The following is a 72089-nucleotide window of genomic DNA, read 5'->3' on the forward strand; positions in this document are numbered from 1 at the left end:
AAGTGTGGCTCATTGGGGAATGATTAGTTTACGCACCCAATTACTGAAAGAACCTGTGAGTACTTGTAACACATCACTGCACCCACTAATGGTAGAAGCCACCCATAAGAGAACACCTACACAGCGACACTGTAGCTTCAGCTGCCTGTCCTCCGCTCTGCCTCTTTATCTCAATGCAACCACTCAAGGTTGGACAGCAAACAGTTCAACAATATTTACTGTATTCACTATATAGCATTCTTTCTTTTTTACAAAGAGGAGCATTAAATCTAATCTGAAATCTGGAAAGGACAATGCTCCAGACACAGCAGCCAGATGTCTGGTTAAGCATACACCTCCCTAAATCTGTCCTGGATTAGTCTAGTGGAAACAAACCCTCGCCCTGTGGGGACTGAAGCCCCAGGTGCACACACACACACACACACACACACACACTTCCAGCCCAGCTTCCTATCCCTCCCACCCTCCCCTCAGGGCACACAAGATTTAGGGAGCGAGTGGCAGCGCGGTTGGGAAAAGCAGAGATCTGGAAAGTGGAGGCAGGCTCCGCGGAGAGGTCAGTCACGAAGGATTATGAGTTGTATTGGGGGTCATCTCAGTTAGATGATGTGGGAACGAGGCTGTTCACACTTTCACGGGATTCCAGGAAATGTCAAGCAGTTTTTAAGCTACTGTTGTATAAAGTTCCAACTCAAATAATGAACGTAAACAGCTGATAAAATCCACGAATGAGAAGCTCGCCAGCAGCTTTCATTCTGCCCTTTGATTTTATGAGGGACAGCTGAGAGCTGGGAGGTCACACTGACATCGTATGTTGAAAGGGGGTCATTTTTGCCTTGGTGCACTCTACATCATGCCGCGCATTCTGGATGATTAAACTGAATCCGGAGTTCAGAGAGCCACTTTGACACATTTGCAAGACGTACAGACGCCAGGAGATATTTACTCACAACATTAATAGAAGACATAAACATCACCCAGTGTGCATTTTGGCAAGAGAATGACAAATCACATTTCCATGTGCATACTAAAATGGATGTTAGTACCAGACATAAACACAATCCACTCAATTAGCATACGAGGCATGCACAGTATTAATGCTAGGTGTAAAGGGCGCCTTTGTTTATCTCTAATTGCATCTCCGCTGCTACGATAGTGTACGATGAAGGCTGGCCGGCAGCCTGTTTACTGCTGGTAATGGCTTCCTCACTTCCCACAAACCCCTGCTGGTCTCCCAGGGATACGCACGGCATATTAGGAATGATGAAGCCGTGGCAGATGGGCAAGCTCCGTCTCCATGCCCACTTGCCTTATTTGTGTCACAGGCTGGTGAGGCAAGGCGTCATTATCTGCTAAGTGGCTCCTTCTCCCAGGGTGTGCAGCCAGGTCTCTGCACTCTGAGAGGGAGATAAATAGAGAGTGAAGGAAACATGGGCAGAGCGAGAGAGGGGGAAAGACGAGGAGCGAGAGAGCATGTCGTCTGCCTGTGGTTCAGGTAATCAGTTGGAGTGCAGCCCGTGCCCTGCTGTCTGCACACTGCTGAGCCTCGGGAGGCTGTTGTCTTTAGCCTGTCACGCTCCACAAAGCTTGCATCCATTTAAAGTGGCACTGAATTAAAGGTCTCTGATTTATTTGAAGGGGTCCATCTCACGGCTTCACACTGGGATGCTAAAGGTAGCCGTTCATTTCCAGGAATCAATTATCTGCAACGCCTAATTAATAAACGTCTGAATTAATCAGAGGGAGAATGCGTCATCAGAGTCCACACAGAGACACACATGACCGCCATAATGGGCTTGGTTCATCATCAACTCCGACTGCGAGAGCCTGATGAAATGGCCACCATTATCGCTGATGGCAGCGCAGCGCACACACTAATGGCCGTGTCGCTTATCAGGACTGCAGGTGTGTAATCGTTCAGGAGGGATTCCACTAACAAACGGCGATAGGCGAAACCCATTCTGGAACAAAAACCCTGCTGCAGGACAAATAAGATGACACAATGTGCAGCCGTATTTTCCACAAGCTATCAAGAATTGGCTTGGGCATCCTCCAGCAAACAATGTCCGAGCAGCAAAACACACACGGCAACCGTGATAAAAATATGCCATATTCTGAGGAAGGCTGTAACCAGGCAACAACACAGAGAAACACATGAAATGCTGTAAGGCTCCTCAGCAGGGGACAGGAAAACAAGTCCAAATAAACCTTATTATTTATCAATGTCTGTTCCGACCATCTTACATCAACACCGGGACAGCTACACTCTTAACAGGCCTCAAGAAGATTTATTCCCTATTAGATGAGTCATTCCCCATGTTGCACCTGCGGTTGTTATCAGCAGGTATCCTGCTGGCTGTCTGAAGACAGACCGGATCATATGGACCCATCAGACAACTGAATGGCAGAAGCTGTCATAGTTTAGACAGACCCATCCATCTAGGATCTCTTCATCAATCATGTGTGAAATACAGTACGTCTGCATTAAAACAATACAATTTGAATCTAAGGCCGAGCTTTGCTGTCTTATAGCATTTGCTGTCTCTTTTTCACCAGACTTTTCTTTCTTGTTCCATTGTCTCATTGTCTCTTGGGAGTCACACAACAAGTCCAATTTCTTTCACACATTTTCAACACACATGGACGCAGTTTCACCTCTTACCAAATGACGCACAGACATCACAGTTAGATACAGATCTTCATCATCTCGCTCTCAGAGAGAAATCAAACGAGCGTATTTCTCCTGGATACAAAGCCACCAAGATGAGATTAAATGTCTTATTGATATATCATCTACAACAGTGGAAATATGCCCCACAATCAGTCTTATGTTCTGAACCATTTGGGCTAATGAGAAGCAAATACTGATGTACGCAATCACACGCGTCAACCATCACATATTTCAAGATTAAAATTAGCAAAAGATTGAGGGAGAGAAATACAAAGAAGTGCTAAATTTACTGTAACCACAGCAACAGTTGCCTGCTGTTGAGCTTCATCTCTTTTTAGTTCAGTGAACCATTGTTGGATGTGTGAGAACAGCTACACGCATAATCACAGCAAATAATGTTATGCTTTCATTTGAATAAAAGTCTCTAACTTTTGTTCGCTGCTTGACTGAATCTTCTGTCACATCTCGTCACTGCCTTTATTGCTCTAAGTTATTCAAGTTGTTGAACTCCCTTAGAACAAAGAGAACGTGTGCGCTTCATTTGCCTGTAACTTATAATGTGATGAGTCCTTCCTTTCGAGCTTCCAAACCGAAACCTTGCTTGTAAGTGGAGCCTACATGGAAATCTGGCCAGGAGGACAGTGGAGAGAAAAAAAACAACCCAAAATGACCTGAGGGATGGAAGGAATTTTGGCATTTTTCTGACTTTCATACAGTGAACTTCAGCCCCTCTCTTTGCTCCTCTTGTATGTGATCTACAGTGTTTCCCTCCTTCTCCCCTTTCTGCTCGATGTGAACTGCTCGGCTGCCTGTGAAGATTTATTCTCACTGATGTACTTCTATCAGGCAAAAGTTCACTGAAGGCAGCAAAGATATCAGTCTGGGAGTTATTTCATCTGGAATTTAGTCTTAAAATCTGACTTTTCTCAGGACAAAGTACTGAAGCTTTACTTATGTTTTTTACAAGGGTGAAATAAATTTGAAAAATGACCTTGTTCCAAGTATACATCAAGGGATTCAAATGATTTAGAAACGAAATAGTGCCCTTCCTCTTTTGAAGACAGTTTAACGCCACTTGCCCCCTTAAAACACATATGTCACGGGAAACCATTGAAATATTGAATGCAAGATAAGGACGGGTTGTTTATCAAGAAATAATTCCAGTACACAACTCCCCCTGAAACCACAAATTGTCATTTTTACATTTCTGTTTAAGTGCTGGTGTATTTTCAATAATATGCTAGCTGTTTTCCCCTTGCTTCCATTTTTTATGCTAAGCTAGGCTAACCACATCCTGTCTGAAATACTTCCAACACATAACTCCCCCTAAAACCACAAATTGTGTCGTGTTGTTGTTTTAAAGGTGTGTTCAGATGGGATATGCTTTGCTTTATTCACACACATTCACATTGTGGACACCCACGTCCAGACATTAGCCATAGCCATCAGCTAGCTAGTGTGCTTGTGTTTGTGACTGGTCCCAAAACCTACCAGAAAGTCAGGAAGGGTTTAAAGTGAGGAACATATTTAAGACTGTAGATGTTCCTTTCATTACAGCATTGTTATACTTCTGATGACTAGCCGCTAGCAAATGCTATTAACACATGCTGTTCTTACATAAGAACACTGAAACAGAAAGTCTCTCGCCAGCAGAGGTATAAGTGGCTTAACCTCAAGACAGGCCAAGTTTAATTTAAGTTGAGAGGTTAAGTGGCTGAAATCGGAGCTCAGCAGATAATCTGTTGAAAACTTATTCCTGAGGAGGGACACGTAAGGCTGTTCTCCTCACCCTGATCTACGACCTTTAAAGATCTGCAGGAACGCCACCACAAGGCATTTAAAAACTGATGAGAGAGAGAGAGAGACCCAAAAACTCAAGAGACGACTCAAAAGACAAAATCTACCAAATCAAATGTTGTAATGTAATAGAATGTAGCCGGAGGCAGAGTCTGATTTAAGAATATTGTTGCCAGTCCATCTTTTTAATGGCGTCCTCGTGTCTCTGGAACGTAGACGAGATCAAATACGCCACTTCAATTATGAGAAAGTGAAAAATATGGAGGATAATTTCACAAAGTGAGACACTTCCACCAAAGTGTCAGCGAGACAATAACACCACGCCATCACCAGGGAATTCCAGCTCATCTCAAAGTCCTTCCATTAGGCCTCGAGGTGTGTCAGAGATGTAATCTAGGCTTTATTGCGATTCCTTTATGGTGAAAGGTCAACCGACAGAGGTCAACAACCCCGCTGCAATCTGGCTGCAAGTGTCTCTTTCAAAGGCAGTGGCTGAGATGAGACGTGCTCTTCAGAGGAGTGACAGCCGTGGCACGCCCCGAGGATTCACCCGCCAAGTTCATTAACTTAATATCTGCGGACATCTGTTTAACGGGCGGCTGTTACTACATCTTACCTAATCAGAGCGCCCCTCTGGGAAATCATCCCGAGGAGTTAGAGACGCCGTCTAACAGCAGCATCCCTGCCATCCGCAGGGCCGCTCTGTCATCGCCGTAATTAGGATCTCAGTGAAAAGGAGCCACGTCCTGACAGCTTTCTTATTATTTGATTTCATGAGTGGGAGGAGGACACACAGCTAATATAATGCCCCCTATTCATTTCATGTGAGGCTTTTACTTGATGCTCTCAGCCACAAGGCCCTAAGACAAGAGAGCAGGCCGTGTTTGCAGTCAAACTGTTTGAGTCGAAAGCGTCAAAGAAAAATACAAGGGCAAAGAAAGAGACCCCTCCGAACGATAATGTATCCTAATGACTTCTGTGACTTTCCCTCTAGTGCCGCCGTCAGGCTGACATTTATTGGTTTTGAGTAATTATTGCATGGATTTTCATGAAATTTGGGGTATGTGTTCGCCTCATGTAGTCTCATCATCAGGTCAAAGTTTTACTTTATTCAGTTACTTTGGTTTATGACCAAATACCTGCAGAACTAAGGACATTCCCATCAGCCTCAGCTGTGTGATCTGCTTTTAGTGCTAATTAGTAAATGCCGCCATGCTTGCTGTTCTGTTGTGTTTTGCTTTAACCAATCAGTCGTGTCATTTTCAGTTGACACGGGTGCTGAGGTAGCAGTTGCTTTCACAACAATAGAAGAAATAGATGCTATTTCTGCAAGTCATCTTACAACGACCTGTACAGCTGTGTCAATCTCATTGTCTAGGAGAAACCTTTCGGCGAGAGCGCCATGGACTCTTTATGATGACCGTCATTGCTTAAGTATTTCGGCTTGTCTCAAAAGAAATCACTTTAGCAGGACTACCTGTGCTCCACTCGACTGATTGTGCAAGTTTACTGCAATCAAACTAGAGGCCAGAGAATCGAATAAACTGCAGCCGAGACAGTCTGAGATTCTTTGGTGGACTGTAAAAAGAGGAATCATAACGAAAATCCACTTCATGACAATTCCAGGTGCCTTTAAATCGCCATAGACAGACTGCAAGTGTTAAATCCATTAGCAGTCCGTGTAGAGTTGGACAAAAAACACAAAGATATGCAGGGTGGTGTTTGCATCCAGCTTTCTTTTGGCTGTTGGCAGTGAGACAGTAGTGTCCAATGAGTAAACCATGTCAATGTTTAAGCCATGAATTTGGAATGTGAAGCCGAGTGTCTCTGGTAAAAACACATGCTGCGCTTCACAAACCCGCTTGCTTTTCCTTCCTTCGTGTCCACTTCACTTCAGCGCCTAATGAATAAAACTGCAATGCACGTAACTATGCCAGATGTTTCATTCTCTCCTGCGTCTTCGTTGGACACGCTGTTTAAAACATAAAGAACCTGAAGATGATTGAATCGAACGTGAAGCAGCTCCCACTCTGTATATCCACCCGTGTGCTGGGATGGTTCCATTCACGTTATACGAGAGTCCTGCAGCTCTGGAGAGGCTTTAACAAGCCTCACAAAGGTTATAAATTCTACAGATCTCATCAGGGCCGCCATCCAAGGAAAACTCTCCCAGCACACGTGACGTGACGACCGATCTCTCTGAACACATTGTACAGATCACGCGGTGAGATAGACGACGAACCAACGAATCCAACACGCAACTGAACTGTTGTTCATGTTGAAGTAAATTAAGGAAACATATTCCTAAATAAAAGCCGAGAATCTCACACATCACAATATGAATTTCTAATCTGTGGTACTTCAGCAAACAGTGGGTGGGTGGCAGAGATGAATACCAGATATTTTAGACTAGTGTGTGACAGGAGCCTGGTAGTTTCACCTCAACTTCCAATCCAACATTCTGCACATTGATCAGTTTCAGTAGTGGTGTTAGAGGCCCCGAAACAATTAGGAAATATTAATATAGCAGCTGCCAACGGTGTGTCATCAGAGATGTGATGTACTGTGGCAGAAAGAAAGAGGGAACGGCCTCACGTGAAGTTAGATACTAAAAAACGTGAGTGTCAGAATGTCTTTACACATATATATATATATATATATATATATATATATATATATAGTTAGATATTTTATTTTAGTTAGTTTCTCTAAATTAATTGAAATGAAGGCATTATGGTTTCATTATATAGATAGTCAGACAGACAGGTATACATATTAAGTCTTAAGTTCAGAGATGTGTCAGTAACAAGCTATATGACCATGTTACAACCAAAACCAAGTGGGATACCATCACGTGTAAATGTCCCACTGCTGAGTGATAATCACACTCCATAACATTCGATTGCTCATCTTGTTGAAAATTACATGCAAAAAAGTTTCAAATAAATGTTGCGCTGCCAACATCATCAGCCTCCTGAATGCTCTTCACAGGGAGACTCTGCAGTTTGGGGGCGATCCAAAGCAACCCCCAGAGGAAATTAGTGTTTTTGCAGCCCTTTTTATTAGAATTTCAAAAGTAAGTGGATGATGGGAGTGAAACTGTAAAGTGCCTTTTAGCAGCTGTCCAATTAAAGCTTGTGGATCCATTCATCACTCCTCATTTTCACGAGAGCAATCTTCCACTGGTTCAAATGAGGAGGCTTCAGAGGCTTGTCTTGGGAGTCTTGTTTGATTTTTTTTGTATTTTCTTGGGGCTCACCACAGTGACAGAGAAACCGCAGGACAGGAAGTGAGTGTTTTCTGTGGGGATACATGGAATGCCAGAAGAAAAGTACAAGCTCCAACTTACAAAAAAAAAAAGCACTCACACCAAGACAACCTGTGGAAGAATTCAGACAGCCTCGGCAGAGCTATACTTTTCCAGGAGGAGGGTGAGAAGAGGGCTAATCTTTCGGGCAACACTACCCCCTGCTCAGCTGGAAAGGAATGCGCCCTTTCACAAGCTGAATTGAGGGCATGCCTGGCATGGAAATAATAGGGGAAGAAGTCACAATTTCCCAGATTCTCGGGGGTTGAGGAGGAGCTTAAACTGGAGCAGCTCAAGTTGTTTTACCTCTTTCCACTGAGAGGAGAAGACATCTGTAATCTACATACACACCCATGTCATGTTAGAAATGTTGGTTTCTCCAGCCTTTGCTTCTTTGGAGTTAAAATAAATCAGACTTGGTTCCACCGGGAACGTCCTCCACATGGCTTCATATCCCACTGGGAGCATTTCTGAAGCGTGAAGAGTGTTTTTGCCTACTTTATTGATTTGGTCATTTGTCTTCGATTGTCGTGCTTCTGCCATGGCCTGGTGCCACCGGTTATAAGAAATGTTGCTGTAGCGATGTGTTTTATTTTGAAAATTGACAGGAGGCACTATGCCGTTCCTGTGTCTGACTTCCTGCCCCGCTTGTCTGCTCTGTGAAGCTCGAAGCTGTCAAAAAATAGAATAGGCGCTTCTGAAACACACTGCGGCGCGTTTGGCGGAATCAGAATGTCGAGAGTGACCGCGACGATCAAGGGGTACGCAGACGCAGGGCCGTGGCCGTGAGGGTTTTTTTTCAGGAGGAATTCTTCAATGTTCATCTCATCTTCTTCTCTCTGCATCATCCTCCTCTGCATCTCCGCTTCCCTCTCTCACTCTCTCAGTCTAAGATCACTTCGCTTCAGTCAGAAAAGGTGGTATGTCTTTGGTATATGTCTCCCTCACCCGCATCAATAAAACAAACGATAAAGCCGGATGCTAGCAAATTATATCACAGTAAATGTAAACTCATAGTAAACCGGATCTGGGCGCCCCGGTAGCTCACCGGGTAGAGCGGGTACTTACCGCATGTGTGTGATGTTAGTCTCTGATTTTACAGTCTGAAGTGTGTTATTATTTGAACAACTAGCTAGTCGAAAGGAGCAGCTAGACACAGACTTCTGTCTCATATAGAACAGCAGGAGAAAAGGCACTGAGAGCCATCTCAAGGAAATGAAACTGCTAATTCTGTTAGCGTACATAACAGACATATGAGGATAGTTTTAAGATAAAACCTGAGAAAATCTTTTAGATTTCTCCTGCAGAGTTCTATGTATTCTGGCACACTGCATGTGTAGCCTGGGAAAATGAAACCCACGTCTGCATATCTGTGGTTTTGTAAGGAGTCAGCTCTGCCAGTCTGTGCCACACATGGCCCTGTACGTCCCCCTCTGGAAACACGGTAGGCGCTCGGCATTCTTTGTGGCCGATTCCAGACTAAATTGGCTTGTTTTTCAACACAGAGAAAATGTGTACAGCGCATGCAGCGACAGCAGGGCCAGATATTTTCTCTGCATTCAGTGATGTGGAGCTTCACCAAGGAGGTCATGTTGACTATTCAAATCATGAGCTCATCCAGTTCTATTCTGATGCTTTCTTCAATCGTGGGAGGACGCTTGAAAAATGCCTCTGTAATTACCAAGGAAGCTAACTAATCACAGTATTATATCCTCTTTTCCAACCACTGCGTTTGGCTAGTTTTTGTGCCACATGTAACAGTTGGCGCGCATAATCCATTTACAAGTCAAGAATATGAAGTGAAGAAGGTTTATCAGAAAAACCGTGACATGTAAATTAAAAGCGGCATATTGTGGTGTCAAACTTTAGAATCTAAAGTGAAGAAAGTCCAGACAAAGTCCAAACTTTTCTACTTGTTCAACCCGGGGAAACATTTTGCCGAGAAAGTGCACCATCCTCATCCTAAAACTCATCCTACATGAGGATAATGGCAGCATGAGGTGCACCAAGAGCTGCGGTGGACATTTCCTGCGCACTCAGCATCTTGGATGAATGGCTGTTCCTCCTGCTCTTTGCACAGCCTATTAAAAGCTCTTGGTGCATATCTGCTTCACATCAGGATGTGGGGATGTAATTACAGTTACCAAGTAAAGGATGGGGAACAGCAGAGGAGCACACACTGCCAGCCCCTCTGTGCCAGCATGGAGGCCAGGTTTTTGCCATTGATTACATTAGGCATTTCCTACACTGTGCCTACCTCAAAGAACTCCATCTCACGTTCCTCCAGCTTTCAGCAGAGCTTTTTGGGAAAGACAAGGCTGAAATATGCCAGAAGCACGAGGTCAGTCAGTTTATGATACTTAAACGTTTCGTTCAGCAAGATAATCTTCACTAATGAACTCCACTTTTATGAGTTTTGAAGCGTAAATGGAATCGGCGGAAGTAAAAAGCTAACGTTAGGCTATAAACGAACGCATTACTTCACCGTCACCACCGCTAAGCTTCCAACTAAGACAGATAAAGAGTATAAACACAACAAGGCTGTAAAGGCGGACTAGTGAGTAGATGACTTTCGGCATGAAAACCTCTGTAGTCTCATTTAGCCGCTTGTTAGCAACAGACTTTTTAAAAAAACCTTCAAAATTCACGAGTGGGGTATCTACTGACGTGTTTTATGTTGTAGAACAAAACGCTGAAATCTCTTAAGCTTGTGTTTACCTTATTTCAGGTAAAACCCATTCAAGAAACCCATCGACTTCAAGACGAAGGAACCGGAAGTGTACAAATGCTAACTCAACAGCTCCCTTATTTAAGCTACAGATAGACAAAATATGCATCCCAATAAAAATGCTTCACTTCTCTTCACCAAAAAAGCAATCAAAACCTTTACTTCGGACAGGCCGTCTCTCACACTGTGGAGGCAACACGTGCTGACCCGTGACATCACAGTGCAACTCTTCCTCTGACCTCGCAGGGGTCAACCTGCATTCACGGCACAATGCGACTGTCAACACTCATTCCCCGGCCTGACGGGGGGAGTGATGTCATTAAGAACGGCTGGCTGAGCTTCTATGGCCGACCCAACATTGAGCACATCAACGCCTGGCTGCCGCCGCTACACTGCGACCTCCGTGGACACCGGGCCCAGAGAGCGCTGAACGTGTTAGTGCTCAGCTGCATGCTCCCCCGCTGACTGCACCCACTTGTTCTGCAGCAGCGTTATTGTCTCGCTGCACGTTGATGTCACAGACAAAAAATAAATAAAGTCAGACATTTGCGACGTGAAGAGATCACCATTCGGGATTTATGTTTTTACGCAGATAAAGCAGAGGAGGAGAAATATGAGCGTGGCATCTTATTCTGAGGCGCAGGCAGAAGTGCTTAAACTGCAGCCTTAAAATGAGCATTAAAATTTCAACAGTGCAGCGAATGGCTCACTTCTTGTGTAAGGGAGTCTTTTGCAGTCAGAATTTAGCCTCAGCTGATGCACATGTTAACATAGTGAATGAAGCTTTATGTTTCAGTCAGGATTGTAAATTCTGTCTCCGCCAGAGTACACGCCTGAAGCAAAATCACTTATTAATCAATATAGTTGATAATGTACTAATCTGGAACACATTAGGATAAATGTGCAATACCATTTGGTTTCCAGTGGGTATATGTCAGTGCAAATATTTTGCAGCTATTTTGCAGTGATTCCACACCATTTGACAAAAACAAAGATGATTAAGACTGTCAATTTGCCAACTTCCACACATCAAACCACTGCTTCCTGATTTATTTTTTTGTATTTATTGAGAACACAGAAGTCAGTGGAAGCTACACATAAAAGGTCCTGATAATGCAGAGTAGGCATTCGGAAATGGAAACAACACGGTTGAGCCAAAGGCTTGCAGGCTGGTTCTGCAGGCTTCACATTGCATTATGGCACAAATCATACCTCAAACCTCATCTTTAACAAACTGCAACAACCTAAGCCACAGCACTGTTTTTGTTTTTCAATGACTTCCCTCAAAGTAAAGACTTTCCTTTTCCTACTACTGCCACTTTTTCCTTTCAGCACTTTATTTAAACTCAACTTCAGCTTTTAGTGCTTACACTCTGACATACCACTTTCATTCAGCGCTTACACTTCAGCTTAAACTTCTTTCAGTCCTTCCACTTCAACTGACACACTCAGCTTTTTTGTATCACTTCCACACTGACACTTCAACTCATTTCAGCCATTTCACTTGAACCGATACTTCCTTCAGGCCGTTTTAGCATCTGCGCAATCCTCTTAGCTGCCCCTTTACCATCTTTCAGTGCTTCAACCTCAGGTACAATATCATTTCCATTAATCAGCTTCAACGTCAACAAGCCGCCATACAAAGACACAAAAGACAATGAACCTTTTCAAAATGTTTAAACACACTTTGTTTATTGATGGAAGCTCTGCATACAAGTATGTACTCTCACTAGCTTTTTCCGGAGCTTTCAACTGCATCTCACGGTCTTCATCAGCTGCTGGAATTGCGCAGTTGTCATGGAGATTGCTTGGTTATCATCACGTGAGGTATTGAACTTTGGTCACGTGATAACAGGTGGTTGCACATGAGGGGAAGTTGCAGTTGAAAGCTCTGGAAAACGCTGATTAGTGGACATTGAGTTAAGATTTTACTATTTCCAAGAGTGAACTTTTTTTTTCCTAAACATGAGGTTATTCTCAAAGCTTTGGCAGAAGCAAATTATTGTTCAGATATGAAATTAGCTCAAGTATCCTTTTAGAGAAACGTTTAGTAATGCAATACTTATTTTTTTAAAAAGTATGAATTGTATTGAATTGAATTGTACATACATACAAGTGTACAAAACAATAATCGTGACTGACCTTTAAGTTTCACTTGTAGCTCAATTGATTCTGAAAGTACACAAAGGAGCATTTAGAGGAAGCGCTTTCTGTATCTAAGTTCCCCTTTTTGTACAACATGATGAGTAGTCAAGACATTTAGAGACGACTTTCAATAAGATAACTTCTCAGCTCTCCTTCCTTTTTCAGCTTTATTCAGCCACAAGGACTCATGAAACCAACACACATGAAAAAGAGCACTCCTACGGCTTTCCGTAGCCATTTAAATGTACACTAAAGTTTCTTGCAGAACATTAACAGCTGTTCACTGACGTTCTTAAAGAACAGCAGTTAGAGTGCTGGGGCTGGCCGGGCCGGTCTCCAGCCGTGTGCAGTGTAATGAGCGGCAATTACTCTGTATGACAAGTTAACATTAAGTCCCCATGCCGCCACTGCTGCTGCTGTGGCGGTTATCTGAGAAAGCAGCATGTGAGTCAGGGCTCCCAACACACTGAGCTGAACACTCCTTATCAGAGCTCCGTTAATCAGTGAACCGATCCTGTATCAACAGCTGTGCTGCTCAACCTTTTTGGCTCCCGGCCTTAAAACACACAGTTTGGTTCAGGGGGATTATTTTCCACAGTCGAGCCAGTTCTCTTGGCTTTCCTAGGAATCTTAAGAGACTGCAAATATGCATAATTTTAAAGTGGTAATATGTCTCTGCACTGCGCTTTCCAGAGAATTATTTGGCAATTAAACTACAAAAATAGTGTCAGTATTATGGGAATGTTATTCCTTAGAATTGTTCTTTTTAGCTGAAAGCTGTTGCTCAACATAATTAAGAGTTTCAGAGGATCTTTCCCAGAGAAGAGAAGAGAAGCTGTTTGTATAAGTGCAAGATCGATCAAATTAAAAAAAAAAAACTCAAAGACCTACCTGACTCTGAATGAGCACATTTAAAGGCTTTGACATATTGACTGAAAGGTCTCATATTATAGAGAGTGAGATTTCCACGTCTTGGAGGATTATAAAGCAGGTCTAGGCTTGTTTCAGACAGACAGAGGGCGAACTGAGGGGCTGCATAGAGGGCCAGTTGAAGATGAACGCATAGAGCATAACATGGGCCCAGGTTGACTTTGGGACACTTTGTGGTTGCTGGTTGTAATCAATAATAATACAGGTCAGAGTGCTAAACCAAAAATAAATCGGTTCGGAACCAGATGGAATCAAAAAATAACAGGTTTTCTTTGACCTGAAGTGCGAAACTAATTTCTAATTCTAATCCGTCAAATTTCGCCCCCAAGCACTGAAGCTATACTACAGACGTTATATTACAGAGGTGTTAGGACGCAGGAATTCCTCTGCTGTTCAGGCTCCTCTGCTCCCTATACTTTCTGTGGACAAACACCACAGGAGAACTCGAGGGCTTTGCGCTGACATTTGCTGTTTGCTCAACCAGGAACAGCAGCCAGAGGTGCCATAACTCAGTTTAACTACAATGTTGAGTTTAATGGAGTGGCCACACAGCGAACTGTAGTTGGCAGTGTGATAACATCCACTGTTATGGTTCAGTCAGCTGATTGCAACATCCCCAACTTCAACATACAGCTGAGTCACTGAGCTTTATGGGATTCGGGGAGACTTCATCTGTAGTAAAACGTTCGTTGAGAAACACGATCGGCCTCGTTTGCTGCGAGTCCTGCATGACCGAGGGCGCAGACGCTTTCATCTTCACTGTCATGGCCGAGGGAGGAAAACATCTCAGCCACAAAGTTCACAAAGAGAAACAGAACAGAGTGGTATGCTGAGTGAAGCAATACTGGAACCGACGAGAAGTGAAAGCGACATGGTCAAAGTTGACATGAAACTGGAGTGTTAGTGCCAAGTATCTTAAGTTAGCTTCTCTGTACCGGCTGCTTGTTTGTTTTCAGTCTTTCCATCATCACTTTTAATGCTTGACTAGAACTAATAGAAGTGGAAGAAGTACTCAGATCTTGTACTTAAAAGTAGCAATACCACTGTGTGGAAATACTCTGTTACAAGTAAAAGTCCTGCATTCAAATGTTTACTTAAGTAAAAGTATAAAAGTATTGTCAAAATATACTTAGGGGAGTTCTAATAAACACAAGTTTCGCGGCAGAGAGCGATTTAAAAAAAACATTGCATCTGTCAATAATCTTTCGGTTTCTTTGTTGTCCCAGGCAGAATACTCTCTTCATGAACTGAAATGTATTTGTAGTATACTTTTGCACATAGGCGGAAGCATTCATGTATATGCGTACTGTGTACAGTACCACCACCCCCTCCAACAATATAAATTGTTGTTTCATATAACTCAATTTAACAGTTGTACAGCGTTTCAGTGCTCGGATACGTTTTCAAGACAAAGTACAAAGAAGGTAAAAAGAGGAAGTGTAGGGCAGTAAGGTGCACAGATAGACTTTCAGAGTTCTGTTTTTAAAATCAAACTTCCTTTGTGGTGAAAAACTCAGGAAAAACTCACGTCACATATTACCAGGACGTAATCAACCCCACTGTTGATCTGCTGCACAGACGGAGTTTGTGCTTTCTCTCCATCAACAAGTGATCCGACCAACTAGTAGCAGACACTTGTAGTGACCAAGACACGTTCCTTCGCCAGACTCAAACACTGGGATATGTTAGAGCTGAATGTTTTAATGTGTCAACAACACCATGCAAAGCTCATTTTACTACATTTTTAAGGCCTGAGAAGAATCTGTCTTGGCACAATACTACAAGTATTCCTTTAATCAACCCTGTCACATTTCTAATTAATTCCGATTATTCTAATGTAATGACATTATAGATTGCGCTGTCAGTATGTAATCAACTGACATGTGGGTACTGACAACTGATTATTACTAAGTCCTAACAGACAAATGTTCTTTTCTAACATCAGCCATAGTCGAGACTGTGAAGGCTGCAGGCTGAATATCATTTTAGGTGCTGCACTAAAATATTCAAGTAATGATTAAAGGTAATTTAAGTTTGTTAGAATATGCAAATCGTTTTGCGTAATGAACCTTCACTGAGAATATTAATGGGTGATCTGGCAAATTGCTAAGAATGAAACAAAACAAAAACACTACAGTGATGTAACAAAGGTGCTATTGTTGTTTTTTTGAAAAAGGTTTTGTCTGACAGTGTTCGAAGTGAAACTGCCTCTCTAAGGTATTTTAGGGGAACAGCTGTAAATGTAGACAACCCTCAGTGCTCTATGGGCTTCTATGGTATGTTGCTGGGTCAGGCTGTTTTACAAAGGGGCCCTCTGCTTGCCAGGTATAAAAAGGAAGCTTTCCAACAGGTAGACAAGCAGTTCAGCTCCAAGAGCAGCACCACCATCAGCAGCAGCAGCAGTAGCATCGCCTCTAGCGACAACACCTGGCAAAGATGACCTCCAGCAGCATGAACATGATGAGCAAGATCATCTTCTACGAGGAGAGGAACTTCAAGGGCCGCTCCTACGAGTGCATGAGCGACTGCGCCGACATGTCCTCCTACCTGAACCGCTGCCACTCCTGCAGGGTGGAGAGGGGCTGCTTCATGGTCTACGACCGCTCCAACTTCATGGGAAACCAGTACTTCATGAGGAGGGGCGAGTACGCCGACTACATGAGCATGATGGGCATGAGCGACTGCATCAAGTCCTGCCGCATGATCCCCATGCACAGAGGGTCCTACAGGATGAGGATCTTCGAGAGGGAGAACTTCCAGGGACAGATGCACGAGATGATGGAGGACTGTGACAATGTCATGGACCGCTACAACATGTCCAACTTCATGTCCTGCAACGTGATGGACGGTCACTGGCTGATGTACGAGCAGCCCCACTTCAGAGGAAGGATGATGTACATGAGGCCCGGAGAGTACAGAAGCTTCATGAGCATGGGCATGAGCAACATGAGGTTCATGAGCATGAGGCGCATCATGGATTCCTGCTACTAGACCATGACTCATTGTGGTGCAGGAAATAGTTTCTAGACAAATTCTACAAAAATTGTGACTAAGCAACTTATTTGCAGCAATATACACTGGATGTTGACTGCAGCAAACGGATAAAAAAGACTAACAACCACTGAACTGCACAAACAGATGTGTTTACTCAAGGAAACAAATAATAAATAAAGTCTAATTTGTTATAAAAATAATACTGGAGTTCATTCTTTTCTTTGTTCTTGTTCTTCTATTTATTTTCCCTCTTCTTCCTACAACTTCTAAAAGGTATCTCATCAACGTTCCTACTTCGACCCGCTGATGTACGCAAATTAAAATAAGTTTGTCATACATTTTCTTTATCTAGGGCTGGGTAATGAAATCTGACACCTTAATGGTACCAACCAATATGCTTCAGCTTGACGATAGATTGATTTGTTTATTTGAGGGGCCTGCACCATATGGTGCCCAGCCCATATGAGCTCATAAGACACGAGACAGTAGACAGCAACAGGATGGCCACATGACAAATCCTAACAGTTCCAGTTCCAAAAACAGTTTCACAAATACAAAAAGTTGAACTTGAAGCATTGAAACTTATGTAGGTAATATTGTCAGCGTAAGGATGCCCCCCCCGGAAACTGCTTCTGAATGTGGACTGAGTCTACATTTGTAAAAACCTGTATTTTAAAGTCAGTTCTGACAACACCAGGGAGTGAGATCAGCTCAACAAGAGAAAAATGGTTTCGGTTTTTGGTGATAAGAGCAGTCTAGTTGATCTTTTTCTTCTGATTATTTTCTTTACTCTTCCTGCAGTTTCTTAAGGTACCTCGTCAACCTTTCCAAGTTACTTTCCAATACGCTTGGCCTGCTGATGTAGGCAAATTCAAACAAGTTTGTCATAAAAATGTTTATCTAGGGCTATCTCATTCAATGTGGACTATCTCACTCAGAGTGGAAGCCACGGCAGACAGAACAGAAGGGTCTAAAGTGTGGTTATGTTTTATTAGAGTCAAAGACAATCCTCGTTGCCATAATACAACAGAATCCATCAATATGGGAAACATCACAAGCGATTCGTCTAACACCTGTTGAATAAGCAGGGCATACATTTGAAGAAATGTAACATCCTCGGCTGCTCTCCCCCCAGGTTACTCCCAGTCCCATCTTAATCCAGAGAGGGGGTGTTTTACACAGCCATATGGAGCTTGTTAAGCTAATAGTAAATAGTCATGCATAGGCTAAAACCAAAAGCTCATTGTTTGTAATGGTTTAGCTTGGACCAGCGGTACCTGCTTAGCAATGAATCGCTTCATATTAATGTCAATTTTGTGCTTACTTTTTATTCCTCTGTACTGTAATCAAAAGGAGCCAATAAGCAGTATCAATAAAAAACAGACCAATAAGAGGCATTGATGAGAATAGCTATATGGATAAAAGTCTAACAATAACCACCCCTACAAAGAGTAAATGCCTATTTTGTATATTGCAGAGAATTATGTAAAAGTTAGACTGCTTTTCTGTTAAAGCAGTACTAAAGAAACAGTAAAGAAGTAAAGAACATGTATCAAAAACAAGACTTTTATCAAAGGTGTTGTGGCGTCTCATGGGGGTGGGCATGTACAGTAGGGTCAGCCTCCTGTTTTATTGGGTGATGGACTCGTGGACCTAAGTCTCATGTTGATGCATGCTCCTGCAATGTTAATGAAGTTAGCGTGTTCTACAGTGTGTTATGCCATGTTCCGGTAGTTTCACATGCGATTATTACCAGCAGAGGTGTTAGACCATAAGTGTGGTTCGGTGCATGACATTGCTTCTTGTGTGAGTGTCTGGGCGTTCTCCTAGAAAGTGATACTTCGCTTGTTGCTGTTAATAAAGCGCCTGTTCAAAAGAAGAGAAAACTGCCTCGATGGGTATTACCATGAGTGAACCACAGCTTGCCGCATTGGTGTCAGAAGTGAGATGTAAGACGATGGTTTTCGCTCAGAGAGATAGAAGAACTCCTTGCTCACCTTGTAGTGATGAGCCATCAGAGCAGCGGAACAGCGCTCGCGAAGAAGAGCCACTGAGAAACGCCGTGCAGGTTGCCCTCTTCCTGGAGGGAAAAGTGCTGCAGATCCCCACAGATCTCCAACCGGATGATAGCCAACGTGTCTTCGCTGATGACGTCAGTGACCAGCTCGCCAAGCCGCCAAAGAGCAGAGGGGGACAGCTTGGATGCTTCATCTCTACATGCCTCTCCTTTGACGCAGAAATGAAGGAAGAGCTCGCTCAACAGTCCAGAACGTCTATGTGAACCCATCCGCCTGCATGAAGCAGAACAAACATCACATCAAACTCATATCAAACATGTGCTGAGATTGGGTGATCGACCACACAGTGTGAGGCATCAGGTGAACTGTGAGGGGAATGATGATGAAGAAAAAAGGCCCTCCAAGTCACCCCTATATCTGCTCGACGGCCACGGCGGCTGAACGAGAGGCCATCCGTGGAGGGCTGTTATAGTGGTAGCCCAGGACACATCACCCACTATTTCCCAGCTCCAACACCACATTGCCCGAGACCCCAGCCACAGTTAGAGCAGGGTGGCACAATGGGGGAACTGCCACCCACAAACACCTTGTCCTCCCTCAACTCCCCAACACTATGGCTTGGCTGATTAGGCCAAGCACATGGACTGTACATGATGCACCCTTACCAGCACGGTGTACACTGGTGGCACTGGTGGACCCCATGTCCACCAGCGCCCTGGTCCAGCCTGGAACTCTGCTTGGTACTAGGGGATCTACGGCCTGGGGCTCGGGGGTTGTCGTATCAAAAGTCACAAAGGTGCTATTGTTGTTTGTTAACCCTTTGAAAAAGGTTTTGTCTGACAGTGTTCGAAGTGAAACTGCCTCTCTAAGGTATTTTAGGGGAACAGCTGTAAATGTAGACAACCCTCAGTGCTCTATGGCCTTCTATGGTATGTTGCTGGGTCAGGCTGTTTTACAAAGGGGCCCTCTGCTTGCCAGGTATAAAAAGGAAGGTTTCCAACAGGTAGACAAGCAGTTCAGCTCCAAGAGCAGCACCACCATCAGCAGCAGCAGCAGTAGCAGCATCGCCTCTAGCGACAACACCTGGCAAAGATGACCTCCAGCAGCATGAACATGATGAGCAAGATCATCTTCTACGAGGAGAGGAACTTCAAGGGCCGCTCCTACGAGTGCATGAGCGACTGCGCCGACATGTCCTCCTACCTGAACCGCTGCCACTCCTGCAGGGTGGAGAGGGGCTGCTTCATGGTCTACGACCGCAACAACTTCATGGGAAACCAGTACTTCATGAGGAGGGGCGAGTACGCCGACTACATGAGCATGATGGGCATGAGCGACTGCATCAAGTCCTGCCGCATGATCCCCATGCACAGAGGGTCCTACAGGATGAGGATCTTCGAGAGGGAGAACTTCCAGGGACAGATGCACGAGATGATGGAGGACTGTGACAATGTCATGGACCGCTACAACATGTCCAACTTCATGTCCTGCAACGTGATGGACGGCCACTGGCTGATGTACGAGCAGCCCCACTTCAGAGGAAGGATGATGTACATGAGGCCCGGAGAGTACAGAAGCTTCATGAGCATGGGCATGAGCAACATGAGGTTCATGAGCATGAGGCGCATCATGGATTCCTGCTACTAGACCGTGACTCATTGTGGTGCAGGAAATAGTTTCTAGACAAATTCTACAAAAATTGTGACGAAGCAACTTATTTGCAGCAATATACACTGGATGTTGACTGCAGCAAACGGATAAAAAAGACTAACAACCACTGAACTGCACATACAGATGTGTTTACTCAAGGAAACACTAATAAAGTCTAATTTGTTATAAAAATAATATTGGAGTTCATTCTTTTCTTTGTTCTTGTTCTTCTATTTATTTTCCCTCTTCTTCCTACGACTTCTAAACTTCTAAAAACATAGCCATCCTTACAAAGAGTAAATGCATTTTGGGTTATTTGAAAGTTAGGCTGATTTTCTTTGATAGCAGTTACAAATAAAGCAGTAAAGTATTGTTAGGAAGCTGGTACCGTGGCACCGTAGCAACCCCTAAATTCACAAGATCGTAACACTAACCCAAACAGGAATGTGCTTTAAATACAAGCTGAATCTAAACTAATTTAATACCTGCAAGTCTCCCTTCACAAAACTATCAATGGATCAACTGGCCCTGGGCTCTAGTCCAGTCGGTTTGACTTTGAGAAGAAGTGAACTTTAACTGACTGATAGTGCCAAAGCATCAGCAAGAGAAGTTAGAGACTACAAGCAGACTATATTAAATTACTCAAATGAACCACAAATAATTACATTTTAAGATGATCAACTCCCCCAATTATATTCAATACAACAAATGACACTGGAAAGCTCACTGCCTATGCAGCTCTCTGCATTAATCCTAATAAAGCCCCTGTGTATGTGGGAAAATCAGGCTCCCATGTTGCAGGTCAAGGTGTGTCTGCTTCCTTTGACCTTGCCTGCTCGTTTTCTCACATTACTAGGTGTAACGGCGCCCATCCCTCCCCGTCAGGCCTAATTAGAGTAGATCTGAACAGATAACAGTCATCAGTCTGGCAGCCTCATACAGACAAGGAGCTGGGATACAATACAGCCAGTGGCTCCTCTGGGATACTGGCCACTTTTTCATAGCACTACTATAATGCTAATAAAGTCTATGTATGATTAACCGACTGGCTCATAAATAGCCTATTGAAACCATAAAGAAGAAGCAGCCTTTTGCAGTGGTAACAGATGAGAAAAAAAGGCTCACCAATAGCATTACAAGGCATCTTGCTAACACCTGCCATCGCCATCTTTAGGGCCCTGATACACCACACCGGGCACTCGTCAGACCTTGGGCTCTCTTGAGCCATGTGAGTCCAACTGTCACCTGTAGTTTCTGCAGTTTGGCACCGCTCTAATCAGCCTATATCGAGCCGAGTCAGCATGTTGACGAGCATAAGAGGCGGTCATTGACAGAGAGCTGTCTTCTTCCAACACCATCAGTGCAAAGGAAAGTATTTTTATATTAACACCGGATCAGTTATAAAACATAACTTTTAAAACTTTTAAGGGTAACGTTTGGCGGTGCATCAGTGTTATATAGTTCTTTGAAGGTGGATCGGATCCCATGGCTAGCGGTAAAATAAGCTGTATGATAGCTCAAGTCAGAAATTCTCTCCTCTTCATTATGTTGCGCAGTATCGAGCTAAAATATTTTGTATAGCTGAGACACCTTCAGTGGCTACAAGACGACATAGTCCTGTCCACGGCACACAGCGGGACAGCGAGTGGAGTGACAAATAGGAGTTCACCCACCAAAGTATAAGTTTAGAGGACTTCTTAATGCAGGGTGTTTCTGACTCTTGTATGTCCCTGACTTCCTCCCTGTGCCTCTGGGGCCTTGTGGAGAGATCACAAGAGAAAGGAAAGGGGCAAAATATCTCTATTCACATCCTTTCATGAAGAGAAGGCAGCCATCTGCCAAATGCCTCTTCACATTAACTTTGCACCACTAAAGGCAGTGATAGTGCAGGACAAAACTATACAATGCTGGAGCCATTACGACTGGCACATCAAGTTCCTCGATTTATTTATTTCCTTCTCTTACTTTTTCACACATCTCAGTCTGACACGTCTGCCTGGTAGGAAAAAAATGTGTTTATGGGTTAATAGCAAAAGTTTTGTCTGAGATGAAAAAAGGAAAGAAGTCAGACAACTGCAGAAATAATTCATGAATTGTGCTGAAAATATCTCAATGTTCAATGTTTTAATACTGCCTTCTGTGATCTTGGGCGGTGATCCAACGTGACAAGCTCCTGTTTGGTCAAAATCATTCATTTGGAAAAAGATTCGAGTAGGCTAATTCCAAACCAAACAATGACCTCATCTATATAGAGCTTACTATCTGTAAGCCTGTTAATTTGAGCAGTAACACGGGTCGAAAAAATAAGTTATACTTCCTCTAAAAGAAGGTTTCAACTTGGCAAAACAAAGATAGCTGAGAGTTACTGGGTAGATTTAACAAGTCTGCAGGCCAAATTATAAATTGTTTGGACGTCTGGGCACTGGCAACAGTCGCACAGAGGTTAGTCAAAAACCAGTTAAAAAGAGAACAGAGTCTGGCAGGAGAGACCGCTATCCAAGTGGGCTTTGTAAGTCACATCAAGACAAGGCTCTGACCGTTTGAAAAGCAGCACGGGGTGAAGGAGGCCAGCATTTTCTTATGCACAAACAGCACTCCTAGGGAAACCAACCCGGAGTGGTCAACACAACTCTCGGCTAGAGCACTAGCAACGAAAATTGGAATCATTTGAATGACGGTTGTCATTCGTAGTCATAGGAATATGTGGACAATGGTGGGAAAGGATTAGACACCTTTGGGGCTTCTGGGTGGTTCATTGTGTGCGGACGTGGTGTGTTCGGCCCCCAGCCTGAGCTCACATTAACTCACACACCAGTCTGTGATCATGGCACAACTCGTACTCAACAGCTGGACTACAATTGGCAAGTCTGGATTTATTATAAGGCTTAGAGGTGCTGGGAACTGGGGGCTGGGGGGATCAGTCCAACGCTGAAAGTCCTCCCAAATATGCAGAGGAGAGAAGCAGAAGAGAAAAGAGGGGAAGCCTGCTTCAAAGAGCGAGCTTGTTGGACCGTTTAGAAAACATCTGAGACCCCTTTCCCCAACACCTTTCTGACTTCAGAGTTTGAGGGGGGGGAGGGGGGTTGTGTGGATTAACAGATCATTTAAGAGAAAACTTCTTGGCCTGTCTTTTAGTGTCAGTTTGAACTAAAGTCTACAGAGTTTCACCAAGATCTAACTCCTCCATGACAATAAAAAAAATCTGGATTTGACCAAAAAATATCCTTGTAATCAGGGCTAAGATCAAAGATTGATGCCAGGGCTTTTAAGATTAACTCTGGTTTATTACATCTTCGGTCTTATTTTCAGAGTTTTGGCACTCAAACCTATTGGTAATAACAACATGGTACCCAGCAAGTTATTTTCTGTGATCTCAGAATGCAGCGACGACGTGGGTCAGAAACATGAGCAGTCATACGATCAGACAGATTTTAAAACAAACCCCCAGGTTAGCCTGAACTTCTGTAGGAAAATTAGATTTTCAGATTTCTGCTAACCAACGGCAATGACGGCTAAAGCTACAACAACAGGACATACATTTGAATAAAGTGGAATGATCATTTAAAACTGAAAACTGAACAAAAATCTTACAAGACCCTGTTCAGGGCCTTGGGCTGAAAGTTAGTCTTACGGATTTAGTTTCAGAGGTTGTACTGAAAATGGAGTAGGTGGCATGTCACTATAGAGTTTCTGACACAACTAAAGGCATTTAGTTGCATTCACTGGGGCGGAGATTTGTACTCAACACATTATGTTTTCTGGAGTCTTTGTTTTGCAGACCTTTTATTTCTCTGGTTGCCATGGAATAAGGCTGACAGACTGGAAAAGCTTGTTTAGGGCAGAGAAAGGTGGCTGAGATGGAATATCAGACCAATGACCCTAAGGCCAAGGAGAGGGTGTGTGTGTGTGTGTGTGGTGGGGGTCTTTTATATAGACTCATTGAGATTAGTAAATGTACATGGAAAACAAACAGGTGTGAACTGGTGCAGGTCTGGTAGAATTCAGTATTACAAGATTGAGAAGAATCTTATTTCACACGCTGACTGAAGCAGACAGCTGCGCTCGACTGTGTCACATTAACCATCACATTAACAGCAGTAAATATTTTGAGGATGCAATCTGGATTCTCATTTGACAATAAAATTGAGAGTTTCTGGCTGGAAAGTGATTATGTATTTCGGGACTTATTATTTGACACGCCATAAGACCAAGGGACCCATCGGAGAAATAAGATTTAGCTGCAATCTCGTTGTACCACGGTGTAATTAAGTGGAACACGGTGCAGCGAGGATTTAAATAGACTTTCACTATCACCATCATTCTTGCTCAGACATACGCTTTCCTTTTTCCACATGCACAAACGAGCGAGCGCGCTTTCAAGCTATCCGCAGAATATATCGATACTCCGATACGCTCCTTGACTGAAAACAAAAACTTCACCAAAGTGTATTATGGGAAATGAAGGAAATGAATAATCCACTTATACATACAGTATATAGCTTGAGTTTGAAGTGGGAAAACAAACACGTGCCACCAACATTTGACCCGTCGCAAGAAAACTGGTCGCAGGAAAATAACTAACAGTAAGACTGGGTTCACAGCTGTAGCTACAACACACTCTGTGGGCAAAGTAGTGTAACTCTATGGAATTTCTTTTCCTTAGTTTGTCTCTTTCATTCACATTCAATTATCTCCGAAACCACTGATTAATCGGTGACTTAAGTTAACTGCTCTAACTACCTCGCAGGCTTCGCTTCATTGATTCTTCTTCTGCTGTTATTACCAAATAGCTTAAGGTGCAAATCAAATGTGTGCGAGTAAACATTCTTTGTAACGTGAATGCAGCATTTTCTATTGTTTACTTTGCAATAGTCAAAATGAAAGATATAATAGTCACAGTGTGCAAGTCTCCTGTCTGCAAGTTTTATAACCCATGTACTGTTTTGGGGTCTAATAAGCCTTTAAACCTGTTTCTCCAACTGGATCGCCTGGATTGTATTTCATGTATCATCTGTACCTCATCTGTACATGCCTCCACTGACTTAGCCCCCATAACGCAGATCTGTTTAAGGTCTGAATGCTAAAAGGAGTACTAACAAAAGTGTACTAAACTGCCATTTGCAAGGGACTTCACTGATGAGAACAGTTAATTGAAAGTGGGATCGTCTGGACGTCTTCCTTGTAGCATGTAGACTTGACTGTCAAAGCTATTGTTTGTCCAGTATGCACAACCGTTTCTATGGTTTACAAAATATTAGGATGAACATCTAGAAGGGGTGGGATCTACCTGTCCTGGGACTCTGGCCTGGCAGACACCGTGTGGCTATTAGCCATGTTACAAACTGCCCCAGCAGGTACCCAGAGACAGACAGACAGAGTCCCGATTGTCACCGGCGTTATCTGAGCCGGATGGTGGCAGTTGGCAGGGTGGGTTTCACCCAGCGTAAATGTGAAGTGACAGTGCGTTATTGTGATAAAATCGAGCAAGGCCAGTCTTATTCCAGGGGGTTCTGTTGGCAAGAGACAGGGACACTGATACGGGCCAACTTTGTAATGCGAGCTGAACCCGAACTGCCCACTTGCCTTTGTGCGAGTGGTGAAAAACTGCTGTAGCTAGCAGCAAAGCATGTTACTGTCACTGTTCATTTCCAGTTCCCACCTCTGAATGAATATGTGAATCAATTCCAGTGAAATATCAAACAGAACACATTGCTCCGTTTTAAAATGTAATGTGTGCGGTTTGGCTCGAAAATGAATAATATAACAATAGAATAATCAAAATGGAGAGAGGGAGCAGGCCACTGACAACTCAACACGTGGGATGGGGGGGGGGGAAAAAAGCAACTGGCAGTGAATTATGGGAACATATGGCACAGGATGAGAGGAGCAATGGGAGTCACCAGTGTGGCTTAAAGGAGGCTCAGACCAGAAACATATATCACTTCTACTGGCAGTGAGGAGATAAAAAGTCTACCTCAAAACTGGGGAAAACCAACACCATGAAGACATTACATCTTCATGTGTGCGTTTGGTAATCCCCTCATCAACATGCAGAGCAGTGAATGGAGAGTGAGAGTGATGGGGGTGGGGGGTGGGGGGGGGGAAGGTATAATCAATGAGAGGGGGAACAGCCCCGCCATTCCTTCCCTGCAGGTCAGGGAGCCCTACACTTCTCTCCCCTTCACCAGCCGCCGCCGCTGCTCCTGCTGCTACATCATCGGGGCATTGTGGAGCTGTTGCCATGGAGATGTGGGTCAGAGCGCTGATGTGCGAGCACAGCGTGGATTTGACGCTGGCAGCGGAGTGCAAACAGCCCGGGCCGGAGCCGGCAGTAAACTCCGGCTGAATCTAGGTCACCGGGATTCTCCAGAGCAGAGGCGGGCTGAGGCACAAGTTACTGCAGAGGGGGTACCGAGTGGTGGGAGAGTGGGGTGGGGGGCTGGGGGGGGGGAATCCCGGCTCACACATAAATGGCTTAATGTTGCATGAATTTGACTGTGACGTGCTTTTTCAGTCTGTTTTCTTTAAACCCACAAACAGCCAATGGGACATTTTGTGATATTTGCTGTAACGACACACAGTGAGAGACAGCTGATGCTGGTTATTGTTTAACTTCTCAGGAACTCGTGTTTTTTCTTTCTTTTATTTGCTTCCTGGTCTTCTCCTTTTCCCTCTGTACTGTACAAGTGGAGTCAAATGAGTGCAGGTGCGGCAACTCCACCATAAACTGAATAGTTTATAGTTTAACATTTATAACCTCTCCTGGGAATCACAGGATATGTGTAATATAACCTGCGTGCAAGTTGAAATAGTTTCAACCTGAGTGGACATCACCTCAAAACTGTGGAAGTCAAAAATGTCCAATATTAACTAAACACACAAGATGTTTTGAAATAAATAATTGTACGAATACTACATGAAATGTGAAAAAATACAGTTTTTAGCCGCTCCAGCAGGTGGCAATGTCAGTCGGTCGGAAAAAAGCGTTCTGGCTTGTTTGCATTTCTTTAAACCAATCACAATCGTCTTGGGCGGCGCTAAGCCCAGGATTTCCTTTCTGGAGGAAAAGGTTCCACATTCATTCATTTTAAACTTCAGGCTGCTAGCAAAACCCAAATGAACCTATAGACTGACGTGCATAACTGGTCAAAAATATTTGCAGTGGTTAATCGTTGACATACCTAACATATACATATATATATATATATATATATATATATATAATCAGGACATCAGTCTCCTCTCTGGCAGCACAAAGTCAGCATCATGTTCAAAGACTGAAACCCGGTGTTCATAAACTGTACAGTAGAGACTGTGGTCATAATTCAGCTATCTGCCTGAAAATACAAACATTGAAGTCTTCCCTCCTGCTTCAGCAAGACCTAATGCAAAACCCCTGGTGACTCTCCGACAGTGCGGGAGGCAGTTCCTCCCATTCTTTCTCCAGCACCACTGACAGACAAAAGCCCGCGAGGAGAGACGGATTGCTATCCTTTCCTTTCGAGTATCATCCATTCAAAAGGAAAATGCTAATGGAGGTGCTAATGCATATGGGGAAGCAGTAGAACTTGTCTTTGTCATTCTGATTCGCAACCTTGACAGTAGAAATAATTGACTAACTTCTTTACTGGTAAGCAGGAGTGAAACTGAGTCACTGAGCAGGTTTGACAGAACGCATCAAAAGCCTTTACATCTTTGGAAAAAGACGCAACTGGTGTTTCACTTAACCATTTCTGTTAAATCAACCTGTTTTTTGGGCACTCGGGCAGCAAACACAACACTGACATATTATCCCTTTGTAAAGTTAGCAGATATGTTATCATACAGTTAAGTCAAGACAATTTGATTTATATAGCCCGATATCACAAATCACAAATCACAATTTGCATACATATGCAGTTGTGTGTCGATCCCTTTAGCTGCTAAATGCTCCACTGTGTTCACCAGCTAGTTGCTAACTGTGTCTGTCTGCTGTTTGCTGCTGAGCAGGTGGAGTTCAGTGGCTTTATCAGAGCTTTTCCACTGAAAACATCTGCACTGAAAAAAAGGTTGATGAGGTTAGTGAGAGTACACCACATAAGTAAAGCTGCGTGCCGTAAAAACCAAAACAATGAGCTAATGACGCTAAATGCTCCATAGAGCGTAGAGCATTATGGGAAATGTAGGACCCAGTGTTGTACTATTTTGGCCACTGCTGGTTTTTTAAAATTCTGTCTCTCCAAAGTCCCCCAACTTTATGGAAGCGCAGTAACTAATTGCCTGAGTTTTTGTTTTATGCCCACACGAAATTCTTGTGCAAAGTAAGGACACGTCTCAGTCAAAAGGTTAGTTACAAACTAAAACTGACCCCTAAACAGCAAGGACCACACAAAACAGTCCATCCACAGAAAGACGTCTCATCACTGCATAAAGCTGTATGATCGGCCCACTTTCTCCAGAAGTCTGCTCACGTCAGGCTCAACTAATTCTTCAGATTGTGAAAACAGAATTTAAAAAATAAAACTACAAAACAGAAAGAAAGAAAAGAATACCGACAACAGTGCAACGAGTCTGTTGTGTGAGTGATGTGTTTATTTTATTATCAAAGTTAACGTTATTGCTTCAGTCGATAAACACGTACATTATTACACAATAAATAACACAGTCAACACTGAAAGCAGACATGAGGGACTGTGTGTGTGTCAAGCAAGTTTAAATTCTCCGCTTATTGATTTTCATACCACAGTAAAAAAAACAAACAAACATTGTGGACCAATGGAAAAAATAGGCAAAAACAAAGTTTATACACTCTACACATACTTTGAGAAATGGACATCAGGATGTAAAGTGCACGTGCAACATGCAAAACCACTCTGTCATCACTCACTACAGCTGTGTGATTTGCATAATGTTGTTTAAAGCAACGGGTGACGAAGTTCAATATTTGAATATGTCAAGCCCATGTACAAAGACTGACTGACTACTGTTGCCATGACTACGACAAACACACACACACACTACTACGCCCCAAACAGCATTATAGAATAATGGCAACATAACAGCATCTCATGCTATAGATTTGATGGGTGCTGTAAAAAAACATTAAGATAGATGTTCTGTATAATGGGGCTGGCTGAGCAGCTGCGACAGCCTCAGGCAGCTTCTACTGTCTTAAATTGCCTTTTCTTTTCCAAAGACACTGCTGACGCACAAGCCAGAGACTCTCAGCCAACACTGTTGTCACTTGTAACTGAATTCCCCATTTACACAAGATGACGCGCAAACCAGTGAAGAGCCCTACCACTGAGGAAACCTGGGGATCTTTTATGCTCGACTAGAAAAGAGCAGCAAAAACTAAATTAGATGAGATAAAGCATCTCCAATTTCTCCACGCTGGACATCATGTCACCGCTCATTTTGCTATTCAAGCTGAGAGTCAGGGAGAGCTTGGATAATAGCCTCTCTCAAATCGGTTCTGCACCCGTCCATCGTACTTTAAATAAGTCAGAGTAAAACTCTAATTGGTCTTGGCTAGTCCAGAGACGCAGTGACCGCTCACAAGGCTAATTGGTGAACTACTGTTTGCTGTAAAAACTGTAAATAAAATACTCATTAGACCCGACTCATTGACTCTTTACTTTTACATCCGTTACTCAGCTCAGCTCCGCCAAACTGCCTTTAAAACAATATATATAGCGCCTTTCAGGGGATCCAAGGGCGCTTTACATTTAGAAGGCAGAGAAAGAAACACATACAAGGCAGACAAAACAAAAACAGCAGTGATCGGAGATATCAGAGTTAATGAAGTCTTTTAGAGGTCTGGCAGGTACTGGGGGACACGGGTATGGAGGGATCGGTAGGTGAGGGTTTGGTGGCATGATTATCTGTAGTAAATATGACCACGCTGCTTGACTTCACTGATGTCGTGACACCACATGACTTCTGGGGGTTGAAATAAAAATGTCAAGACAGTAACACCTTGCCAATATGTCCAGCTTTAATCAATAGGTTACTGTCGGTATTACCTTGTCAAACATAAGACGGTTTTTGTGATATTTGTGAAGTATAATAAACAATATACCGTCAGGTGAAGAACTTCTATTCTATCTGTGTGAGTGACTGTAAGGACTTTCCTGAACAAGCTGAATGACTCTCCGCTCAGCAGCCGTGGTATTTACTAATGGTTCCTGATTCATAGCTACTCCTTTTGTATCCTTCTTCAACATTGTTCACGTGCCCACTGATGCCTTTATCCCTCCAGACAAATCCCAAGCAACTGTGTCCACATCCTTGCCATTCTTTCCATGAAAACTCCCAACTGCAGCAATTAGTGGACTGTGAATTACACTACGTAGAGGGCCTGAGAACATAGCATTCATAGACCTCGGAAGACCTTTCAAAAGACGACAACAATGCCTTTCCAGCATTCCACGGGGAATATGTACATATGCCCTGGAGCAAGAAGGGGGAGAGCTCACATTCCCAGTCATCCAGGGCTCACAATTAGCCCCTGATGGAGTACAACAGAAAGAGGTCTTAGAGGTCTTGTCAAGGATGGAAAAGCCCAATTGAGATTAACTGTTTAATTCCGGTCAGTTCACTGAGGTTCTGATGATCTGAAGAGCACGGGGCACATGTTCAACCTGTTTCCCATAAACCCGGCGACGAAAAAGTAGCTCCAGACGTGGGATTAAATCCAGGCATGGGCAGCAGAGCCTGCGTGTCACATCAGGAAGAATTTCCTTCCATCCATCAAAGAAAATTACAAGCGTGACGGCACATAATGTGCTCATTGTGCGCTACAGCATCACTTCTTATCTTCGGCGAGAGGAATGCCATAGAGGGGTTTAGGGAGCTACCACAGGTTTGCAAAAAAAAAAATGGTACAGTACATTGATGGATCTTATTAGCATTCTCAGTCAACACAAGGAAACCGTTTGTCCCCAGTGTGGGGAAATCTGGGGAGAACGTGGATTGGGGTGTCACTACAAATCAAACACGATGCCTCAGGTAACGAAAGGCAACACCTTTTAACACTGTGCTCAGGTAGACGGACACTGATCTTTTCAATCCAGATATCCATAACAGACACTCCATGATTAAAATGCGTAAATCAGACCTGACACTTCAGTCTAGAGCTGAAACGATAAATCTATCAGTCGATGGACAGAGAAAATGAATCAGTAATCATTTTGATAACTGATCAATTGTGAACGAAGTCAGTTATCAAGCAAAAATGCCACGCATTTACTGGTTCTGCCACTTCTCATGAAGATGTAGACTTGGATTTGGATGATAAGGACATTGCAAGTGAAGGTCATAAAGAATAGCGTCACAATTTTTCTAAAAGTCTGTTTAGAAACGATATGCAGGTCCGATTACGAACATTGAAATGGTTTTTGCTTGCTGGAATCATTCCTCCAGTTCATGCTGCCTCCCTCCACCACAGCGGAAAAAAAACCAACACACTGAGGGAAGGAAGACTGTAACTTTAGAAGATACCAGCCTGGTTTGATTAACTGAGACTGCTGAAGCTTATTATTAACGTCAGATAAACTGGAATGTGTTTTTACAAAGAATGAGGAACTTATCAATCTCTTTCAGTGGAATCAAACGGGACATTTCAATGGCCAGTGTGAACAGGGGAAATAATTACCGCAAGGAAAAACTGTTTAAATGTCTGAATGCGGACCCATATACATATGAGATTAAAATATTTGATCAACTTTGAGAAAACAAGCGTTCATTTCTGATTAAATATCACAAATGTTATTGCAAGATTCGAAAGCAGTGCTTTATAATCTCACATCACCACCCGACCTTATCCAGTAAGCTCTGAACATCATTCTTAAGAGGTTACATATTACTTTATCTTTCTTTAGTTTCAATCAAATTAAATAAAATGTTGATTTTAGAGAGAATCAGTGGAAATCAATGTCGAAAATAAATCATATATTGACACAAAACTAACATACAGAAACTGACTAATTTCCTAAACAAATTTAAAGGATGATGGCATCATAATATTGTCAAATAGCTCGAGTTTTGCATACTTTGCAAAAGAGAAGCAGGACTCCTGTAAGGACTTTACCGGTCTCATGTCATGTTGCATGACGTGATCAGCTGTGAACGAGGAGACAGCACTCACAGTCACCCGAGACATCTATTGCACAGAGGTACAGGAACATATCATTCACTGGACTCTCACATTAAAATCGATAATGACACCAAATCAGGAAGTAGAGAGCACATGCTTTTAGCCTGAGGCTTTAGTCCCGGCCCCAGATTTCCATTTTTCCAGGTATGAGATGCACATGACAGACTATATAAGCACAGAGTTGCTCTGTGGTTTAATTGCTGGCGTCTTTATACCCCACAGCTACATCTGAAACCCATACATGTACAGCACATGTGAAGCACGAGTGTCATACCTCGAGACACTGCCACCATCGCGTATTGCAAACAAGGACAGATTTGTAATCTTACACTCCCTGAAATCTATATTCAAATGAGTCTACCCTCATACACTACATCCATTATTTCCAAATCAGACTCAGGCCAATACCAGATTTGGTACTATTCAGTGTGGATTACCAAATGTCCGAAAACACACAAGTGAATCACTGTAGCCAGTTGCTGTGAATATAATGAAAGGCTGAAGGACAACAAATACTTGAATACATTTGGTCATCGGGCAGTTTGTTCCAGAGAACAGCACCATAGTGACCAAATGCACCTTCACCTGATTTAGAGTTAATTCTAGCTACTCGGTGGTTGCGTCTCAGTCTGTTAAAGCAGACACACAACATGTGTTATTGAATAAATGAGCCCATATCCTGTGGATAAAGGAGAAGCAGACTAGGAGAACAAAAGGGCTCATTAAAAACCTCTTCATTTTGTTTTTTGAGTATTACCTCCCCTCGTCAACTACAGGTCACACTGCCATGATGTTCATGGTCCCCAGAGGGTGATTTTCTTCTTGCACCAACATCAGGCCAAACTTGTTCACTTGTATAAAAGAAATCTCAAAATGTAATAAGCAGACGTGGATTACCAAACCTTAATCCAATCAAATTCCTTCATTGAATCTATTCAGGTTTTAAAGCTATATAATAGAAAATAAAAGGATATAAGATTCGATATTAAATTCATTTGTTGAGTTTTTATCTGCATGTTTTTTCTACAGCTCTTATCTGACTAAAAACCTTATTTCACTGGAATGTTAATATTCAACAGAGTGCCTAAACATAACAGTATTCATCAGCTGTGTCTTTAATCTGATTTGTTCACCTCTAAACAAAACCTGCAGAGCAACACACCGATTTCTGTCTGGGGAAGAACATAATTTACTCCGGTGCACGCTGTTATCTACAATTCTACTTAATCTTGCTTTTGCACTCATTATTTATTAGCCATCGACAGGCGCTCTGCTGGTGAGCCCCCGTACATCCCTACACTACTGCCAGGCTTATTAAAATGTGCTGAGCAGAGCATAAATACACTGTACTGTTAGATTTTCTTCTTATTTCTACATGGAATTGGATCTGAATTTTGAATTGAATTCTTAAAAAAATCAAAAAAAAGCATCAACTCAATGGTATATATATATATATCTATAAGAGGGGAAACCTGCACGTTTGTTACATCTCAGAGAGTTGAAAGTCAAACCCCAGCGTTCCTGATATCCAGCCAGACTGAAAGCAGATTTCTGGTTCTGCAGCAGCCGAACAGAAACAGACGTAAAATGAGCAAATAAGACACTTTCCGAGCTCTTAACCACTGATTTCCTGGTGAAGAATAAGTTGGCTACTCGCAGCTCAGCAGCTCTGGGTTAAATCCTCAGTATGCTTCAAACACACTAGGTTGTTTCATCATGAAATCAAGGCATGAACCAAGTACATAGATCTGTGGCCATGACTTCATTAGAAGTAGCTGCAAAACAATAATGTAAACCAGGACCAGATCTGATGGATCTGAGAACACTTGAAATAAACATACTGTCCCCACTGTGTCTGGATATGATTTGGCTGGAAGACATGTACACCTGAAAGAGGTAGTTTCTATGGTGACACAATGGACGAGAAGGTCACACAAAAAGAAAAGCTGCCCTGGTTTGCTCTCCAACTCAGCCCATTAGTAAGGAACACTTTTCCCTTTGGATCTGCTTTCTTTATGATGGGCAACATCGGAGGATTTGTGTAGAACGTCCTTGAAAAAGATAGTGGTGTCAATATTAGTGCAAAATCCCTAACCTTAACAATCTGCCAACAGATAGCAGCGGAGAAGGTCTATGAGATTCTTGTTATTACATCATTTTAGTGTCACACATTTAGTTAAAAGAACAGGACTTACAACACTGTGTGCTGCGAATGTGGTGTGGGCTGAGCTGAATTACTGCCACAATCATTGTTGGTGTAAAAATACCAGGTGCAGCAGGGCAGTGCTGTGGCCTGGAGCAGATATCAAGGAACTGCTTCCTCCAACACCCAAAACAACCCCTCCAAGGTTAGCATGCTGCCAGCTGGCCAGCAGCCACGGAGCCTTTCCTTCCCTCTCAGATCCCCCCAGAGTACACGGACCTGCTCAGGAGCTCCGACACCCACTGCTTTGACCTACCTGGATCAGAGGATCAGATAAACCCACTCAGCTGTCGTCTTCCCCGGTCCACTGTGTACTCACCAAAAGCCACAGAGAGGCTGGCCTGACTGTGAGTGAAAAGGCATAGGATAAGCACATATGCATTATTGATTCTGACTGTACAAAATCAAAACAATATGAATGAAAAACATCCTTTGCAAAGACCCTAAATTGTGGGTGAGGGGTTTCGATAGCCGGGTCCATTTTGGATCCAGTTCCAAGAAGGTAAAATATCTGGATTTGTTAAGCTCTGCTGTCAACAAATCCCTTATTGAATCTCTCATTCCCGATCTCTGACACTACAGGCAACATAGCTATATCTTTGACCGACGTTGGTCACCGAAACTTATGTTAGCTACGACTTTGCAAGCTTAAGATACTCTCCTGCACGTGTTGTTGTTTTTACATGTTATAGGCAGCCCATAGTAATAATAGCGGTAGCAAGCAAACTAACGTCACGTTTAGCAAATAAGAAAAATCACTGGATTCTTTCACTGCACAAAATAAAGGCTACTGCAGTTGCCCCCTCACAAGTAAAAGAGTAACGTGGTTACAAAATGGAACAGTGCCTTCAACATGCTGGTGGGCAGATTTCTTGAACAACAAACTGCCATTTTCACCGCTCACTTCAGCTCCAATTATGTATCTATGCACCATAGCGTCAAATGTTTGTTTTTTTAAACAAGAAAGAGACTCATTTAGGCAGCATTTGTAGCTTAGAAGCGGACCATTGCTGACTCCAGCTGTGTTTTCACTGTAAACAGCTGCAGGCATGGGTAATCTAACAGCAGCGAGCATCAGGCTTTAATAGAATAGATGCTCTGTGTGTCATCGGTTTCATGTAAAGTGACGACGACTTGAGAATTTATTCACACTTCGACTTTAAGGTAATCATGGACCACACAGTAAGGTCCAGAGGCGAGAATCAAAGACAGAACCCAATTGGTTTTTATGCTAAAGCGCCAACCACCACAGTCACAGACAGTTTGATACTCATGTGGTATCAATACCAACTTCAGACAGTCAGAACAGCTCTAACTGACGGTCTGGGGCTGTAGGAATGCCTTGTGGTGGCCTTGAAATGACTGAGGCTTGGGGGGCTTTACAGTTGTGACTTTGGTCCAGTTCCTGTTGCCCCTTAAATTCCTGCTTTAAATGCTGCTGATCTGACGCAGCACACGCAGCGGCAGTCCTGTTTACTGAAGCCAGGGGTCAGAGATTCTCGCCAGTTTGTCATTAATTGGAAGCAACTGGCAGAAAGGACGATCAAAGTAGAGGCTATAGACATGTAAACACTGCCCAGAGAAGCTGTGCGAGGCTGGATCAGCTCACTGAGAACTCAAGGACCTCACATCAAATCAAGGATTTTATAGCAGGATTTCACACCCTCTAAAACTGACAGTTGATGCTTTGTTTTTCTTCCATAACCCATCAGCTCTAATCATGTCTAGAAGTTACTTTATGAACTGGCATCCATTTGTGTAGTGTGTGCAAAGCTGAATTCATTCGTTCTGGCCAAACAAAATTAGTTTGTAAAGATGGTCCCACTATTACTGGTGTGTCCCTCAGAGTTTAAGCAAAAGACATTTGTTTCAACCTGTGGTTCATTTTGCAGTTGGATTAAAGGTCCCATATCATGCTCATTTCCAGCTCTATATCTTTATTCTGGGGCTCCACTAGAGCAGCTTTGCATGATTTACAGTTGAAAAAAGTCCTTATTGATCTTCTACTGGCCCTTCATGCAGCCCCTCAGTTCCCCCTCTGTCCGAAACAAGCCGTTTTACTGAACAACCTCCAAAAACCCGAAGAGTAGTCCGGCGGGGGGCGTGGCTGAGTGCGGTGACTGTATAGTTGTGACATCACAACCTTACAGAAGTGCTGACGGCTCGTTTAAAGACACAGTTTCTGAATACGGGCTGTGTGCATTTCTCTGTGGACTGTGTGTTTTGATACTTTCACAGTATTTATACAACACCGGGACCTGTTTTATAATCAAACAAGAGATGGAGATCTCACTTTCTACAATATGGGACCTTTAACAGGACGCATTCATAGAAAAACAATACAAGTCATATCAACTAATATACTAATATTCCCTTAGAAAACTGCTGATGCCGACAATACGATGGTTATCTCGGATAAAAACACTAGCGATCATCAACATCCCACCTAATGAGTCAGCAACAAAAGCCATTTAAAAAATGCTGTCCCAGATGACTCATTCATTTAACCAAACTGTTAAAACGGTTACACCGAACCAGCATTAAAGAGGATCGATGTGTGAAGCGCGTGGCATGACTTCCCCACTTAAAAGGACAACTGTGAACTTTATTTTCTTCCAACAAACTGGAAATAAACTGACAGACTTTCATTTGCTTAAAATAGAAAACAAGATTCTGACAGAACACAGGACCGACAGACTTCTCGTTGTGGATTTATTTGTGCAGGGTTTGAGCTCGGCATGTGGTGCGCTGGCAGACTAAACATCCACTCTGCCAGACACATGCTGCTCCTGCTGCATCTGTCAGCCAGTGGCATCCCTGTGGCTGCAGCCTGTGCTGAGGCAGCAATCTGCACAGACAAAAGTCTTATCAACACGCACAAACAGCAGTCTGACCCCCCCCACCCCACCCCACCCCCACGCAACCCGACAGAACGGACACACGCCGTCGTTCACTATCTGTCATGGCCTGTAGGCCTGCTCTAAATCAAATCCTTAAAAAAAAAAAGGAGAATCATCACGCAAACGTATCAGAACACACGACGTTCGGTCGGCTTCAGGCCTGCTTCTAATCACTTCTTCAAAACCAAAAAAAACGCCCTCAATCGCTGAACAACAACATGCAGATTTTCACTGATCACGTTCACACACTGTGACCTGCCGTTTGGATGATAACACTTGAGGTTGAGGAGGCTGAGCACTGTAGATGGAAATGGAGTTGTGTTTAGCCTGAGGATGGGCTGAAGAACTGCAGACGTGCTCACTCTGTGAACACGAGGCACTTTTCCCTTCACTAATGAGAAACACGAAACATCAGTGTTGGAATGCGGGGGCTACTATTACTTCCAGGTGACAGTCGCTGATATACAAGCTCACACGCAAACACACAGAGTAGATTTAAGAGGTATATCCGTGGTAAATGCATGTGGTGTCTCTTCCAGATGTCGTTGCTCCCACTCACACATGTAGGGAGAGTCGGCTTGCTTTAGGTACATGCCCGTGTAAAGTTCTGGTTTATCACAACTTGGGTCTCAGCAACTTACTTGGTAATTCCAGTGTTATTATAACTGGCAGAAATGATGGCCAAAGTTTACGAGAAATAAGTTAGAACTCGCTGGAATTTCCCTTTAAAAGAAATTGGGTGGCATTTTAGGGAATACACTCATTCGCTTTCTGGCGGGGAGTTAGCCGGTTAGCTCAGCCGACTGGAAAAAGGGGGGGAAACAGCGAGCCTGGCTCTCTGTCATTGGTTGTCGATATCAGGTACAAATGTCACGTTTTTTAAAAGACCGACTGGCGGCAACACATTCAGCCTTTACAAGACTTGAACTTGGTGGTTTTAGGTGGTGAAACAGTTCTGAATGCGGGAAATAGACAATTTAAGTTGACCTGACATCACCTGACAAACGTATCTAATCGGTAGAAGTTAAAATGATGGGTTTTCACAGAGTACAGATGTGGTTGCTTACACTGACAGATGTGGGGAGAGCGGTCTGGGGCAGTTTTCAGACGCTGCTTGTTAACTGGTTAATCATGAGTGAGCGGCCATAGCAGAGATGTGGAGAGGAAAGACAAACCCTCCTGTTTCTTATCAGATCCCCTCACCTTGGCAAAACAGCCCCTGTTGTTGTTCAAACACGTGGTATTATGCAAATAAAAGCCCGCCGTGTGGAGCATGAAGTCACTGCCAGTGAAGTCACCGCTAGCGATAAGCCCAGCGTGGTGTTTGACATGCGGGGTGCCTGAATCGCCATCTGTGTGGGTACAGAGGCACACCCAAAACAGAAGGAGATATTCCCCGAACGCTCCCAGCCAGGGCGGGGGACCTGAGCCGAGGAAGAAACAAAGCGACAGGAGCAGGAACTGGGGCCAGAGCCACAGCGGGGAGTGGAGACCTGCAATTATACAAGCCAGCGGAAGCAGCTACCTCTCCCTCTCACACAAAACTCAGCCTTCTGAAAAAGAAGATCACGTTTCCGCCGCTTTTGTTGCGGGGCTGAGTGTTCGGTTCCTATACCTTTTGTATAGGAAGCACGTAGACAAATCTCCAGTCTTAGCAGCCAGGTTGAGTCAAGCTATTTCCCACAAGGCACAATAGGCCCAGCTAATAGCATTCCTGTAATGGCGGCAGAAAAGCTGTGGACAAACATTTACGGTTGGCCAGATTGAGTTTTAAAGAGCCTCCTTTCTCCTCCTGTCCTTGTCCTATTCAGACAGGTCAGTGGGCTCCTCCCCGGTGTTTTGTGCAACGCCATTCACAGCGCTCCATCACTCAGTGCCCCCAACTCTCCCCACTGTCCTCTGCTCACTCAGTTGGACGACACCGACTCTGGGCAAATGAACTCTGCCGTTCCTCGCCAAGGACAAGCGTTTAGAGCGAGACTTTGGGGCTGTAACAGAAGAGAAAATACTATTTTAAAAAAAAAAGCAAAGAAAGAAAAGGAGTAAGCACGTCAAGGTAGAACAGGAATATTAAACTTCATCTATGTCTTCAAGTTTCCCTACAATATCTTTTCATGCAGCAGGATTCGGATTTATATGGTCATGTTTAGACAACCTAGAGCACCTGGTTAAAAGAGTGTTGGTCTTGGCTAAATATTGGAAAAGTCAGTGCTCTAGTTCAGTGCAAGGTTTCCTGTCCAGGTTCGATTCTCTTATCGCAGGGATACTCAACTTGCTACCAGTAGCAGGGAGGTTTCGGAGCCCAGGGAAATAAGTCCTGGCTGATTGGGTTGCTGCTTTTGGTAGTGACAAAACATTAGAGTGCACAATGACCACAACCTGATGTCTCTTATTCACTATCCTCATAACACAGAGTCAGCACCAGTGTCGTGTTTGTCTGAGGACACAGGACACAGGTGACCTCCCATCAGCTTCCATTGGATGAGATCAGTTAGATCAGACTTCACAAGAGAGCGCGCCCTGAGGCATGCGTCAACACATCAACATATCATGCGTCAGTCGAGTTTGGTCAATATATACATTCACCTTTAAAACTTTAACGCCCTTTAAACGCAGCTAGCTCGCCAAGTGTTGGATCACAAGTGGGCGGATTGCTAAGAACACAACCTGACATAACATTGCTCTGTTGCATTGAGGCAACCGCTCATTGAGACGTGTGTCGCTCTTCTACAACACATTACAGCCTTTTCGGCTGTTGAATTCAGACGCAAAGCACGCTGGACTTTTACTGAGGCTGTTTGAGAGCTGAAGACACTTCTACGTCAATTTTCACTGTAGCTGTCGATCTCCAATAACTGCTCTAAAGTCAAACTGAAATTCGAATTCTCATCAGTTTTTCTGCCCGAGAAAAACGCTATGTGGACGCAGGCCCTCAAACAGTCACATGTAGTTAGTAAACACGCCTTGGCGTCGCGTTTACTAACTACTCATGTTAGTTGGCAAACTGACAGAGTGCGTTTTGTCAACACATCGGTGTGGTTTGTCACAGACAGCCTGCTGATAACATCTATAACTGCTCCAAACATCTGCTTTGGTTTGTTTACCTGTTGGTAAGTGTCAGTATCAGCGAAACGTACTTAAAATACCAAAAGTACTTGTTATCCAGCAGAAGGGCCCGTTATTTACTGTCTATTACTTTAATAGGATTATTAATAATGCTGCATTACTATACAACAGTGCATTTTAAGATTAAGATTTAAGAAGCTGGTGGGGGGGAACTATTTTACAGAAGAGGTTGGTAGTTTAATCTTTAGAAATGCAACACATTTTATAAGGTAATCACACATTTTATGTATAAAATCTTAATCTCCAAAGTGACCTGTAACTATGTTCATCAAATAACTGCGGCGGAGTTAAAAGCGTCATGTTTCTAATGACAAAAAATGTCCACTTCATCGGTTTTTCCCGAAGCTTTCTGCCACAGATCGTACACACGTCATTAATCAATTGAGAGACAGTTTATGGATAAAATAACTGATCAAGTGAATCAAATATTTCATCACATTGATGGACAAATCCTGTAAATCCAAAATGATACATCCAACATTACCCACGATGACCGAATACACTCAGAGATTTCAAAGGGGAAGCTATCTCATTAGAAATGGTTCAGCAAAATCTAATGGAGACATTTTTGTCATCTCACGGTACAGATATATAATCCTAGTGATGAAGTGTATAAATTATTAGCATAAAAGGAGAATAGTCATGAGCCCATGATACTAGCCTGTAAAAGAGCCTCAGTGAGTCTGTGGTGGAGATGTCTGTCTTGATCTCAGTAACAGAGTGCTGCAGGAATGAGTCCTAAAACCCAGAAATGAGTTTGCATGTGGACACTTCCGGTTCCCTCGTCTCGAAGTCAGTGGGTTTCTTAAATGGGTTTTTGGTGAGATGCCTGAGATAAGGTCTGTGGTTAACACAAGCTTAAGAGAGCTTTTAGCTTTTTACTTCTAGCGATTCCATTTACGCTTCAAAAAAATCATAAAAGTGGAGTTCATTAGTGAAGATTATCTTGCCGAACAAAACGTGTAAGTATCATGAACTTTTGTTTGCCACAGAGTTTATTTTCTGCAATAATCCTAAATTCGATGGAAAAATCCCGTCGGCTTTTAGTCGAGGGAACCAAGACGATGCTAACTTCCGGGTTTGTCTACAAATATGCGTCACTCTATACTCACGTGAGCTTCCACTGATGAAGACTGACGAAGGGCGCTGAAAGCTCCATAAAAAGGTAGTAAGAAGATGCTGAGATAAGATTTTATCAACCAAAAAAAATAAAAAATGTAATAAAAACATTATGCAAAGCAAGAACAAAAATGTTTTGAAGTAAGACAGAATACCAAAAGCATGCCAAATAATTAAGCAGCAATTAAACATCACTTGATTCAATACTTTGTAACAGATACAGTAGGTTATTTTTCAGGAAGTCCATGAATTAACCAACATCTTTCCCCACAAGTCCTTGGGTTTCCCTTTTATTGCAATTGTTAGGTTTTCCACAGAAAGACCGCTTGATGGTGGCCGAGGTGGTTTTTTTGTGGGTTTTTCCCAGAACACAAAGTGCGATTGTTTATAAAGCGCCGTAGGTGATGTCTTCAGATGTTTGTTTTGTCTGACCAAAAGTCCCAAACATATTCAGTTTACTGGAATAAAAGACTAAGAAACCCAGCAAACATTCACAGTTGAGAGGCATCACCAAGTGGATTTTTTGTTTGTTTACAAATGACTTAAATGATTACTGATGATTCACCAAGATTGTTATTCATTTTTTATACCATCAGTGATTCTATGAGGTGGTGTAAGATGGGTGTTGAGTCAAAGCTATGCTATTGCACTTGAAGCTTCATTCTTGACCCTCCCGCCCCCACCCCCCTCAAAAAAAAAGAGTCCACTTATTTTCTTTTTTCAGAGCTTTCACCCACATCTCATGGTCTTCCTCAGCAAATGTTTGTCAGTGTGAATTTGATCAAACTCAGAAAGAGTAAATCAGCGGGAAGACCGTCAGACATGGTTGAATAAAGCAAGTGGGTTTTGTCTTGGACAGGATTTTAGGATTCTGGTGTCCTATTAATGGACCCTCTGGTAGGACACGATTGTAGATGGACACATATACAGGCCGTTAACAGAAACTGAATCAAGTATTGTAGTTTGCATCCCACGTGAAAGTGGCCCCACAGTGCTGTTTTGCATTGCACTTGATAACATTTAAAAGAGTGACCCCCCCCCCCCCCCCACCGAGTCTGTGCTGTTCGGGGTGTGTTAGCTCTGTTTCTCTCAGTGCAGCAGAGGACAGTTGACTCTGTTTTGCATTGCAAATGTCGGCTGAGGGACCTGTTTCAACACTCACATGGTCGTCAGCAAGACTGCATCGGGTACGCTCCCAACCCCCCCCGCCCCCCCCAAACACCCCTCTAACACCTCCACACACACAGTTGAGGTTGAGAAAGTTCCTGAAAGCATGCAAAACTTGATCTTCATCTTTTAACAGAAACTGGAACTGTTTTGTCCTGTTTTATCTTTCCTCACTCTGTTTTTCTGTAAGTTTTAAGATCACATCTTGATCTGATGATTGAAAAGGTGGGGGCAGATGGTAGCTTCCACTGTGGCTAGATAAACCAACTACGCTGATCGCCCATTATGGAAAACATGCCCAGGTGAATGGTTAGAACAGCGTGATTACAAGTGATTATGTCATCATCAGTTAATCCAGGTAAATCTATAAATTGGTAAATATAAAATGTACCCTATTCAACCTCAAGGAAGCATTAAACTATATTTAAAAGTACAGCAATTTAATTTAAATATATGGTTTGTAAAGCAGAAAATCTGTGGCCACAACAAGTTGATGCTACAATCTTCGGTGCTGCCTTCAGGGTACACTAAAATAATTGTAGATACAAGAATCATGGGGATCCACAGGGGGATCATGGCGACTTTTGGATGCCAAATGACTTCAAAATAATTCAGTGTACTGCTGATTTATGATTCCTAGTCTTGGAAAGTGTACTGTATTAACAATAGGTTGACTGCCTCTAAAATATTAACTGTTATGTCGACTAGAAGTCAGGCCAGGTCCAATTTATATTCCACCTAATCCAGACCGCGTAGGGTCCCCATCTATCATTTCGGTGTTGCGTCGGACCCGGTCTGATTGAGTCCACTGAATTTTGGATCTGGTCTATTTATCCTAAAATCTGATGTAATCCAGTCCGACTGTCCTCACGTCCCCTTTGGATCTCGTCTCTCTCTGATCCAAAACTGACTTAACGAAACATACATTGTCTTACATCACATAAACTTAGTGTCCTCAGAAAACCTTTATAAAATGAGTGCAGGTATTCATATTTAGTCTGGGAAAATTAGTTTACAACACAATATGAGCAAAAAGACTAAAACTATGACAAACTATACATCAAATATCATTATCAAAAAAATAATGTTCATTTAAATTGATGTATTTGAATTTCAGAGCCCCCGAAGTCCTGATTTTATTCTACATGTTGCTTATTAGCTTGTAGCACACAAGATCCAGATCGTGTCCAAAAAATGTATATCACTGATATGTAGCTTCGCGTATTCACGTATCTTGCATGAAACACATACATATATACACATATATATATAAATTAATAGTGCGAAAAGAAGGAAATACATAAGATGCTATTCCAGTGATTTACTTAAATGTTGCCAATTTTTCTGAAAGTCCGTTATTCCTACGTGCCATGAACGCAGCGCTACAATCTATTGTTCACTCCCTTCCCCAAACCCCGCCCACGCTCTGAGCGGAGGCTGTGATTGGCTGAATCTGAGTGCGGTGCCGTCATCGCTCGGAGCGCCCATTCATCTCTTCACTTGGGCGTTGGACTCCGCATCTTATTAGCAACAAGGGAAATTTCTCCATTTTGCAGCCTGTCTACAGCGACACGGCCACCAATCTGGGATTTTATTACTTCTACTTGCCTGCCAGCTTTTTCTCCTGCTATTTTGAAAAATCCCCCTCACTCTAACTGGACTTTGCTTTATTTTCCCAGTGAACTTTTTTCTTTGTGCAGAGAGAGGGAGACGGCAGCAAAGAGCTTTTGCGCTTCCAACAAAGAGGCTTGTGGGTCTTTGTTCGTTTTTTTGGATCGGTTGAGTTTCTTTGTTGGAGCGAAAAGCATGGGAGCGCAATTGTCCAAGACAGCTGGAAAGGCTGAAACCGCGGCAGAAAAGCCCGGAGAGGCTGCAGCTTCACCCACCAAGACCAATGGACAGGTAAATGATATTTTAACATCCAGCTCTTCGCATCCATCAGGGGAGAATCTGGTCGTTCCGGAGGGGGCTGCGCTCTGAGGGCGCAATCCGTGCGTAATTGTGGATAGATTGAATGGAGATCCGCGGTGGGAGTTTAAACTAAATGGAAAGACTTGTTTTTAATTCGGAATAGATTACAGTTCACGAGCAACAGTTGATCATTTGATATTTGCCCTTTTCTCCCACAGGAGAACGGGGCGCTATGTCGAACAGATATTTCAAAAGGACATTTGACAAAACAAGCTTTTACTTTTGGAGGAGGAAGCCGATTTGCTTCGATCTTTTGTTGGTAAAATCACTTTGAATCGTAAGCTTTGAAAGAAGTCATGCGTTGAGTGGTTGATTGACAAATGTACTCCAGAAAATAATAATTTCCGGATAATAATAAACTGCTTTGGCTTTGAATGAAGTCGCCTCTTGAATGTAATTTGGAAACTGCTGAATAAGACGAGATGCGCGACGCCAACAAAGGCTGTGTGCGGTCGGAGCACCACTCCTTTTGTTACAGATGCTCGACTAGAAAGTGGAGATGGCAGCCTGCGATCACACAGGAGGGCAGACAGAGGCTCCTCCGCTGCGCCCCGGAGTGAAAGAGGCTTGAGCTGCTCTTAGTCGCTCCTTTTTAGAGTTTGGATTTTTTTTGGAGGGTGGGATGTAATTCAGAACCCCGTTTAGATTTGATACATTTTTAGGAAATGTATCTGAACTCTGCTCTCCGTGATCTGCTGGACTAATGAGCATCTGCTGTTTTAATGAGCAGCTGCTTTGCTTTGGCGCTCCGCTGTTGGAGCGACCAGGCACCGACCCCTTGCGATCCAGTCGAGACACTACCACTCACTGTCACTCGGGATGTGACCGAAATCCAGGGCGAAAAGACGGGGAAGCATGTTGCAGTTTTTTTTAGTCTAATGCATGACTGTTATTTTGTGTTGGATCATTTTCATGTAACGTCTCTGAGAGCGTGGAAGTAGAAACTGGGTCCAGGCCGAAGTGAGGCTGCTTTTGTCAATGTCGATTTGATGGTGTCTGCTGCCCCTGGTGTCCATCAGTGGCACTGTCCGGATTGAGTCTTGAAATCAAGCCAGCTCTCTACATGGCATTAACAGCCACTGTTTCTCTCTTTTTAGGAAAACGGCCATGTTAAAGCGAACGGGGATGCCTCTCCTGCAGCAGCTGAGAATGGCAAAGAGGAGGTGCAGGCCAACGGCAGCGCCACGGCGGAGGAGAGCCCCAAGGAGGAGGCAGAGAAGGCAGAGGCTGCCCCCGCTGAGAAGGAGGCTACAGATGGGGAGAAGGTAGAGGCGGCATCTCCAGCTCCCGCAGAGGGAGAGGCGGCAGCAAAGGCAGAGGATGGCGCCACACCTTCCACCAGCAACGAAACCCCAAAGAAGAAGAAGAAGCGGTTCTCCTTCAAGAAGTCGTTCAAGCTCAGCGGCTTTTCTTTCAAGAAGACCAAAAAGGAGACAGGAGAGGGAGCCGAGAACGAGGAGGCGGCTGCGGCAGCATCCACGGAGGAGGCCAAGGCTGAGGGCACAGAGGACGCGGCGGCTGCTAGTGAGGAGGCCAAGCCGGCCGAGGGGGAGGCCGCACCTGCCGCAGAGCAGGCCAAGGAGGAGGTAGAGGCCAAGCCAGAGGCGGCAGCAGCAGCAGCAGAGGCAGCACCAGCAGAGAAACCTGCTGAGGAGGCCAAGGAGGCCGCGCCCGCAGAGGAGCCAAAGGCCGAGGAGCCAAAGGCCGAGGAGAAGCCGGCAGAGGAGGCGGCCAAAACAGAGGAGGCCGCCCCGGCGTCACAGGAGGCAGCGTCAGCGGAGGCTCCGGCTGCAGCTGCAGCTGCAGAGGCGGCTGAATAAGTTTGCAAAGAGGAAGAAATTTGGAAAAAAAGGAGGAAAAAAAGATAATCAAAGAACATTTCCCTGTTTGTATGTTGGAGTGACGCCAGGTCCTGGCTTTGAAGAACTTGTCTACAACCAGGGATATTTTAAAGCTTTTCTTTATTTTTTATTTTTGGTTTCTATTCCCCCCTTACACAAAACCCATCTCGGCCCATTGTTACTTCCATTCCAACGGGCCAGGGAGGTGGGTGGCTTCAATATGTACAACAGATTAAATACATCCACACTCTGCCATATATTTTTTCGTCAGTATTAAGTTTTGGGTTTTTTTTTTTTTCCTTTTGAATTTTTATACAAAATGTAAACAAAAAAACGGTATGGACATGCCCATGGTATGAAGGAGAGGGGTTTGAGCTGTAAATGAAGGGGGGGGGGGGTGAGTTCAGGGAGGGTATGGGGGAGGGGAGGAAGGGGCCTGGGAGATGTGCCACAGGCTATTATGGAAAGAGTAGTCTAAAAAACTATGAGACCAACATCTATATAAACCACACGGTTTACAACACTAAGTCCTTTTTACAATAAGACAACAAGAAATCCCAGAGTTAGGTTTTAGGAAGTCATATAAACTCATAGGAGCGTTTCACTTCTCATTAGCTGTACCAGTCAGTGATTCAGTAGAAATACAAGTTGTATAGGCTTTATTGTTTATCGTTGGTTTTATGACCTTAATAAAAATGTAAGTATGTATAGGCGGGGTGTTTTTAACTGTGATTATTGTACAAAATGAAATCTTGATCTCAAGAAGCACATGAAGTTTGCAGCTCTTTTTTCCACCCGCTCATTTTTGTAAGATAACAACACACACACACACACAAAAAGTCATCCCGAAAGACCTTCTTAAGCAAATTTTGAACTCCAAAAAACCAAGCTGTGATAAGTGGAATGGTTAACTGTTTATATACTGTGGTATGTTTTTTTTTTTGATTACAGCAGGCAATGCTTTTTTTTCCAGTGGTCTTTGACAAAATTTAAGGAATCTATCAGATGCAAATGTTTGTGTAGCATCTTGTCTCTCTCTCTCTCTCTCTCTCTCTTTTCCTTTTGTAAATACTGGAGAAGCTTTGACCAGTTTGACTTAGAGATGGAATGTAACTTTGCTTACAAAAAAATTGCTATTAAAACTCCTCGGCTTAAAGGTGTTCTAATTTTCTGTGAGCACACTAAAAGCAAAAATAAATGTGAATAAAATTTGAGCTGCATCTGTCGTTATTTTGTGCATTACACACGCACACTTTTGGCCGCATTGCCAGCTTGTTTATGCAGAAAATAAAGGCCTCATGGACGGAGACGCAGCCCCATGACTTACAACATATCTCCCCCCCAGATTTGTAGAAACTCTGTAGTGATTTAGTGCTAAGATTTTGAAGGAAAAGGCGAGTGAATGCAATATTTTGTCTATCACCTAAAGCCGTCTGAGATTCACATTGAGGAATTTCACCCAAGTTGGTTTAAAGGTATGATCACAGTAATCTTTGCACAACAAAACTGCCCCAGATCAATACTGAACAGAGCAATCACTGACTGTCGGTGTACGAGACTGACGGTGCAGTAAGTAAAGCACCTCGCTAGAATCATTAGAATCACGACTTTTCATTCCCAAACATCTGCACAGTCACGGTTTATCAACGGTGGAGTCTGACCTGCATTGAAACAGGGAAGGCGCACTTGAATTTGTCCCTTTCACAGGATTTATTTGAAGCAAATAAATAATCTACAGGGCAGCAGTGTTATGCAACTACATCTTAACACCTTCAACTTGATTAGTGCCAGCCTCTCACTACAGTACGCTTCCCATCTGACGACAAGTGCAACCATGACTCATCGTCAGTGATGACAGGTTTCAAAAGAGGAAGTTAAATAAATCCTTTTTTCTTTGTTCACCAGAAGTTTGGATATTTACAAATGTTTCCTCAAAAGATGCAATAGATAAAGACTGATGATTACAAATAATGGGTGCATTACATTAGCTGACCTGGAGCTGTCAAATGCAAATAAGAAGTCACAGAAGCTGCATGATGATCAGATTATAAACTCAGACATAAATCTCAGCATGCAAACATATGAATGTTTCCACTTGAAGATTTGGTTGGAGAGGGTGGGACGTGTGTCAAGGCCTCCAAATCAATATTGTTTACCTTCACTGGTATGTTACACAGTGTACCTCACTCTCACTGTTCTCTCTGCAAATGAAGACCTGTATGAAAGTCAGGGACCCGCCAGCTTTTGACATTTAACAGAGAAATGAAGCAAGTAAAACAGGCTGAAAGTGGTGGTCCTCGTCAGAAAGAGGAAGGTCAATCATCGGCTGCTGTTCGTCCCGTGTGGCTTCCAGACTAGCTTAGCATGAATAATAAACAAACATTAAGCTAGTGGCTAAAATGAAAGCTTGTCACATCTTTTAACTAAGCTAGTTAGCTTACCTCTCAGTTGGTGCATGTGTCGAGCCTGTAGCATCCCTTCTGAGCCTCTGGTGAGGCGGTCTCCTACACAGAACAAACTCCATTCAAACTCTGTGAGTAAACGTTTTTTGTTGACGGCTACGAAGAAAACACGCCTAATAAAAGCTGATGTCGGACATTTGCAAATTAGTATGAGATACTTTTCAATTCGGCATACCGTAAACGCACGAAGAAGACGTCATTTGGAAGACAATTTAAATTTAGTCACCGAGTCGCCAGTCTTTCCCCGAGGTCTGATTCCATCAAACCAGCGACGGTGGACTGCAGGAGCCGGGAGAGTTCTAACCGAAAAATGGCGTTTTATTACTCTGGAGTTGCCCTCGTTGGGCTTTCTGTGCGCCGAATTAACCAGATGAAGGTATTCATGATGGACTTATCTTGTGTTGAGTCTTACAATACATTAACACGGGACAACCTGCAAATGTATCCACGCTTATGTGCTTCCTGCAATCAACAATCCACCTGTTCCGAGGTTGACATGTTATCTCTTGGGTTACAACGCCCCCATGTGGCTGTGCATTTTCGTTACACATACCTCAAAAGAGTGAGCAGCATATAAACGATACACATTTGAATGAAATAGTATAAAAAAGTTTTATTGACAAATGCAAAAATCTTAAAATCCAAACGTGAAATAATTATAGGTTCATCTACAGGTTTACCCGCAGTCTCCTAAAAACAAGACAGCCGAGGTTCCCTTCAGAAGATCAAGCACATTGGAATAAAGTGGTTCAAAGGGTATCAAAGGACAAAGTGTGGCAAGGCCAAGCGGCGGATTCAAGAAATCCACCGATACACTACACATAGAAAGTTTACGCTTACAATTCACAAGAGATTTACAAGTAGAAAACGGGGAGTCATAATAAATATAATGCTTCTGGCTGTGATTCAGTGCAGAGTTGGAGCCGTGAGGGAGGACAGCACCGTTGAGTTGTTTGTGTGCGGATAAGAAGAACAATTCAGGCACTGCTGGTCTGCTCAGTCTTCACACTGCCAAAGACAAATGAGAGTTAGTTTAGTTTAAAATTATACATTTTGCTGTCTTTTTATCTTTTTTTGGTGACGCGCTAAGCTAAGAGTGTTTGTTTTGCGGTCAGCCATGCTCCAGGACGTAAACAGAAGCGTCTCTTCTCACATGCTTAGTTGACGTACAGCATAACAAATCACGAGACGTTAAGTCCACGTAGCAGTGACTGAAATGTGAAAAGTTAGGAACTCATAAGCAGCATTGAAATCCACGGTTCTTGAAAATTTGGAATCGTTTCTTGATACCCAACATTACATGATTGCAGAACGTCTAAGGCTTTTCCCACCCACAGGTCCAGGCAGAAGCAGAACAGGAAAGTGGACTTCGTCTGTTCTAGAAATTAATAGTCCTGTCCTGTTAAGAGTCCAATAGGAATGCATTGAGCAGCATAACACAGTCTACAACACAATGTCTACACGGGAGGCACAGCGTCAGCAGCATGTTAGCAGAGCAGCAGCCTCGCTCCTCCTTCTGTCTACACAGGTTGCATTCAGGCACAGTGTTGAGTGTAGACAGCTGTGATGTTTAAAATAGGAGCGAATCTGTTCCGACAGAGGACTGAAAAATGAATAAACACATCACATTGTCTAAATAACACCGACACCTTCAATATTTACATGCACACAAGAAACCAGGTTACTCTCAGAAATCTGACAATGCCTTAACATCCCGTGGAACTGCAGAAATAACTGCCATAACTGAGTTTAAAACAGCATTCAGTCGCTGTGAACTGGACTGGAGAAGTGAGTAAATGGACTGGAGAAGTGAGTAAATGTGAGGTAACACAGAAATCAGAAAGAAAGGGAAGAGTAGTTATTGGACAAACACCAATAGAGAGGCTTCTCACCTTTTTGAGTCAGTCTTCTCAGCACTGCTGTCCTTTGTTTTCTCTTCCTCCCTCCCCTCTGGGAGAACAAAAACAAACAACACATAAAAATAACAATTAGCTTTTAGTCATTTCACCACTGTGGAATCAACCCTCAGTGTCCCAAGCTGAGAATGCCCACCAGTTTTCTTCTCCTCTCCTTCCTTCTTGTCTTCATCGACTCTTTGCCTTTTTGCTCCTTTCTTGTGATTGGCCACGTTTCTCCTGCCTCCCTCCCCCTCGTCCTCAGAGTCAGAGAACTCTTCGTCGCAGGCTATCCTCTTATCTGTGGCGCGAACTGCAAGTCACACGAGACACTCCGATTAATGACGTTACAGGTGGAAAACCTGTAGACACAATGCAATTGTGTCGTGTGTGTGTGTGTGTGTGTGTGTGTGTGTGTGTGTGTTCTAGGGTAGGGCTGCACAATTATGGCCAAAATGATAATTAATGATGTTAAGGAAGAACAAGTGATTTGTTCTTGCTTAACATCAACTGCCTTAAAATACGAAACACTTCCAAACAACAGATGATGATCCATTTCAAGAGACTAGCTCTTCGCCTTCTGCTCCAGACATTTGACTTTCGTTTTGTCCGTCTCCTCTCTGTTGTATTTTACTCTTCTACTCTGGACTGCAGCCGCAACCTCCAGGACATTATTGCACAGGTGCGTGACTGCTCCCAAAAAGCAAAGCCTGTACTTTTGTACAGCACTAAAACAAAGTGTGGAGATGGGTCTGGCTATGCGAGACTACCCCAAAAGTGAAGCCAAAACACCTGGAAGCGCTTGATATGCGGCAGAGTTTTCCATGAACGGAGCACGCATTTTAAACGTCAATATCGCAGTCGATCATGTTCACTTAATTGTGGGAAGCTATAATCCTGATCGAGATTATTATTCGATTAATTGTGCAGTCCTATAGGGCAGTTTGTATAGAAAGAACAAAGAGTCTACAGCCATGCTAGTGGCTCTGAGCCTATACTTCAGCTCAGTGGTGCTTTGAGCTAAATGCTATCGTCAGCATGCAGGTATACTGTTTACAATGTTCACCATGTTATATTGGCTTGTTAGCATCCTAACATTTGCTAAATAAACCTGGGTCATTCTTTGTGTATGGAAGAGATAAGGATATTATGTGAGGCTTACTGGACAAGCGTTTGTCAGGATCCTCTGTGTCCTCGTCCACTGTGTCGTCTGGGACAGCGTCCTCCGGGATGGCCTGCATCTGCACTCCAGGAGCATGAGGCAGCATCCGCAGGTTCTCAAACAGTCGCTGCCTGAACAATCACATACACAAAGCCAGCGCATTCAGGTAGTTCTGGAGCTGTTTAAATAACTACCATCAAATCAACTTCTACATGGCGCACAGGAACATTCGTTACATATATTAATATTATCATTATTATTACGCAATGTTGGTGATTATTCTTCTGTTTCACTGGTCAGCTTCATGTAAAACTGAAATGTGTGATGGAAGACTGCACCTGCCAATGCTAATGTACTTTAGATCTAAGTCACATGTTTTATGGCAGTAATAATAATAATAATAATATTCCAGATACTTTTAAAATCCACTGCAGCTTTGTTAAGAAACGATTGTACACACTTGATCTTGTCCATGTACTCCTGTGTGTTCTGGTTGGTCATGTTGGAGGGGCTGATGTGCAGCTTGAAGTCGGGCCCAAAGTACTCGAAGTAGTCGTTGTACGGCAGCTCTGCAACAGAAACATCATCGAGAAAAGTAAGCAAACTGTGAAACCTGAGCCAACGTGAACGCAGCAGAAAGAGATTTATACTCTAATAAAACAAAAGTGTCAAATTATCAGTCGTTTGGAATGAAAAAGCAGCGATAACACACCTGTTAATATGATTTACTGAGGCTTTATAACCTACACTGATCCTCACTGAGGGGGGAGGATGGATTGGAGTGAGTGGGGAGGTTAGTTAATGTCCTGAAATTCCATTAAGAGAACTACTGGCCCATTGGACAGCTGTGATTACATCCCCTCTCTTTATGTTACACACACACTCAGTGGAGGAGACAGTCTGCTGAGTCAGGAAAGGCAGCAATCAGGCTTCTCCTCTTCAGGGGTGAAGTCGTGCAACATTCCCTCACAACCAACCCCCAGATACCCCGTCACCTCCACCCTCGACTTCTACTTCCAAAGTTTCAGCTCTAAGCCGCTATTCATTTTGATGCCTCCAATCGACTTTGTTTCTAGGCTGCAGTAGCTGCAGTGAATAGTCCTCTAATCCCATAACATTCACTGCCTCAAGTTTCTTATGTTGATACGATTGTCTTGATTTAAGATTTTTATTTTATTCCTGTGAAATTTATTTATTATCTACTGCTTATCACAACACGAGACTGCTAGCGTCCTTCACGTTCGTTGATATTTAGAACAGGAGTCCGCGACAAACCGTCGGGGATGTCTGCGTCCAGAGCTACAGCGGTCTCGTAGGTCCAGCAGCGGGCCACGTTGCGGATGGTGTATCCTCCTCCACCCAGCATGAGCAGCGGGAGGTTGAAGGACTTCATGTACTCCACACACTTGGCATGGCCTGGTAAAATACAAGAGGCACAATCAAACACTTCCAGCATGGCTTATGACTCCCATTCATCACTCATTTGGCAGTATCCTACTGTGCATCTGTACCGCGGATGGTGAGGTTAAAGCAGCCGAGGCGATCTCCTGAGAGAGAGTCTGCACCGCACTGAAGAACCACAGCACTGGGCTGGTACATCTCCATCACCTTGGCCATCACCTGCAGGGCCACAGCAGAAGGTCACACTCAGGATGTGTTCAAAGAGAGTGTGCAGCCCCCCCTGTCAACCACCTGACCCCCCTGTACATACATATGCCAGATGTGACATGGATATAATCCCTTACATTGAAATGTAGGGTCTTTTTTTTATCAAAAAACAACAACTGATGAACAACTAGCATGTTGAGGTGGATTCACAATAGTGCTACCTTCTGTGCTGCCTCTAACTATATTTTAAATCAATTTCACCCATCCCTGGTAACTGGGATATATACTGGATTTATAGATTTTTTTGCAGTAGATGTAGGCTGCTGGGATCGCAACATCCTCGGAGCTAGCTAGAAAATGTCAAATTTTGACAAAGATTTGTATCGTCTGTGGTTTCTGGGTCCAGTGAGCTCCTCCAGAACTCGGCTTCACCTCTAGGACACCGATGATCAAGTTATGTTTGTCTTTTTTCACAATAAAAGTTGTAAATTCACAGTCTACATACGTTGTTTACTATTTTAAGTTGCATTTCCCCTAGCTGGGATTTAACCATTTTCATGCCAGGGCTCACTTACCCACATGCAAATGTTCCACCAAAAGAAGTCTGGCTGTTTGGCTGCTAAATGCTCCACTATGTTCACCAGCTAGTCGCTCACTTTATATGCCTGCTGTTTCGTGCTGGGCAGGTAGGAGAAGCATGCTAGAAAATGATAACAATGAGCTAAAAGATGCTAACAGTCTCTGTAGAGCTGATGAGAACTGCAGAGATGCTGCTATGACTGATATCTTTCACATAGACATAGTCATTACATCCATCCATTAAAGTAAAGATATTGTTCAGTGCAGCCTTACGTCTCACAACCGTCGTATAGTTTGAGGTATAAACACTGGAATAATGTAAAAAGATTACTGTGTCATACTCACAGGTTTGAAAATGTGCTCATACGACTCGTCATCGATGCCATCACGCAGGGGGAAGTTGACAGCGTAATATTTGCCTTTCCCAGCTCCAATATCCTACATGCAGAGGAGGACAGTATATACTCATATACTCTCTGTGGGCCAAGCTGCAGCCAACCGACAGGACTAGTGTGCTTTTTCAAACATCTATATATTATATATATATCTATATCTACACACAATATGTAAGTGAGAACAAAGGCTGAGGCTCACCCTGAGGTCTCCGGTTCCAGGGAAGTACTCTCCGTATTTATGGAAGGACACAGTCATGACCCTGTCTGTGGTGTAGAAGGCCTCCTCTACTCCGTCCCCATGGTGGATGTCTATATCAATGTACAGCACCCTCTGGTGGTACCTGGGGGGGGGGGCAACCTGGAAATCAGGGCTCCAAGAGTATACATCTACACAATGTTCTTGGGTTTGCTTTCATTTACTGCATTTTCTTACATGCAGATGAACATGATGTGAAATGGAAATTGCTCGAGCTGTTGGCGAAACTCACTTGAGCAGCTCCAAGATGGCCAGCACGATGTCATTGACGTAGCAGAATCCAGAGGCTTCAGACTTCTTTGCGTGGTGAAGTCCTCCAGCCCAGTTCACTGCGATGTCAGTCTGCTGTCGGTTTAATTTCACTGAACCAGCTGCACAGAAAACACGAGAATTTTGTAAAAATATGTAAATATGTACATGACCGATACTTCATCACAAATATGACAGATCCAACAGGGCCTGTACACATTTCAAATGTCGCGTACTCCCATGCACCAGTCAAGATTTAGCAACATCTGGAGCACAGGTTGTCGGGTTGTTTGCTGATGTTGCCGGGTAACTGTCAATCAAACTGAATCACGCCCACACAGTCCTGATGACGCAGATTAGCTGCATTTTGGCTGTTAAACTGTTAATAATAACAAATTATATTTTTTTTCCTAACTTGGATTTGTTGTGTATTGAGTCATGAATATATTGGTTTGGAAATGGCAACACTTCTAAAAGACAGAGATTCCAAAAGCATGATGGTGACACACACACACACACACACACACACCTCACAAAGACTACCCCCCTTTGCTCTGAACACGGACAGCGATTTTGCAGCAGTCTTAATACTATAAATGATGGCCCTGTTAAAATGATATTACACTAATTTGGATAACTAATGAATCACTGTAAGGGAGTATAGTGGTAGCGGCACGGACCAAAGAGTTGAAGGAACACATCAACCTCTGTAAGCCATTCTCCTAGTGGTCCAAACATGTTCCCAGGTGATAAAGTCTATATGCATTTTCTATATATCTACTTTCTTCTGACTCACCAGCAGAGCCACCAGCGGAGAGTTGGCAGAACTCAAACAAGCCATCGAACACGGGACAGTCCTCTCCGACGTTGACTGAAAAAAAAAAGCAATGATTGATCGGTTGCTGACGTGAGCACATCCACAGATCAAGAACAGCTTGTTGTGAGTGTTGTCCTATGAGCGGGGATCCCATTGCAGCACTGATGAAATCACTGAATTTTCCTACTGAAACAGGGTCCTTCCACAACCTTAAAATGTGGTTCACATGGTGAATTCATCACAGGATCACAGCCGTGGTCACCATGGAACTTTAAACTCACTTTGACTCGATGCAGACCATATTGGGTAAAACATGTATCCAGCTAGTGATCATCTTCAGTCTGCTGTCTGACCAGCAGTGCTGCCTCCTTTCCCCTGCATGTCAGGTTTTACTCACAGATCCCCTCCACAATATGACTGGTTGAGTCATCGATCTTCCCCAACTTGTAAAAACTCAGGCTCTTATCTGTCTATCTGTGTTTGTAAACTTTCTGACTGTTTTTCAGACAAAACAAAGTCATTTTGAAGATGTCATCTTGATCTCTGGGACAATATATAGACTAAGCTGCAACTAACGATTATTGTCTGCCGATTAATCGATTGATCTTTTAGTCTATTAAATGCTTCTTTTGTCCAACCAACAGTCCAAAACCCAAAGACTCTTCATTTACTGTCATAAACAACAAAGAAAAGCAGCAAATCCTCACATTTATGAAGCTGGAACCAGCAAACATTTTCCATTTTTGCTTGAAAAATGACTGAAACGATTTATCGATTATGAAAATAGTTGGCAACTCGTTTTCTTTTGTTGCAGCTCTCCATTAAACAATTAATCGAATTAGAGAAATAATCAACAAATGAATAAGTAATGAACATATTGTGATTTGCAGCCCCAGTGAGAACCCTATACAAAGAGCACGCACACTACTTACACCGCTGCATCTGCTTGCTGAACTCGGACATGTTGTCCGGCCGTATGGATCGGAGGAACTTGATGTAGTCATCGCTGTGGTATTTTGTCATCTCCTCTGCTGTGGCTTTGTGAGGCCTCTGAAACACAAGAGAGCCGCTGGGTGAAAACAAGGGGAGCTAATAATAAGACTTAAGCTGCGCTCATGTTTTATTAACATCTCACATTCTGTTAGAAGAGTATAACATACAATAAAGGGTGTTATGAAATCATTTAGTGCTTAGAAACATACATAGATCTCCATTTTCCTGTACAGCCCATAGTTCAGAAGCAGGTTGTGAGTCATCCGGATACGATGTGGTTTCATGGGATGCCCTTGACCATAGTAATAATTTCCGATGTCGCCTGCAAAGGGAAACCGGTTAAAGACCATAATATGGAGGGCTGACTGATACAAACAAAAATCAAATATCACAATATTTCTGGACAGAAATCATAAGAATAATAATTTAGCTTCATTCATTCAACTTTTTTTTATTGGTATCTCTCTGTTTATTATATATACACACATTAAATTATTTTTGAAACTATTATTTGTTATTTACTGTACTGTATACTGTTGGAATATATCTGACTTACCACCTATTCTTCTATCTTTGCACAACATATTGATGTATTTCTGTATGGCTCTATCACTGTGACCTATTCTCTTCTCCTTAGATGCGCTTCAGTTCACATACAGACACATTTACACCACGATGGCAGTTTCTATGCCATATGCCATTGTGCTCTGGGATATTGGTATTTGGTAATTGCTGTGTTTTATGTGTTGTTAAATTAATTTTTTTAGCAAATGTTACTCAGACAGAAGGAAATAGTGCACGTTAGGGACATGTGAACATTTAAAATCAGAAATCCACAGTGTAATGTGGGTTTTCACACAGCTATGGTCACACTGCTCAATATTAGTGTACACAAACTGACACTTTATGGCTCCACTGTAAATGAACAGGAACGCCAGCTCATCCAGACACTGTGACTAATTATGTCCCCATTGTGGAGGGGGGTGGTGGGGGTGTATGGGGGTACACTTCGTGGGTCAGGACCGTCTCCTCTGCTGTGAAACTCTGCTCATCTGGACCCGAACAGGCGTGAACACTCAGTCCGCTGAGTACCGTTACTCATCGGCCAGGCCTGAGCACACTGTGCGGGGAAATAGTTCCACACTTCAAATATGAAACTTTGTCTCTCTGAGTCTAAAGTTTGTCACCATTTTAATTTATTCCCGAACAGTTACGGCTCAAACAATGATGATAATGATTAAGGTCTTAAAAACACATTCACGTCCAGCTAACGTTAATTACAAACCCTCCATCATTAAATTTGTCCTTATCTTACGTTACTTTTTAACACTAGTTCGCTCTACGTAAGGTGCATATGGTCGGCTACGTGCTTTTATTTTTAACCGGCTAACGTTAACAGGTAAAGTGACACTAGTTAGCGATGTAATTAGCGTTAGCAGCGAGCTTCCTCGTTAGCTAGCTTGAGTTAAACGCCATACATTGACCGTCAGCACCAGCTAAACAGGCTAGCTAACCGGCTAGCGTTAGCCTGCCAGACGCCTCTCAATTTGGGGCTCCTCATTCCGACACTCGGGGCGTTTCGGTCTCATACCGTCGTAGTAGTAGCAGACCTTCTTCTTACTCCTGCCCGCCGTCGTGTAAGCCATGTTTGGAGCACTTTCCCTAAAGATTTGGTCTGAATTGGCTTCAGCAGACGGAGTTTAGGACGGACGGCATCGACACACACGGCGGTGCGGAGCGTTGGTAAAAGGGAGGCGTGGCAGTTGCACCGGAGGCGGGGCGGCCGGTAGACGAACATCACACATCTGCCACAAGCACGGGAATACCACCAGTTCAGTCAAAAACCAGTTCAACCGACGCACCGGTTACGTTTTAAAGTGGCCCCGGGCCCCAGACCGCAGAGACAGTGAGACAAATTAATGCTGCTGCAAAAGCATGATGCAGATTATTTTTTACTGTAGGTGAGGACAGTTACATGAATAAAAAGAGGGAAACCCACGAGGGGCTGACAGATAGGCGGTATTAAGTATTTTTAAAAGCAAAGTTTCAAAATATGCTGGCTATGGTTTATGTAGAAAACAACTAATACTACTTCCAAAGTTGCTCCAGCAAAAGGAGAGCATGAATTCACAGCGCTTTATTCACTGCTCTGACACAACACTAGGTGTCAGCATCATCTTTGTTACTTTCTGGTCTAACGGTACCCACAATGCACAACAAGTGACACTGTAGAACACTATGGCCAACATGTTAAAGCTCCCATATCATGCTCATTTCAGCTCTATATTTTTATTCTGTGATTCCACTAGAGTAGCTTTGCATGATTCACAGTGTAAAAAAAAAGTCCTTATTCCTCCTTATTTATCTTCTACTGGCCTTTTATGCGGGCCCTCAGTTCCCCCTCTGTTTGAAACAAGCCGTTTTAGACAAGCAGATGACCTGCTGGGGGCGTGGCTGAGCGCGCTGACATCACAACCTTACAGAGGTCGTTTAAAGGCACAGTGTCTGAATACGGGCTGTGTGCATTTCTCAGTGGACTGAGCGTTTTGATACTTTCACAGTATTAATATAACACCTAGACCTGCTTTATAATAAATAAAAAAACACATGGAAATCTCACTTTCTACAATATGGGATCTTAAAATCATATCACTGTGGCTTCCCTTGCCCAAAAGGTTGAACTATTTCTTTCAAAGGCAGGAGTCAAACAAGAGTAAGCAATAAATCAGCTGAAAAATGTTCACACGTTCTTTTAATTTCACCTTTTTTTAACAACACACTTATGATACATAATGAATATTTGCACAGAAACAGACAAATTTTGCTAATCATCATAGAACAAAGAATTATCAGAGGACAACTTTTTTTTTTTCCACTATGGCTTTTCTTTGCCAGGTGTTTCGCAAAACCCATGAAAGATCTGTAGGGGGAAGAAACCACATACTTACATTAAAAAACACAAGCTTGATTCTTAAATGCTTTGGAGGTTTTTGGACATGGTTTGAGTCAAGTTTGAAGCACTAGATCCTATTCTGATGAGCTGTTCCTATTCTGTTCTGGACTTCAGACTGGGTATTATTGTGTTGAGAATTGAAAGAGGTCCAATGGATTCATCACAGCAGGAATTAAAAATAAAATGGTGCTTAAAAACAACATGAGCAGACAACAGAAGACAACCAATACAAGAGTCTACAATGTTATAATGGCATCTTGATTGCACATGCAGTTTTGGTCAAATAAACAACATGATGGGGAACAAATGAACTACTTTGTTGTTTATCAAATGTCATTTTGTCATCTTTCAAGGTGTTTTATTGTGAGAAAAGCATCACACTTAAAGCTTATCTTAACAGCATGAATGTTGGTGTTTGATAGTCTTTTAAAGAGCAACAAAAAATAATCTCTTTAGTTAATCACACAGTTCAGTACTGGGTTCTTTTTTTCTCTTTTTGGGGAACAATGACAGACAGGTGAATTAATTTGCAAGATCAAGTGCTTTTTTTTGTACTATTTTGTTTTATTTTCACACACACGTAGAAACAAACTTACATCAAGTTCCTTTTATATTTGGTCACACTGTCATTCTTGTATTAAATTCAATCAAAGTGCTATTAATGTCTTTTGAGATATCGTAGCTTGGTGGGGTTTTTTTTAAAAACCAAGGAATCTCATTGGAGGAGTCCAAAGCTCATGGCCAGCTGAATGTCCTACCAGTGATCTGGTAAAACTTCTGATTGAAGGGGTGAAAGAACTTCTGCAGTTTAGTCACCACTGACGGGTCCACCTCTGGGTGGATGCGGCCCTTGCTGCCTGCCAGGCACTTGTTAAAGACAATGTTAAATCGCAGACAGTAAAATCCCCTGGTGGCATTGAAGTACAGGTTATACTGGCTGATCCTTGAGGGGAGGTTGAGGAAGCGCTCGACGAGCTGCAGCTCCGGCAGCGGGTCCGTGATGAGGCGGTCCCCGTCCACGATGTGGAACTGCTCCACGGGAAAGTACTTCAGCCAGCGCTCTAAGTGTTTGGTGTAGATGCTGGTCCGCACCGCTTTGTACTTTGTGTTCACCTCGCAGGTGTTGGAGTCGATGGCCAGCTTCTCAAACTTGTGGTAGGTCTTGTTTTTGCGCTCCTTGCCCTCCAGCACTTGCGTGTAGTCGGACACAGCTCTGGTGGTGGGCTCGCGGACTATGATCAGCAGCTTGATGGAGGAGTTCATCTTGAAGATACGTTCAGGGACCTCCTCTGTGATGAAGTAGGCAGGGCTCTTCTCAATGGTAATCTGATGAGGAAAGGAGAAGGGCATTTTCTCTCTGTACCAGTCGATGCCCCGGGCGTAGTTTTGGTCATTGTCAAAGAAGTGGATCTCCTGTGAGGCCTTGACCACTGCTGGATGCAGGTTGAGCATCTCCAGCAGGGCACGGGTGCCCCCCTTGCGCACCCCGATGATGATGGCCCGAGGCAGCTGCTGGACCAGGTTGTGCAGGCGGATTTGCTCTTTGGTGGCATTGCCCTTGCGTAGTTCATGGAGCAGGCCACGCTTAAACTGCAGGGTGCGGAGAGGGATTTGCTCTGGCTCAGGAGGGGGCACTCTGCTCTCAATAGGGCAAATGGGCTGTAGCCTGAAAGAGAAAAAACAAAAACACCTTAACACCTCTATAACCTATTCATTACAAGATCCATAACCTCATTTCAAATGAACTCTTTGGCTGGTTAATCTACAAGAGTGCAAACTTAAGCAATTTTTTGGTGCTAAACACACATTTTGCCGTGTAAATGCTGAATCTGAGATTCTGCTGAGGGTACTTGGGCCTCAACAGCTATTACTGTCCATACCCACAATGCAGCCTCATTTCAAAAATACATCGAAACAGAAAAGTGTGCTTGTTATTTCAACCCAAGAAGTTTACATCATGAAAAAGACTTGCTGCACTAGACTCAAAACACTGATCCCCATAAATAAAAAAGGATTATTAGGATTTAATTTTAGACAAAAGTGACTTGATAAGTGCGGTGTATGAGAAGCTCTATATAGTGAATACGTTTTACCCTCAGAAGTCAGACACTCAAATAAAATGGAAAAAACAAGGTATGCCAGATCATTACTCGAGTTACTTTAAATAAAAATACTGTATTGTTATAGTGATGACTTACCTATCCAAGGTCCCAACCCTGGCCACGAGATAAAGGACGCTTCCGATAGCAAGGCTGCCCAGAACGAAGAGCTTCTGTCTCAGCAATGCCTGCTGTTTGAATAGCATGGCCCTCCATCAATCTTCAGGACTGCGTCTTCAGCCTGCAGAGAGCAGAGCACATAAACCACTAATCACCGGGGGAAGAGAGACAGCCTAATGTTTATTAACACACACTCAATCAAGTCGTACAAGTGATTAAGCCACACTCACGCGCGCCTGAAAAGTGCTGCAGCGCCATTAGAGGAAACGCTCACCCACCAACCCCCACTTTGTTACATTTATTTATTTCTGCCGACGCGAGAATCCGATTTCATCTAATGTACAGGCGTTCTTTGAGACGGGAATGTGTAATATGAAATATGGCCGTAAAAATAGTTAGTCCAACTCGGTATGTGCTAGTTGGAAGTTCTTGCACAAGTTATGGCTGCACTGATCAATACTCCTGCATTAATAATGGATGAAATGTGTATTCTGAAAGGGGTCACTCAAGTGACAAACCCACAGAGAGTTATCACTCAATTCTGCAGTTCTCCTGGAGCTTTTCTTACATTTTAAGCCAACTTGGTTTTACTGCCTGTAACTTTACTGTTTGGTTCAGTGATCACTTTCATCAACCTTGTGCCAAATGAGTGCTAATGTCGCTCTGTGTCTCCTGGATGTGTAAATAGGCAAATGCTTGCTGATACATTTAACACAACTTTATAAGGCAATAATATGACAGACGCTGTTGCGCTGCTCCAAAGTTGCCAAAAAGTAAATTAATGCAGCTTTAAAATGAAAAACGAAGTATTAAGTATAATAATAATAACAACAAAATGCCTCAATTGATTTTTTTTGGTCACTAAACACAACATTGTTGGTTTGTTATAACATTTTCCTATTTACACATCCAGTGTGCACGGAGCAACGCTAGTATTCTTTTAAAGTCTGAAACATTTAAGTATGTATTTTACCGCCTTTCAACCAAGTTTTAAATACAAATATATAAATATTATACGTATCTAAAACTTTTTTTCAACCCTATCTACATTCTGGTTTTCTTTTCTTCTTGACCTCAATGTCTAGAATCTCTAAAAATCATCAGACAAAAAGGTACAGATAAGAGAAAGTGTACGAATGGTCACATTATGTTGGTGCTTACGGCTCTTTTGACCTTCAAAAGGAAATGAAAGACTTCATCTCTTTATCCAAGAGAGGGCACTGCATCCTTTCATGCAGAGGGAGCACAGAAATGTTTGTCTCAGTGTTAATTAAAGAAAGAGTTCCTTCAGTTTTCTTTTCTTTTTTTTTTGCAGATCGATACCTGAGTCCTTTCTGCATCTGCAAGCTTACCACAGTGTGACTGGGTAAATCACATTATGGAATAATGGATCCATACAGAAGTCGCAGCAGTATTACAAAAGGGCCAACTGCACTCTAACCCAGCCTTTAAAACTGCCAACATTACCAACAGAGCAGATCCTCTAGAGCATCTCATAAACAAGTGGAGAGAGCTTCTGACCCCGGTGTGACGGGAAAACATTTCACTCATATTGCCTTGTGGTGACTTCTGAAGGGAGACCAGCAGAGCAATTGCAATTTCATCAGTCTGACAAAGCAGAAGAAAAAAGCTAGTTAGCCAGGGGGCCAGCCCTGCGTTTGTGGAGTCCCATTTGGAAAAGAAATGTTTTTCATTACAGCCTGTATCTCTCAAACAGGTGAGAGCTATAAATTCAATTGTTTCCAGTGTGGTAGGACACACCATATAATCTGACCATATGATAATAAAGTAATCCACCTTCTTCCAGTCATTTTTCTATCTTTAAGATGTAAAGCAAGTTTGTGTAACTTTTCAAAGAAAAAATAACAATTTATCTTCTTGTAAAATGAATACGTTTAATTCCCCAGCAATAAAATGCACCCACGCTAAATTACAGCGTACTACAGCCTTACTTGGTCTGGTATGACCAGTAGCTTATGGTAGCTACTGTTAGCTGAATGTTAGGTAAAGTTAGCATATGATAGCTAAAGTTTGGTTTTCAGTCACTTCCATAATGTTACCTTAGCCTTCAGAAAAACTGTAGACATGAACGCTATTTAAATGTCAGAAACGCATTACAGTAACTCCAGTGTGACATAATAAACCCTGCCCCCTTTAGCTACTATTGCTACATCTGTCAAGTTTTCCATCAGTCTCGCCCTGTACATATGCAGTTTACAATGAAAAATGGTGGCAGATTTACCACTGCACTATTGTAGTAATATATGAAACGATGGTTCCTTGATTTCTGACTGTTGCTGGCAGATTTTATCGTCCGTAACTAGCTAACTAATTAACGTTAGCGCAAGACTTGGCTAGAAAATTAATGGCTTAAAGCCACAGTGGCTACTGTTCAGGAGAAGTTACGCAGTCTTGTTTTGAAGACTAAACAGTCAAACTCATTAAAATGGAAGCTCTTTCGGAGGATATTGACAGTTGCCATTGACTTCCATGACCTGCAGAGATCCATAGCAGCTCTCACCAGACACTACTCTGCTGCGCTAATGAATAGAGAGTAACACTTGCTGCACATTCTTTATGACTTATTTATAAGCATACACAGGAATTAATTGTTTGCCCTGTCAAGGAGCTACAACCAGAACAGCTGTGCCAGGCCGTGAGCACGAGAGGGGGGGGGCCGTACAGAATTATCAATTATGGAGCAGTTATTTTCATAAACCATGCACTGGGACGAAGCATTTTTTGTGAACTAAGAGAATTTACAGTGGCTCTGGCTATAAGCCCGAGTTTGTCTGTGTATGTTTAACTGCACCATACAGTTGGAGAGAATCAAATGCTTAAAAAATGTAAATTAAAATCCTTCTAAGAGCATCATTCCAGTCTACAGTGCAGGTAAAATGTCTCGTGCCGCTCACGTCTGAAATGACAACTGTAAGATCCCTCCTGAAAGGGAAGTGTAGAAGTTATTTATCTTGTCTATAAAGCAGATACAGCGTGACCTAAAAAAGCTCCACTGTTTTCTCCTTGTAGGGCTTCAAGACAGGGGAATGTTTTGATGGAACATCCAGAGGGTAGCAGCATCGCTGGGAGAAAGAGAGAGAGAGAGAGAAGACAAAATGGTGACAATCCTCTTCAGAATCGCTAAGCATGATGCATCCTCGGCAAGGAAAACAAAATTTGTCTGGAGATGCTTTAGATTAAAGTGCGCTGTCAGTTACAATCTTGGGGGGGAATTCTCCGTAGTAGCAGGGCACAGGGTGTCTGACCGGAAAAATCAAATGGCACTGGAAAGTTTCTCACTGGATTGAGAACATTTTTCTGGTTAAAAAAAAAAAACAGTTTAAAAGACTGCAGGGGGGAACGCTGACATGAGTGTGGGGGATTTGCAAGAGAGAGCTATGATGGGGCCTTTTGTTATAGTTTCACAGGTGCAATAAGCCACGTTCAGCCGTACAGTTTATATGCCACGAAGAAACCGACTAGTAACTAAACTGTAAAGCAAAGAAAAGGCTGCAATGTTTATTACTCCCTACACACAAAAGTGTTGCAAGAAACAAACAATATCCTGATGATTTTGTTATTGGTGGACCCTTGCAAGTTTGTCCTGAGGGAGGCACCAACGGAAAGGTCATGAGGTCTTTGAAATCTAAATAGAGAAAATCTCAGGGATTTCCAAAATAAAATGGGTTAATCCTCTGTGCAACACGAATGTGCTCAGTAAATATCATGGAAATCCCCCCTAAGTTTTATATTTCTTTCAGTTAAAGTAAGAATACTTGACCTGATTTAGGAAAGATCAGGAGGTCCTTAAACACACAAGGATTTATCCTCTGGGGACCATTAATATCCACAGTATATTTAATAGTAATATGGGCACTTTCTTTCAAAATACCTTGGACACAAATGTTGAAAGTTTGACCTACAAAATTCAGTGGGAAACAAAATGATTAAGAATCATCTTCTGGGGACCATGACAATTCACAACCTGGTCTGCAGTTGTTGACACATGTTGGATGACTTTACCCGTGTTGCTAGTGGGATGAAAATAAACAGACACAATGGTGGATTGAGGTATCTAGTACTACTAGCTGGAAGATTTGTGTTAGTGTGAAGTTAGTGAAGTGTCTTAGGGACTTTTAGTGCATTTTAGGGATCAATCCTGTCTTCTAGGCTTACTACACACTAAACATGAATGAAATAGAAAACCACACACAGTTCTGACTGACACGTGTCACCAGTGCTCAGTCATACAGGAGCTCGCAGCCTCCTGGGTTAATGGGCTGAGGCCGAGCACAGCAGAAACGCTTAGAACTAAAACACTGAGCGATTAGAGAAATGCTGACTGGCCCTGTTTGTGTGTAATTAAAACACTTGAAAAGCTTGACTGTTTACAGGACTGATAACTATAATTAGTTTCCAAATACTGGAACGTGGAATATATGAGCTTGATAAAAAAAAAAAAAGTGTCTGTTTGCGGTGACACTGCAAAAAAAACCTGTTTGGTTATTAAGGCACTTGCTGTGCTGTGCTAATAATGGGCTCTGCTCCGGTTTGTAGAGGAGTACACCAGATCACTGGTAAAATAGGCCGCTGAAGGTGAGCTCTCTGAAAACAGTTTGTTGTTGGAATAGACAGAGGACCAGCAGACCCTTCAGAATACCAGTTTCTAGTGTCGCACACACATACACTATAAAGTGTGGGAACTCAGCAGCAGCAGTGGCAACAGCTGGGGGGGGTGACAGGAAAAGCCTTTGTGGGGACTCGTGCCATATTGTGCCCAGACCCATGATCAATGCCATTTTCTACCCCAGGCTTTGCTGTTACTTTCTCCCCTGTCAGCGGGCTGTTGCTTTTGTAATGTTAGCAGGGGTGCGAAATATCCAGACAGATGGACGGGGGACGTTAGAAAACTGAAGAGCTGTTTTTGTGTCCAAGGCATGAAAATATGTCTAATTTTGACCCATTTTATTCCTGTATTTATCTTCACCAGATATAACTACGAAAGGACAACTCTCATTACTACTTAATACTTATTACACATTGACAAAGTAACTAAGTACTTGTTCCATTACAGTACGTTATGTTCTGTAAGTGTTTACTGACTTTTTTAACAGCTAGTTTAGCACTGAGTGTAAAGACTTAAGCCCCATTCGGACGGGATTAACATTACAGGGGGAGGCGGGGAATTAAATATACACTGTGCTACTCATTTTACCTGTCGCGAAATTACAGCACGGGGTCTATAACAGACGTGGACATTCAGCAGGACAAAGCCAAAAGAGAATACCAGTCCCTACCTGTAGCAAGACATTTACACTTCGCAAATAGATCTATATGTTGACGTTAACATGTTTCAGCAATCTAAACTTAAGTACAGGTAGTTTTACTTTACTTGAGTACTTCCATTTCATGCCCCTTTGTATTTCTACTCACTCAACTACATTTCAAAGGGAAATATTGTGCTTTTTACACCAAAACATGTAACTGATAGTTTAAGTTACTAGTTAGAAATGTGTATTTTTCACACAGAACACATGGTCATCTTATTTGAATATAGATTAAATGATCATAGATTAAACTACACAACAGTACAGTCGTTGATGTAAGGTCCACCTCAACCGGCTACAACAGCAAATGTAATGCATGTCCGAAATATAATAGCATAACACTCATGGGGTCATTTTTCTGCACTGTATACTACTTTAAGCAGATAATACTTCTGTACTATTATTTAAGTAACATTTACAGTGCAGGATTTGGTTTTAACTTGTAACCGAGTATTTTTACAGTTGGCTATAATAACTTTGACTTACGTGAAAAAATTGGGAAAATGTAGAAATGACTCATGATCGCCATCGCACAGAATTTCCTTAAATGTGCATAAAACAGTTGACCCCAAAGCGGACGCATGTGCAGTGAGCTACAGTTGCTATTCCACTACTTCCTGTGGTTTCCTTCAGTCAAACTCAGACGAGTGTTTGAGATCACTTCCGGTTGACGTCGCTTTTCCCAAATCTCTGCAAATGACCAATAAAAATAATGGACACAGTTACGGCTGTAACTTTAACTATTTGAATCCCTGATATTTTTAGGGACAGTGCACCCAGCGGACTGATCGACTCCTCATCTTTTATTTGTGGAGAGAGCCGGGGAGCGACTATAAATGGCAGTCGCCACAGTCTACTTCACACAGCCTCACAAATTGTATCCTCTGACAGAACTGGTGCACACTCCTAAGACTGTCTGCGATCAAAGATAAAGTTACCCACTCATCAAAGGCATTGACATGTAAGAAGAAGTTAATAATATGCATTTGGCTCTTTGTTAGTGAAAATAAATTCTCTGCAAAGTTTGATGGAAGCAGACAGCGGCGGCGGCGGCGGTGGCAGTGCAGCTCTTACTGCTGGAGTTGAGTCAGCCGGGGACATTGTGTGGAGGGAGGCAGAGAGAGGGCAGAGCATTGATGAATAATTCACCACTATGTGCTTTATTATTGTTATTGATCTTTGCTTATGCACAAGGGAATGATTCTGCTGTTCAGCTTAGAGCTCCGCCCTCCGCTGACCTCCACTCCACTCCTCTAAACCAGGCGTCCATTTTGTGATATTACACCTCCATTATTTATCACCTGTCGCTGCAGATCCCTTTGTCTCCAAACTCTACTCTGGCATCCTCTCGTCCTCAGCCACTGTGTATTTTACAGGAAGCATCTAGGTAAGAAATACATACAGGCACATGAATGCATTCAGACATGTATCTCCAATACGTCTGCTTACATAATATAATCGACCTGCACCTTCACTATACCGCGATGTATCTAAATAACTTCATCCACACAAAGAACGTTTAACTTTAAGAGTGCACACACAGACCAAACTCAAAAACCATAATCATTCAAAACTGTTTTTACACAACACAATATTGACTTTTAATCTCTAATTGTGTAAAAAGGATTACAAGAGGAATAGAAATAGCCACAAGACATACAACACAACAACAAAAACGAACTTTCAAAAGCACAATATCACAGTTTAACTCATCAATGTTGGTAGAAATCATTTCATCAAATTTGAAGCTTTCACGTGTCTTAAAAAAGGCGGTTGCTAACAAGTGGCTAAATTAGACTACAGAGGTTGATGTTGACGTTAGATCCACGAAGAAATTGTTCTGCTTCTATATGGTGCACGAGCAGTTGTGTCTATTGAGTAAGAGCCAGGTTAACTTCCAAATCTGGCTTCACGCTCGACTGCTGTGCGACCTTCAAACACCAAGTAAGACAACAATCATAAATCTTGAGCTGTGAGACAAACAGGAGGCGATACTGCTACAAGGTTTTTCCCTTCTTTTTTTTTAAATCTTAAAGTCCTGTGCGTTGTGTGCACTTACTCCTCCACACACACAGTTACCCTTTGAGAGGTTCAGATGAATGACAAGATCTATCCTTTTAAGAGCTCTGAGAACATACAGCTGAGTACATATCACTTCAAACGTTATACTGTCGTCATGATCTTCTCTCCACTTTACTCCCGTGTCAAACGGGGATAAAAACATTCTCAAAATAGGACAGGGTGCAACCAAAAATGCACTTGAAACAGCAGCATGTGTTGTAATTACACTAAGAAGGCCTTTTTTTAATCTAAAAGAAGTGATTCTAATTACAGGTGTACATGAAACATGAGTAGACTGCTGAACTGTCACTGTAGGTAGCTGATGTTTGTTCAAGTGTTCATTTCTCTGATAAGTTTGGTTTTAATTAGTTATTTGATGCTATAAAAAGGGGAAACGTCACAATTGACAGCTGTGATTGACTGTGGTGTGCTTGGTGGGCTCCACCCCCCCGCAAGATGGCAGCGGCCGCATCCGGGAGAGTTTGGCTTCATTTTTGTACAGTCGGAGGAATCTTTATATACAGTCTATGGTTCACACCCTCCGGTCGTGTATGTTCATATAAATGTTGGGCGCACTTTGAACATTTTTAATGTGCACTCATACTCATTTAATGTTGTTAAAGTGATTTTTTTTTTGTATTATATAATTTTGGCTCGATTTTCACTCTGTTTCACTGTACAAAACTCTTAACCCACAATGCTATGTGCTCCAGTATCTCACTTTGAACGCCAATTGAAAACAACTGTCAGATTTCATCTTTATTCGGCTTGTGACCGTCTATTTTGAGGCTGATGTGATTGCGTGCTTCATGTGACATCTTTGGCTGTGTCACTGTACATGGTGCCAACTAACAAGATCAAGAAACAAAGCCTGTTTTTAGCTTCAGAGTTAAGTGCGCTAATGGGATTTGTTAGCTGAGGGCATGTGTTATGGTGAAAAAAGGAGGTGCTGGAGAGGATGTGTGTGTGTGTGTGTGTGTGTGTGATGGGAGGGGCTCTCCCCTCTCTCCACCTCTGGGAGAATCCTGGATCACATCAGGTACAAACACCTGCTAGCCGAGAGATCTCCAGAGCAGCTGTGTGCCTCTAACAGCTGCTGAGCTAACACAACCCCCACCCCCTCAAGAGGAGTCGCTGATGTCCTAACAACCAACCAGCTCCCTGTTGTCCTCTGTTTCCTGCAGCTCTGGGTGGAGCAGGGAGCTGGTTGGTGTCTGGTTCTGGCCCTACAGGCAGACTGACAGACAGGCGGGGGCGGTGTTGCCGGGCCTCCGAGCGCTGCCTGTTGTGTCTGCGCTCAATTTCCGAGCACTCCCTGCAGCAGCGTGCCTCTGTAGCTTCAGTTCATCTGATTTTCTTGTTACCCCGACTTGCTGTTCCCCACGCTGGGCATCGCTGCCTCTCCTCACCATGTACAGGCAGGAGAAGCCACAAGAATAAGGATCCTTCCAAACACTCGCTTGTCAGTCGAAAACATCTATATCCACATGTCAAGGGGACGTCTGATTTCCTCAGCACGGCAAGTTCAGAAACAGTCGGCAAACGCCTTGAACTTCCACTCTGCGGTCTAGACACGGAGTGATGTTTTGATAGACCTTGTGAAGTACTATAAGCCCTAAAACTGGAAATTCTAACACCCACACACAGTTTCCTCTACTGGCAGCAAAACGATTCAATGGATGCTTGACTTTTTCTCTGCTCTTCATTTTCAAGAGGCTCTATTATAGAAGCTGTCGTATGTGTTTGTCTCTAACACTTACGTTCTTTATTTCCAGTGGTGAAATGACAAAATATTACATTTTCAACAATCTATCTTTTCCCCAGGCTATCTATGACCAACTCTAGTCAATGAATCAGAACTGAACTTTGTCCTGATTGGCTCTCATTGATAACCACGCAAACGAGCAGTTGGTCACTCTAGCGTGAACCTGGAAACTCACTCTATGTTATGCCCAGGTTTGTCGGCCACTTTTCCCATCACCCAGAGAAAGACACGATTTTTGCTCTTCCTTGATTTCTAACTGATTTGCCATAAGCGGATTATTATTATTAATAATAGCACTTATAGCCCACAAGTGTGTGGACACACCCTGGTGCCCCTGACCAACTCCACGCTATGGGTCCAATAGCACTATAGCCTCATGGTTAGCTTAGGAGGGTACCAACTTGTCCTTGCATCCTGGCTCACCTCAACTTGTCTCAACTTTGTCCTGCCACTAGATCAAGAATGATCATAACACAACATTTTCATGCATTTAAAAGAGTCTAGGCTGCGTCATCAATGATTATTATGTAAGACGCCAAAATGCAGAGAATTACAGGTAAAATGTGTCTGAAGGTGTGTGTTTGTGTGAAGGGGGATTGTAATGGGTGTAACTATTAGGCCTACGATGTGTGAATCCTCATGTTC

General features: G+C 43.0%; 4 protein-coding genes across 4 annotated transcripts; 2 read left to right on the forward strand and 2 right to left on the reverse strand.

Annotated features, from left to right (window-relative positions):
* The first annotated feature begins 16014 nt into the window (after window positions 1-16014).
* On the forward strand, window positions 16015-20237 carry LOC139302595 (uncharacterized). The gene is made up of 3 exons (XM_070926297.1): window positions 16015-16561; window positions 19259-19386; window positions 19683-20237. The coding sequence occupies exons 1-3, from the start codon at window positions 16015-16017 to the stop codon at window positions 20235-20237; spliced, it is 1230 nt and encodes a 409-aa protein (XP_070782398.1).
* Window positions 20238-44483: 24246 nt separating this feature from the next.
* marcksa (myristoylated alanine-rich protein kinase C substrate a) lies at window positions 44484-47066 on the forward strand. Its single transcript, XM_070926062.1, has 2 exons — window positions 44484-44793; window positions 45960-47066. Exons 1-2 carry the CDS (start codon window positions 44698-44700, stop codon window positions 46680-46682), a joined length of 819 nt encoding a protein of 272 aa, XP_070782163.1. The 5' UTR covers window positions 44484-44697; the 3' UTR covers window positions 46683-47066.
* A 2686-nt stretch (window positions 47067-49752) lies between these two features.
* LOC139301882 (histone deacetylase 2) lies at window positions 49753-58840 on the reverse strand. Its single transcript, XM_070925374.1, has 14 exons — window positions 58711-58840; window positions 57329-57441; window positions 57059-57176; window positions 56106-56180; window positions 55293-55431; window positions 55004-55145; window positions 54755-54847; window positions 53734-53842; window positions 53498-53638; window positions 52683-52791; window positions 52223-52353; window positions 51218-51373; window positions 51058-51115; window positions 49753-50173 (listed from the first exon to the last, which is right to left on the reverse strand). The coding sequence occupies exons 1-14, from the start codon at window positions 58763-58765 to the stop codon at window positions 50143-50145; spliced, it is 1470 nt and encodes a 489-aa protein (XP_070781475.1). The 5' UTR covers window positions 58766-58840; the 3' UTR covers window positions 49753-50142.
* A 1967-nt stretch (window positions 58841-60807) lies between these two features.
* Window positions 60808-62377, reverse strand: LOC139302239 (heparan sulfate glucosamine 3-O-sulfotransferase 5). The gene is made up of 2 exons (XM_070925870.1): window positions 62271-62377; window positions 60808-61738 (listed from the first exon to the last, which is right to left on the reverse strand). Exons 1-2 carry the CDS (start codon window positions 62375-62377, stop codon window positions 60808-60810), a joined length of 1038 nt encoding a protein of 345 aa, XP_070781971.1.
* Between the last annotated feature and the right edge of the window lie 9712 nt (window positions 62378-72089).

The sequence above is a fragment of the Enoplosus armatus genome, chromosome 19 (assembly GCF_043641665.1).
Source record: "Enoplosus armatus isolate fEnoArm2 chromosome 19, fEnoArm2.hap1, whole genome shotgun sequence".
Lineage (NCBI taxonomy): Eukaryota > Metazoa > Chordata > Actinopteri > Centrarchiformes > Enoplosidae > Enoplosus > Enoplosus armatus.

Excerpts from the sequence above, each read along its gene's own strand:
- LOC139302239 (XM_070925870.1), bottom strand. The coding sequence starts at position 62,377 with ATGCTATTCAAACAGCAGGCATTGCTGAGACAGAAGCTCTTCGTTCTG. Across the intron at positions 61,739-62,270 it reads AGGGTTGGGACCTTGGATAG|GCTACAGCCCATTTGCCCTA; the intron begins GTAAGTCATCAC and ends TTTCTCTTTCAG.
- LOC139302595 (XM_070926297.1), top strand. The coding sequence starts at position 16,015 with ATGACCTCCAGCAGCATGAACATGATGAGCAAGATCATCTTCTACGAG. Across the intron at positions 16,562-19,258 it reads GAGGCGCATCATGGATTCCT|CACGGTGTACACTGGTGGCA; the intron begins GCTACTAGACCA and ends CACCCTTACCAG. Across the intron at positions 19,387-19,682 it reads TCGTATCAAAAGTCACAAAG|ATGACCTCCAGCAGCATGAA; the intron begins GTGCTATTGTTG and ends CACCTGGCAAAG.
- marcksa (XM_070926062.1), top strand. The coding sequence starts at position 44,698 with ATGGGAGCGCAATTGTCCAAGACAGCTGGAAAGGCTGAAACCGCGGCA. Across the intron at positions 44,794-45,959 it reads CCACCAAGACCAATGGACAG|GAAAACGGCCATGTTAAAGC; the intron begins GTAAATGATATT and ends CTCTCTTTTTAG.
- LOC139301882 (XM_070925374.1), bottom strand. The coding sequence starts at position 58,765 with ATGGCTTACACGACGGCGGGCAGGAGTAAGAAGAAGGTCTGCTACTAC. Across the intron at positions 51,374-52,222 it reads TCCTGACAAACGCTTGTCCA|TTCGCGCCACAGATAAGAGG; the intron begins GTAAGCCTCACA and ends TGTGACTTGCAG. Across the intron at positions 50,174-51,057 it reads GAGAAGACTGACTCAAAAAG|TGTGAAGACTGAGCAGACCA; the intron begins GTGAGAAGCCTC and ends TGTCTTTGGCAG.